Raw genomic sequence first — 71,705 nt, forward strand, 5'->3', positions numbered from 1 at the left:
CATAGAATTTAAGGACGGCTATACTGGGTCAGACCAAAGATCCATTTAGCCCAGTATCCTGTCTTCCGAAAGTGGCCAATGCCAGGTGCTTCAGAGGGAATGAACAGAACAGGTAATTATCAAGTGATCCATCCTGTCGCCCATTCCCAGCTTCAGGCAGAGACTAGGGACACCATCCTTGTCCATCTTGGCTAATAGTAATTGAGGAATTGATCTAGTTCTTTTTTGAACCCTGTTTATGGTCTTGGCCTTCACACCATTCTGTGGCAAGGGTTACTTTGAATCTAAAGGAGGGGTCTGACCCACTGCAGATTTGTAGAGGGGAGCATTGCTTACCATGTCTCTTGGGATGCAGAAGCCTCCTCCAACTCTTCCTCACAGCGTCCAAAATCTGCCAGAAGTGAGACGTAAAGGAGATATTGAGCTGCTTGGGCATCCTTTGCTTCCTAGCATCCCAGATCCCCAGATTTCAGGCGCAGCATGTGAACGGAGCCCCAGACAGTGCTTCTGCAGGACTCTGGGCTTGTCTGTGCCTTCGCAGGAAGAGGGGAGGCAAGTGGGGGAAGAGACCCGATTTCTCTGCTTTGCATGGGGCCTGAGTCTGCCACCACAGCTGTGGGGTCAGGGACTGCTTACCTTTCTGTTCCTTCTTTTTGTGTCTGTGCCTCGACTTCCTCTCAGAAGCCTGCCACACAGAGAAAAAGCAGCAGGGTTAGAGAGAACTCCTCAATAAAACTGGGATAACAAGGAGCCAGAGGGGATTGCCATGTGGGGCCAGAGGAAGTTTTTCCTTGTGGGAGAGTATTGCACTCTGAGGAATCATGGGTAGGCATTGTGCTTTCCTATCATACAGCCCATACAGGGAACACAGCACAACCCAAAACAGGGGTCCCTGGAATCATCGAGGGGTTGGAGAAACAGGGATTGCTTGTACTAGGAGCCTGAAGAGTTTATCAGCATTGAAGGAGAGATCCTGCAAAGTTTTCTCTCCTGCAGAGCTTCTAAAACTCTGCAGATTTAAGGACTGCAGGGTATGCAACGAACCACAGATACCAGTCCCCGAATTCAGACCTTGGGGGAGAAATCCGACATCTGGACCACAGTGTTTCCTGTTTCCGTATTTAGGGAATGCATGATATAGGGGTTTTATCTGCATGCACTTGGGATGGCCATGCTACTCCTGAGTGGTGAAGCCAGGAGTGGGTTATAGAAATCCTCCCAAACAAGTGCTCATTTAACCCCGATATCATCCTGAAACGGCAGCTGTTTTACACCAAAAGAAAACAGTTTGGCGTGAGTTCAGCCCACTTGTCTGGCAGCTGCTGAGCACTGATGCGCTCTTGATGGTGACCTCAGGATCATGATCAGGACCATTTGGGTCAGTGGTGCTGGTTCTGGTGGCCAGTCCTAGGCTAGTCCTGCAGGTAGGGGTGGCGTCTGACCCGGAGGCTGGAGAAAGCTGCTATCTCACATTTGAGGCTGCTGCTTCTTCTTCTTAGCGTATGCACAACGTGCCTGAAGTGGCACGTGACCAGGATTCATCAATGAATTTGGTCTGTTGGTTGGATCATTGGCTTCCCCGGCCCGGCCTGGGTACTGCTGGGGTCAGGGAGTGCAATGTGAACATTGATCCATGCCCCCCGAGGCTGCCGAGATGCCATTTGTCAAAGGAATAGCAGTGCTGTTGCTGGGTCTGGTTCTCTGCCCACCACAGCAGCAGTCATTGGGATATGGTGCCTTGTAGATCTCACTCTTGGCACCACACCTGCCAGCCCCCACGGGGCTGAAGAAGGTCTGCCAACTTCAGGCTTCAACCACTTCGCTACATACCCACTGCAGGTCTTATTTCACCCTCTTGAGGGATTAACTCACAACAAAGTGTCCCTGGTTGACCGGGGACTGTTATGACAGTGCTAAGAGGACCAAGCACCCTGAGATGAGAGAGCATCACTCTGCTCAGCTCTGGGTCCTTTCTGTAGGACAAGTATTCTCAACCCAGGCCCAGGCTGAGTGCGCTCCTTTCTGTGAACAAGGACTTCTCCCATGGCTCAAAATCTTCCTTTTAAGAAGCTTCTTCCCCAGACCCAGCTGTCATCAGGGACCATCCCTTTGGGGTGTGGAAGGTACTTTTCCTGCATTCCAAAGCACTTTAACCTCCTCTTCCGGGGGCAGTGGGGTAGGGTGGGGCACCCTGTCATGTGTTGAAATTGGAGGGTCCAAAGTGATGAAAGGCCTGGAAAGACTCCTCTGTACAGAAAGAGATTGAAAAGACTGGGACTATTTCAAGAGGGAACATGCCAGAGGTGTAAAATCATTCATAGATTCATAACCCACCCTGGGGCAGTAGCCCTAGTAATCCCTCCCCTGCCCCAACCTATATACCAGGCAAGCAACTATTCTTCTTTAAGAAAAGGAGGACTTGTGGCACCTTAGAGACTTACAAATTTATTTGAGCATAAGCTTTCGTGAGCTACAGCTCACTGCATCGAAATGCATCCGATGAAGTGAGCTGTAGCTCACGGAAAGCTTATGTTCAAATAAATTTGTTAGTCTCTAAGGTGCCACAAGTACTAAGGGTCCTGCACTTAGGACGGAAGAATCCCATGCACCGCTACAGACTAGGGACCGAATGGCTAGGCAGGAGTTCTGCGGAAAGGGACCTGGGGTGACAGTGGACGAGAAGCTGGATATGAGTCAACAGCGTGCCCTTGTTGCCAAGAAGGCCAATGGCATTTTGGGATGTATAAGTAGGGGCATAGCCAGCAGATCGAGGGACGTGATCGTTCCCCTCTATTCGACATTGGTGAGGCCTCATCTGGAGTACTGTGTCCAGTTTTGGGCCCCACACTACAAGAAGGATGTGGAAAAATTAGAGAGAGTCCAGCAAAGGGCAACAAAAATGATTAGGGGTCTGGAACTTTTTCACCAAGAGGGTGGTGAAACACTGGAATCTGTTACCTAGGGAGGTGGTAGAATCTCCTTCCTTAGAAGTTTTTAAGGTCAGGCTTGACAAAGCCCTGGCTGGGATGATTTAAATTGGGATTGGTCCTGCTTTGAGCAGGGGGTTGGACTAGATGACCTCCTGAGGTCCCTTCCAACCCTGATATTCTATGATTCTATGATACTTCTTTTCTTTTTGCAAATACAGACTAACACGGCTGCGACTCTAAAACCTATTCTCCTTTAGAATCATGCAATTCATTCTCACCCAGCAGAAGTTGCCATCTCTAAGCCACCCATGCATCCTACAGTGGGCCATTCCCTTTCTCTAGCATCATGAGGCTCATTTAATCTGGGGGGGGGGGGAGCCGGGGATGGTAGATTGTGTTGACTGGAGTGGACCATCCTCCCCTCCCAAGAGGGGGAGAAAATGCTTTCTGGGAGCAGCCCCGTGCACACCTGGGAGGTGAGATGGAGAGTTCAGGGAGGAAGGCTGGCCTTTCTGGGACGGTGAGTAGGGTGAAAGGGATCCGGCAGCACTTTTGCAATGACCCCTCCTCCACCCCCACCTCCAGTCCCCCAGCATGGGTTCCCAGTAGGATATGAACCCTGGACCTTCAGTCCTGCAGCATAAAGCACCCCTTAGAGTCCAAGAGGGAGCTCCATTAGTTGGTAGCTGTCACAGGCAGTTATCCTCCATGTTGATTAGCTTGTGCGGAAGGTGCATGACACACACTCTGCCAGCAGGACACACTCTCACTGTCTCAGCACTGCACAGGGATCACCGAACAATCCAGCTAACCCCAAACCAGAACATCCAAGGCCTGGGTATTGCATGGGAGGAGGTTGCCTCAGTGGAGAATGGGACAGGGAGCCTGTCAGTGCCGCACCCCTGGGTGAAAGAGGGCCTGAGGGCAGGGCCTGCCCTCAACTATCTGCTCTCTCTGTTCCTCAGCTGCCCCGTGCCCCTGGAGAGGCTCACCTTGGCTGACAGCCTCAGGCTGGTTGAGAGGAGGATACAGTACGTGGCCAGACAGCTGGATGAAGTTCTGATACCGTAAGGCAACTGAACGGGGGGCACCAGACTGGGGTCTGTGTGGGAGGGGATAGTGAATGTAGAGAGGAGGGAGCAGAGAAAACCAGACACTCCAGGATCCTAAAATAACAGGGAAAAGCCTTCTGTACGGCAATATCTCCCAGCAGACGACTGTTTAGAACCTTTCCCTGCTATGTTTGAAAGAAAAAGCAATCAAATGACACCCTGTGATGGGGTGTCCACCCTACATAGGACTGGAAGGGGTTAAGGTGGGCAGCTAGCCCTATTAACTCCACAGGCTGCATCTGGAGGAAGAGTCAGGGAGCAGGGAATTGATGGCAAGCAGGCTCAGCTGGGCAGGAATAGGCCAGGCCTATATAGCCAGGAAGCTGGCAACAGACAGGGGCTGCCCCTGGGAAAGGGCAGTCCTTCCCTGGGAAGAGGGGGGAGTGTTTGGAGCTTGTACACCCAGCTATCACATAGATGGGTGGGGCAGTGAAAAGGAAGACTTTCTGGGTCACGGTGGGAGTGAGAGGCAATTGAAGGACTGTACCCTGGAAGAGGGGGAAATGCTGAATGGCCAAGTCACGTGGCTGAGTCAAGAAGAAGACACTGCAGTCGGGGAAGAGAGAGGGGTTATAGACCCGAGAGGGAGATGATGTGATCACGTGTGGCAATGGGGAGGGGCGTTGAGCTCGAGCGCTAATCCCCGGAGTGACCAGGAGGAGGTACTAGACAAGAAGTGAGCGGTGCACCCAGTGACACACCCCAAACTTGAGTCATCAAGTTCAAACCCAGGACTTTCAGGACAATAGCACAGACCTTCACCACTGGAGCTACAGAAGAAACTCCATTAACTGGTATCAGTAGTAGGTGGTTATCCTCTAGTGCATCAGCCACTCGACGAGGACGGTTTTCCAGGGGGTTAGAACATAAGAACTTAGGGACGGCCATACTGGGTCAGATCAAAGATCCATCTAGCCCAGTATCCTGTCTTCCGACAGTGGCCAATGCCAAGTGCTTCAGAGGGAATGAACAGAACAGGTAATTATCAAGTTATCCATCCCTTCTCACCCATTCCCAGCTTCAGGCAGAGACTAGGGACACCATCCCTGCCCATCCTGGCTAATAACCATTCGGGAATTGATCTAGTTCTTTTTTGAACCCTGTTTATGGTCTTGGCCTTCACAACATCCTCTGGCAAGGGTAACATACACATGCTCACATCTTCCTCACCCAAACCAATTTTTGTTAGTTAATCTTTCTATTAAAAGAGCACTGGGTCCCCAATCATGCTCAAGCCCCATTGTGCTAGGTGCTGCACCTGTGCGTGCGATGAAGGGGTAATTGTTATCGATAAAATGAGTGCCAGCTCCCCCTCGCAGTCCTTCATTCTCCAGTTGATGTCCTTGTGTCAGAGCGTGGTGTGCCATGCATGCCTAGACACTGCCCCATTGCAGTACAGTTGGAAGGCTGTTCCCAAGGCTTGCCTTTGCTCAGCAGGGCCATGTCCCATCTGTCCCTGTCTGCTCTCTCCCACAGGCCATGTGTGATGACATTTTCCGTGAGCCAGTTCTCCTATTCCTCTGTGGACTCCATCACCTCTTTCCTCCGGATCTCCACCTCCTTTTCCCTGAGAGAAGCCTCCGTGGCTCGGTCTGAGCCCCTCTACCACACAAGGGAGATCATGGCTGTCACGAGCTGGGAAGGATCCACTCATCCCATCCAAGACCAGCCTCTCCCCAGGCCTGCTGTCCACAGCAGACGAGACCGGCGAGAGCGAATCACGGGTCTGGACCAGACGTCAGCCCATGCCTTAGACTTCAACATTAGACAGAATCATCTGCAGAGTCAACTGGGGGCACCTACCACATACACAGAGTGGCTGGCCAGGGCGATCCCTAATGCCACTGCTCTGCGCCCACCAGACAGAGGCCCCAGGGTGAAGTTCAATGTGAGCAGGGTCCCTTTCCGAAGCCTTGAAGTCCGGGAGGAGCTTTACTGTCACTTCCACACAAAGAGACTCCAGCATGAGCAGGGCTTACCCCTCACCCCCCAGAAACCTCACACAGCTCTTCTGCCTCCAACTCCACAAATCCGCATCCCGGGGGAGCCATTGCTGGGTGAGCATGAGACCAAGCAGCAATGGGAATTAAGCCCAGATCAGCCCAGATGTGGATTTCCAGCAAAGGTCCCAAAGCCCATGAGATCTGATGCCAGCCCTCAGTGTGCAGAGGAGATCCGGGAGCCATGTGTGTGCCCCTCGGGATCCCTGCCCCAAAATGCCCCTAGCATCAGAAAATCCCCTGATGCCATCCTGGCCAGGCTTGTGCCCACAGCGGTGGTCAAGCTGCAGGATCATGTGGCTCAGAAATGCTTGGAGATGCAAATGAAGGCATTTCCTAAGATCGTGAGAGAGTCACCCAGAAATGCTCCCCTCCTGAGAGAGACTGCCCTGCCTGGGCCACTCTGCCCCCCTGGGGAGCCAGGGAAGCACAGGCCAGCGGCATTCCCAACACTGGGACAACAACCTGCCCACCCCATGGAACTCCACCTGAGCCCTAAGCATCTCGTCATGCAGTGGGGGCCGTTCACCCTGGACCCAGAGCCCCCGGAAAACCTGCCTCATGCCATCCCAGCCATGGGAGCTGGTGTAGAGTTCAGCGAGATGCAGACTGATTTCCTGCTTGATGAGGTCAGGGAGAACTTGGGCTGGCATTTGCAGCGGAAGAAGCTGCAGCAGGAGTGGGGTTTGCCGGATGCCGTGTGTCAATCCCTGAGGGCTTTCCTACCCCCGGTTCCCAAGCTGTCCTCCCTGAAGGCAATGCCCGAGGTTGAGGTGGTTCCCATCCTTGGGGAGCTGCCCTTCCTTGGAGGGAACGTTAAGAAGCAGCTGGCGTTCCACATTATAAAGATGCAAGTGCAGCAAAGATGGGGACTGCCCATGAGGATCCAGGATTCCCGAAGGAGTTTCATGTCTCCTTCCCCAGAGGAGAGAGGCCAGCTCTCTCACCCTACGTGTGGGGGCACAGCGACTCCCTACCTGTCACCGTTTCAGCTGTGCTCCAAGAAGGCTCCATCTATTCAGTTGCCTCTAAGGGCCCCCAGTAAGAGATGGCTGGAGGATGGACATGCTCTACCCAGTGACAGAAGGCAGCAAATGGCCAGGTCTTACTCCTGGAAGCATCCTGTGGCAGTAGCATCAAAAGGGAGCCCAGACCATCACAGCGCATCGCAGACAGGGAAGCAAAGCACAAGCTCCTCTTGTTCCACACGTCCTCCAACGCCAGTGGAAGATACCACCATGGAGACGGGCAGCAGTGATGGCACGGCAGGAAACCAGACTAACCCAGATCGCTGCACTCTGCCAGCAGGGGTGGATCTGACATCGCCGCCTCCAGGAACCGCATTAAGAGAGACGCTCGCTGCGATACTCTATGTTGATAGGAGTGAGTTGAGAAAGCCCCTTCCCAGTTTGAGTGACACCAAAGGGACTGAAGAGAAGCTGGAGCTGCACATGGAGAGGAAGGTTATCTCCAGAGAAGACTCCTGCCTGAGGCCAGAGGCACAGGCTGGTGAGAGCAGGACAGATCTTCCCAGGACCCAATGCCATCAGGTTGCCCCAGAGGCACCAGGCTCTGGGCAGCTACCAAGATCCATTCTTGACTCTCTCATTGCTGGGCAGGCTGCACACGACCTGAAGATCAAGCATCTGATGGAAATGTTGAGCAGCTCCCGCCCCTTGGCGGGCCATGTCTCAGTCTGCCAGCTGTGCCGCAAGGCACTTCGAGGAAAGATGAAGGGTAAGAAAACTCAGGAGGAGACCCAAGAATCTGCTGAGCTGCATGGTCTTCGAGACATCCCGGCTCCACATGGGTTCGATGGAACTGTGAATTCAAAGCTCTTCAGGGACCAGCAGCCTATCAGAGTCTGCAAGAAGTGTGGAAAGGTTCTACAGAAGAGACCAGCTGGCTCTGCAGGTGCAGACTTGCCCAGAACGTCCCATGGAATTCCCCAGCGATGGACTCCAGGGGACTCTACGGCATCATCCAACCACAACAAGATGCCAGTGGTGTGGCTCCTTCTAGCAGACAGGAGCAAGAGGCAGGATGGAATGGGGAAAAGGGCTCCCACCAAGCAACGGAAGATGGTGTCCATTGCGACAAGTACAACAGGGCTTTCGCAAGCAGGGGAGAAAGCAACTGGGAGTCCTGACGCTTCTCCTCCAAAGCCACCAAAGGCCTCCAGAGCTAGGACATCATCCCCTTCAAGGAACAAAGTTCCAGTTCTCAAAGGGATCTTAGTGTGCCTGAAGGAAACCTTCTCCAAGCTTCAAAAGAAAGTGAAGTCCCAAATGTCCAAGGACTCTCGTTCAAGAACACCTGATCCTAAATTTACAAAGCCACCCTTTTGAAAGGCAAGGGCCTCTAAGGGTGTCTGGTAGTAGTATAAGGGACCTACCGTCAAGGAAACCCTAAGCCCGCCTCTTTACCCCTTAAACTCCGCCCCTTGAGCCCTTAAACCCCGACCCCTGTCACCAGAAGTCCCACCCATGGGGGGTATTACTTCCGGAGTCAAGGCGGACACATGACTGGAAGCAAAGTGTCTCATGTGACCCCCTTGAAGAACTCCTCCCAATGCCCTCTAGCAATGAGGCTCAGTTTTGCCCCTATAGGCCTCTCCGAGAGGAGATTTGAGCAATCGGGGGTGTTCCAGGGTGGTGTGTCCCATCCGGAAGTAGTTTGTGTGACCACTCAAAGAAACTTCCCACTGCCCTCGACCAATCAGGAGAGGTTTCAGCCTCATAGAACTGCCCTGAGAGCAGATTTGACCAATTGGGGGTGTTCCAGGGCAGGCTGACCAATCCGGAAGTGGTTCGTGTGACCCCACTAAGAACTCATCCCACCGCTCTCTACAAATCAGGAGGGGTTTCAGGCGCATAGGACCACCCCGAGAGGAGATTTGACCAATTGGGTGTGTTCCAGAGCAGGGTGACCCATCCGGAAGTGGTTCGTGTGACCCCACTAAGACCACCTCCCACCATCCTCTACCAATCGCAATGGGTTTTGGCTGCATAGGACCGCCCTGAGAGCAGATTTGACCTTTCGGGGGTGTTCCGTGGTGGGGTGACCCGCCCAGAAGAGGGTTGTGTTACCCCTCTAAGAACTACTCGCAGTGCCCTCTGCCAGTCAGAGTGCAGCACCATCACCCCATAAGTCCCAGCACCGGAGCAGAAGAGGCCATCTTTTACCAAGAACGCGTGCTTTAGAAATCGTGGAAACATGGACTCCTTCACCACCCCCATGAGAACTTGGGACTTTGTTTTAGCCCCAAAGGCCTTTGGACTTGTGTGGAGACACCCCGATGAGCGTGGTGGCCTCTTGTTGTCCACCCCCCTGGAGGAGGAAGGCGAACGAAGCTTGGGAGAGTCACCAGAGAACAAGGTGAACGGAAAAGACATGGCTCAGGTAAATGAATGATTAAGAAGTGGCGGTTGATGATGGGGTGAAATGGGGTTAGGAACCTGAGGGGCAGGGGAGTTTTGTAAATTTAAAAACAAGCAGTGGGAACTTACACTGTTTCTTTTCTGAAAATCTCTCGACAGCTCGACGATGTCTTTCCAGAGGCCCCGGAGGCCCCAGACAGCGTCGCATCAAGCATCGAAGATGAACAAGGCCCACCTTGTTTTTGCTCAGCGCTGATCCAAATTGTTGAAGAGGACTCCGAGGATGACGGCTAGGAGGTGTTTAGGAGGAGGTTTGGCATGGAACCGACTGAGCCAGTGCCACGTCGTGAGGGTAAAAAAGTCATGCGGACTATTGTACGGGTTGCTGTTTCTGCTGTCCTCAATCGCTGCCTTCGGGAAAAGCTGTTTGAAGATGTGAGGGCTGTGTCATGGATGCGCCAGCCCAACGTCACCATGGCTGTGTGATTTGGACTTCAGTGGATATAAACTGCCACCTCCGCGGCCGGTGTGCTGAGCTGTGTTTGGAAAGCCTATTAAACACTGTTCTTGCCATAGGTTAAGCTGTGCAATGTCTGTGCCTCACCCATTTAGCGCACGGGGTGACCATTTAGCGCACGGGGTGACCATTTAGTGCACGGGGTGACCTTGATAAATGCTGTGCAATGTCTGTGCCTCACCCATTTAGCGCACGGGGTGACCATTTAGCGCACGGGGTGACCTTGATAAATGCTGTGCAATTTAGTGCAGACCCTGACCGTGTTTGAAAGAAAATGAGCAAACCGGAAGATGCTGCTTCCAGCGTTACATTGACTGTCTGGTCTGCACAAAAAGTTACAGAACCCTGCTTCAGAAAAAGACCAGTTGTAAGAAATCAAAAAGGATTAAGTTAGAAAATGGTGAGGGGTCAAACAGCAACATAAAACTTGGTAGCTGTAAATTGAAAAAAAAAAGAAAAAAAGGGCTTTGTGACTATCTGTGTTTCTGTTAGAAGGTCTCTGGCCCTTGGTTTCTTTTCACGGAGCTGTATGTCTTTTAAAGAAAAGAAAAGAAAAGAAAAGCAGCCCAGTTGTGCAGACAACTTATTCCCCCACCCCAGATCACAAAAGGGAATGCTAGGGAGGGGGGATCCAATCACCCTGCTAGTTATTTTGAAACAAAGAGTTAGGATGGTATAAAAGCCTCAGGTAGCTTGGAGACTGTCTCTTTCAACAGAAACTCTCTTGAATTGCTGCTGGACTGCAAGAGGAGGTATGCTCCCTGTTTTTAACTCTGAAAAAATATATTCTATAAGGCCATTCTTTGGCCATGCTGTCTTTGTAAATAATGGTGCCTATCTTTATTGCAGTGTGATCTGTTTAGCGTGGAACCGGTAACTTTAAGCTGCATTTCACCACCAGGCCAAGGTAAAAACCATTTTAACTATAGTTGTGCTTAATACTTTTATATTAAAAAAACAGAAAAAACAAACAGACAAAAAACAAACTTCAGGTATTACACAGGTTGTATAGAGAGTAATCCTAACTTAACATTTTTGCTTGTTCTTTAACCTGAAGGCCCAAACACACATCGGGGCGGGGCGGGGAAACAGAACAACCGTGTGCCTTTTAAATGCATGTGGGTTTACTGAAAAGTATTTGATTGCAAACTGTTGGTGTTTTTCAACTGCTGGAGTGTGTGTGTATGTGTGTCTGAGTTTTTGGTTGCAAACCTGGTTTGATGTGTTTATGAAGCTGCTGTTTGTGTGTGTGTGTGTGTGTGTGAGAGAGAGAGAGATGGGGTAGTTTTTTCAAAAGTATTTGGTTGCAAACGGATGGTAATGGTGTTTTTAAAACTAACAAGGGTTTTTGTGCAAAATGGGTTTTAGAATGGATTTTAAAAGCAGTTTGGTTTTTATTTTGCAAAATGAGATGTATTTTAAAAAAATGTTTGTGGGTTAGTTGTTTCAATTGGTAGAAATCAACTCTAAACCTGTGTTTGTTGTACAGCCTGAAAGGGATTATTTTGCTTTAAAGCTGTGACTTTTTAAATAGAAAAACATCCGAATGAATATTTTATTTTTTTAAGTTTACAAGACAGTTCCATGTGTTTTATTATAATGTTGTTTGCTTCACAGTGCGGTCAAAACATGAGAGGGTAAACAAGCAGAAAAGACAAAGGAAAAGAGCCAGCTGAAAAGGAAAATTGACCAGCGTCAGTGACTGAAGGATGGATGAAGCCCAGTAAATATATTTTGCTTATTGGTTTGGTTGTTTTATGAGGTTTTGTATTTGAAGTATATACATAGGTGTGGGTGAGAAAGATGGTAACGTTCGGTTTTGTAAAATGTCTTTCCCCGCCCCCCACAGGCATGGGCAGCTTTCCTGGCAATGCTGTAGTCGAAGCGACAGGGACACCTCCAGCAGAACGGCCAAAGAACCAGGAATCTGCTTTGAGACCTTTAAGAAGGCTAACGCAAAACAGCACAAGGGTGCAGATGAAGCATCAGGGCAGTCGAAACCTCCTAGACGTCAAACCCAAGGACAAAACAAAAACCAACCACGCAAACACCCCTCCAGTTCCTCAGAGGCCACCACCACACCAAGCCCTGAGAAAACTGTGAGCGAAAACGTCCACATTCACAAACCCGGAGCACGCGTTCTAAGGGTTGTGAATAAAAAACTCAGGACTGACAAACCATTCTCCCAACACCATAAACTCATCACACCTCCCCCATATTCTAGTATTTGGGAAAAGTATGATGCTGCATTCAGAAAATGATGAAGATTTGGGGGAAATATGAGGCTTTGTTCAGAATACTGGTGGCTGCTCTATCCTCGGGGGCCTAAAAGAAAGGAGGGCTGGAAACGACATCAAAATGCAAAAGCTCTGGCGATGGTGACTTTTTGAAAAATACTTCAATTTTTCCAAAAGGTGGCTCTGAGCAGTTGTGAGTAGCTGTGGAAAGGGGCCTGGGTAAAAAGGGCACCCTCAAGGGTACACATCAGCTCAGGTGTTCAGAAAAGGGGGGCCCGCTCTTGGTGGACAAACAAATGGCTGCCAAAGAGTTCCAGGCCACGGTCACTGTAAAATGTTTTAAAAAGGCTAAAGAGGTAATGAGGAAAAAGAACCAGAAAGAGATGCCCCCTACTGGAGGCTCTCAAACTGGCTTGTCTGAAAATGGGGAGGCAGAACCCGACTCTCAGGCAGAGTCTGATTTAGAAAATTCCCCAGAGGGCTCTCTAGAAGGGTCCCCGTCTATCCTGATGACCCTCCCGGAGGCTCCTCGGAGTCTGACTCTCAAATAGCCTCTGATGTAGAAGATACTGCTGATGGTCCCGTAGAGGAAGCCCCCAAGTAACCCTGAAAATGCAGAGGTGTAGATGGAGAGAGTGAGAAGTTGGCAACGTGAATTACCCAGATTTGGGGGGTCAGTATATTGTGAGGAATATTTTGTTTCACTCAAGTTTTGTCAATCTTGAGTGAATAAATTCAGCTCAGCAGGTTGTTGAAGCCATACACAGTGGAATACAGTTAGTTCTGGATGAGGTTAATGGTAGGGTAGGCCCTGATGATTCTGTTCAGTTACATTTAGAGAGGCGAAATTTAACTAACCCTTTGTTTGCGGTCAGAAGAACTAGGGATGAGCTGTCTGCTAAGGATTTTTTAAATCAGGCCTCAAAGCTGCTACAGAGCAAGAGAGAGTTGCATCTTGATGGGACGTTGTGACAATTGGAACAAACAGGGGTGGCGGCGCTCATAGAGTTTTAAATTCTATCCTCAGTAGTCAAATCATGCATATAAAGAGACAGTGCTTAGTAGACCTGACTTACACCGGTTTTGCGGGTGGGCTCTTGGCCGTTTTGTCCGACCGTAAACCTACGGATGCGGAATCGTTAGCGGGGGCGAGAAAGTTGCATGGGAAACTGGGGTGGTCTGATCGAAAAACGGTTCTGCTCAGTGCCGTAGCAACGTTGGAAGAGCGTTGAGGAGTCACCATACAGGTGGTGCTGTCTGCGGCGAAAGGCGGACGGGGCTTCTTTAAAATGGGCGGGGTGGGGGCTATGTACCCCAAGACTTTTTTCATCCTCTTGCACGATGAACATTACTATGGGGTTCTGGACGTGAAAAAGTTGTTTGGTGAGAAAAATTATTGTGAGTTTTGCCACACAGGGTACAGTCAGGACCACTCTTGCAGGTATCGTTGCCGGCTCCGTTTGAGCGTAACGTGCTTGGACAGCATGGGCGTGCAGCTGAGGTGTCCTAGCTCTAGACTGTATTGTCGTTTAGACAGACATGTCGACTGTGCATCGAAAAAGCGAGTCAAATGCCTGTCTAAAACTCCGCTAAATGCCAAATCACTAAACTGTTTTTAAAATCTCTGTGGGGTCAGTTTGGCCAAAGAACAAACCTACCCAACACCAGCATCGTGAGAGATCCTGACAAACTCTTTCAGAACCTGTTTTCCCCCAATTACGAGGTTTCATCCTGCGAGTTTATCGACGATGAAACCGCGTGTGTGTCTTGGAAGCACGCAAAAGACCTGCACTCTGTCTCTGGCAATACCAGTCTTCATAGCCTGTTTCACCACCGCTTATGCCCACTTAGAACTATACAACCTCCTAGACAGGTTGCAAGAGCGGTGTCTGTACCACGACACTGACTTGGTGACATTTGTGAAAAGGGAGCGTGACTAGAATCCCTCTCTGGGGGGTTATTTAGGGGACCTCACAAGCAAGATCCCGCCTGATCCACACATCACCGAGTTTGTGTCGGCAGGCCCAAAAACATATGGGTATAAGCTGTCGGGAGGAAAGGCCTTAGGAAAGTCAAAGGTATTACCCTGAACGTAGCAAACTGTGAAAAGATCAACTTTGACAGTATGAAAGATCGAGTTCTGGACTATTGCACGGGCCTGCGAGAAAACACCTCAAAAAAGACAGAGGTGCAGCAGCCCTCTGTCGTAAGGAGCAAAAATCAGTGTCAAACAGGGACAAAAACCCTTCAGAAAACAAACACAGAAAGTCGTTTACAACAAGAAGGTCAAGGAGAGGGTTTAAAACCCTGCCCCATGGTTTTTAAAAATGGATAATTTCGAAACACCCCTTTTCTGCAATTCTCGCGGGGCCTAGCAACTGCCAGAAAAGTTACTTTATAAAAAATGTGTTGGATAATGCCCAACAAACACTGTCTGTTGTGCCTGAGAATATCGTGTGGTGTTACAGTTGTTGGCAACCTCTGTATACAGAATTGCTCTGTAAATATCCCTTTATCAATTTTGTGGAGGGGCTGCCTGATGCTTGTGACGATGACCGTTTGTTTCCTACCAGTAAAGTAAAGATGATTGTCTGATGAACCATCTGATGAACTCTGCTTGTGAACGCGATGAAATCGAGAAAGGCTTTACCAAGTACGTGCATCACAGAAACCAGAGCATTATGTTAGCAGTTCAAAGCATATTTTGTCAGGGGAAAAAGAGTCGCAAGATTAACCTAAACACAAAGTACATGGTTCTGTTCAAAAACCCCAGGGATAAATTACAAATCTCTACACTCGCTCGGCAAATGCGACACTCGGGGACACCCGTACTTCCTTCAAAAAGGGACGCTGATACAATGATACAGTGATACAATGCACAGTTTAAAGCCTTCAGCAGCACTGCCCATTAAACAGAAAGCGTCTTTACTGCGCGTCAGTTTAATTTTCACATCCACTCTGTTCAACAAAAGTTTTTCTTGAAAAAACAGGTCGCTGTGCAGATGACCCAGCAGCTCTACTGTCCTGCTCTGGGCCATCAGCTCTGCACACCTCACAAACCCTAGATTCCCTCGGTCCAACTCGAGTTTCTTCCTGTTGTCCGGCAGTGTCTTTGTAAAACAGGCCGGTTGAAAACTGCGTGGCGAGGGTGTTGTCACTGTAATTGAGCACAAATTCTATAAAGGCCCTGTAAGGGTAACAGTTGTTGCTTTGGCTTACAAGGTGGTCTCCCAGCGTGACATCGCACTGACTAAAAATAGAGGCCACGGGGTAATTCACCAGGCCCAACTTGGCATCCACGGCGAGTTCAGTTTCGTCTCCTTTTACAATCTTGCAACACAGCTCCAGCAGCGGGTTGTTTAAATCCATACAATCTACACCATTCCCTGCTATAAAAAAGTCAATGGGGGTAGACTCCATAATCACCGACAGAGGCGGCACCTCGATGTAGATGCTTTTCTCAATGCTGGTCTGCGTAGGGGCTATTTGGAACAAGTCTAGTTCGGATGTGGTCCACTCTTCAGACCCGCAGTGAACAAAAGCCATGTTAATTCAAATATATCTCTTTCACCAGGCAGAGAGCGTCTCCTCTTTCACCCAGGCTTCCTCTTGGACTTTCACTTGTGGCTGGCCCTGCGGGTCAAAGACCTTCTTTTAAAGGGTTTTGGGGGACCTGAGCATTGCGGGTATGACACATTTCTCATGCTCTTGCTCCTTTTAATGTACATCAGCCCCAATCCTTCCTGTGAAACTGTATTCCCCACTTTCTCCAGAACAGTGTGGGAGACATGACCTACCACGTCTGTAGCTATGTTTTGAGCGACGGTTTTTACGTGGACTTTAATAATCTCTAGCCCCCTCCTCAAAAGTGGTACAGCTTTTCAAAAGAGGCTACGAAATCTTCCACCCACACCAACCCCGTATATCACGGGGGCCCCATGACATCCAGGAAGGGCGTATCCAGCCTGGGCTTTGTAATAGTTCCTGTTGATTGCGGGGTCACCGTAATTTTTTAGGATCGCCAAAATAGTAGTTTGCTTTTTAGAAACCTCGCTCTCTCCGCGGACGCAGGTGCAGCTTCACGATCACCTTGCCGAAGCAAAATGAGACGCGTCTGTTCTGATCTGTCTTTAGTTCAGTGGTGATGGTGTCAATGTGGTCTTTACTGACAGGGACGTAGTGAGGTTTATCATAAGTGATGGTGACAAACTCGTTGTTCCTTCCTCGGACGGGGACGCAGCATAACAGGGCAACAGAAAAGTCCCCCACAAACTGGTGTTGTATGATATCTGTGTACAGATACAAGGAGTTGAAACCCCCTGTGAGGTCTGCCGTGATGGGAAATTTTGGGTCGCTGCGCTTGGGGCCCAAACCCAGAATGTTAGCTAGCTCCCCGCTGGTAGAAAACATGGACGTAAAATTGGCAGATTTAAGTCTCAATTTCATACCCACAGGGTCATAGTTCATGACCACCTCAGGTGGTGCAGAATGACGAGCCACAGTGCTGTTCATATGATCCAGTCATTCGGGTATGGTCGAGTAATAACCTCGTCGTAGGATGAAATTCCACCTCATATCTCCAAAGGTGATTTTGAAAGGGGTGTCTTCATGGATAGTGTTCCAGCTGTGTGGGTACTGTCTTTCCACTAACCCCACCTCCCAGGCACCTGGGAGATCCAAGGGCTTAATTAGTCCTATTGTAACCTTGGAGCTGGTGTTTTGAGGAACGCTGCAGAGGTGGCATTGCTGGGCAAAGTAATGTAAAACCCGCCGTCCCTCATTTCTCTCTCTCTCTCCCCCTCTCTCTCTCTCTGTTTGGGTCTAAGTGTCACAGAGTTGAAAAGCTTTCACCTAGCTGTTAAACTCATCGGGCCACCCCAACCATTTCACCAGTAGCTGCTTTTTTCTCCCTTTTCCTTTCGCCGCTCGCACTTTTTCAACCCTGTAAATCCTGTCTCGTTTGGGGTTTACTTTTTGTAATTCTTTAGGGTAAAAAGATCTAGTAACTGTCTCACCCTCGTAAAATATCTCCACATCCTAGTTTTTCAAGTTTTCTTCAATCGCTCTACAGCCCCTGCTTTGACTTCAGTATTAGTAACAATATGGTGAACTCCATGCCGCTTTAACAGTCTCCTTCAAGGTTTGTTTAAAAATTCTTTCCCCCGACTGGAATCTAATTTTTGAGGCACGCGACCTTTGTTGAAAATAGCTTTAAAGGCCTTGGATACCTCACCACTCATCTTGTCTTTTAGGCCGAAGGCCCAGGCATATTTGGATAGAATGTCTACGACTGTTAAGATGGACTTAAAACCGCTGTTGCGTTTGGAGAACCGGTGCATATCCATCAAATCTGCCTGCCATTACACATCCACACCTGAAACAATGGTCTTATTTCTTTTAAAACATATTCGAGCCGGTTTGTGTCAAGTGTAAGCGTCCTGGTCTGAAAGCCAAGCTCTTACCCGTCTTCATTTAAAGTTTTACTCTGCTTTTTGGCCACTTGAAAAAGAGGGTTCACCCTGCCGAAGCTCCCAACTTCCCCGGGGGGGTCAAATATATTTTCTTACACAGAGCTGCCTGTGTAGACATGACTCTTACTGGTACCGTCTTTTACTCACACAAATATGAAGGGGGGACACATTCATATTGACACATTTAACAAAGTGTTATAAATCGCCTGGTTTAACATGACCTTTTACAGCCCCCTGTAAAAATGGACACCATGACCCCTACCATAAGGGAGTGATTCTTCCATTTTGTCCTTTTCTGGATTTTCCTCTTGAGATCTGTGTCTCAGACATGAGCAAAACCAGTGGATGCATGAAATATTTACTCCCACGGGGCAACCGCTGTAGAAGTTCTCAAAGGCCTCTAGAAAGGCATCGTCGAGCTGTTGAGAGATTTTCAGAAAAGAAACAGTGTAAGAACCCCACTGCTTGTTTTTAGATTTACACAGCCCCCCGGTTCCTAACCCCATTACACCCCATCATCAGCCATCACTTCTTAATCATTCATTTACTGAGCGACGTCTTTTCCATTCACCTTGTCCTCCGGTGACTCCCCCGAGCTACGTTTGCCTTCCACCTCTCGGGGGGCTGACAATGAGAGACCATCATGATCCTCGGGGTGCCTCAGAAGGGTTTGGGTTTCAGGTTCTGGCGTATCCATCAACGGGTGAGTCAAAGGGCCGTCGTCGGACCTGTCCCTGATGTAGTGCTTTCTCCACATAGGTCCAAAGTCCCTCGAGGCTAAAACAAACTCCAAAGTTCTCACGGGGGTGCTGAAGGAGTCCATCTTTCCACAATTTCTAAAGCACGCATTCTTGGTAAAAGGTGCCCTCTTCTGCCCCTGTGCTGGGACTTATGGGGTGATGGTGCTGTGCTCTGATTGGCAGAGGGCGCTGGGATGAGTTCTTTGAAGGGTCACGTGGCCCTCTTCGGTGCGGGTCACCCGCCCCAGTACACCCCTGATTGGTCACATCTGCTCTCGGGGTGGTCCTATGCGGCTGAAACCTATCGCGACTGGTAGAGGGCGGTGGGAGGAGGTCTTAGAGGGGTCACACGAACCACTTCCAGATGGGTCACCCTGCCCTGGAACACTACTGATTGGTCAAATCTCCTCTTGCAGCGGGCGTATCGGGGTGAAACCCATCCTGAGTGGTAGAGGGCAGTGGGAGGAGTTGTTAGAGGGGTCACATGACACATTTTGCATCCGGTCATATGTCCGCCTTCATCCCGGTAGTAATATTCCCCATTGGTGGGACTTCCAGTGACAGGTGGTCGGGGCTTAAGGCGTTAAGGGGCGGGGTTTCAGGGGCCAAGGGGCGGGGTTAGGGTTTGTTTGACAGTAGGGCCCTTCTACTACTTCCAGTTTCCATATTACTGAATCCCACCCTGCCAGCATTCCCACTCACAGAAGGGGCCCACAAATTCCACCATCTCCCTCGCATCCAGCGGGCCTGGTAAGCATGGACCAAAGTGGCTGAGAACAATTGCATGTTGTCCTGGGACACAGAGACCGGTGTATAAGAGACTCTCCTTGGGGTATGATGTTTAACCCCAGATTCCAAGGTGAAAGCCAGGCCTGGGGCTTGGATGAGACTGAGGGTGTGAATAGCTCACTGGATTTGTTACTTTACCTCATTTAGTTCGAGAATAAATCATTCCTTTGCAGATTCATGGCCAAAGTCTCGTCCTTTCAGATGTTTTGGCCACAAGTGTGAAGAAAAGCCAAAAATCCATGGAGGAGGATAAGAGCCAACCCTCCAAGTTTTCAGAAACTGACCTGGTGCTAGACATGGAAGGGTGGTAGCAGTGGGGGGAAAGCCCCAGAGATGTTTATGCTAGAGGGTGGAAAGCAGGGGCCTCCATGGGGCACTTAGATTGCACAGGGCTCAGAAGACAAACTTACTGGGAGATAAAGGGCAGGTCTTTCCTGGGGTGATGGAAAGACAGAGTTTGGAATTTCCAAGGTGGCAGACCCAAAACCCGAGGGAGGGGCTGGGGTAGGAAGGAAGTGAGACTCTTGAACCAAAGAGAGAAAGAAGGAGAGATCTGCCACAGAGCTGAGAGGAGTGCCATCCACCTGGAGTGATGACCAACCCCCATTTCCCCTCTCTACATCACACCTTGCAAGAGCTGAGATGTCATGGGCCTGGGGTGTCGGAGCGGGGGAGATAGATACCAATAATTAAAGGGGGCTTGAGCATAATGAATGGCCACGGCCAAGCTGTGGAAAACAGAGATCTCAAGAACTGAGGCTTGGATAATTGAGGTGCCCTGCAACTTAAACCCCAGTCCACTGTGCCTGCATTGCACTTATTAGCTGAGCTTCCTGGGCTCAATGACCTGCAGCACAGGGACGTAGGAAGGCGCAGGTTTGGAGAGCAGAACGTGGGCCATCTACCTGGTGTCTGGGAGCAGACAAGTGGCTGGAGATAAGGTTCTGCTAACCCTCTGAGAGAGGCAGGTACTATTACAGCAGGACTCTCCGGTCTTAAAGGGATACAAACCTCAAGTACAAGCAACCCATTGGCTAGCCATCCTCAGCATCAGTGGGCGTGGGGAGAGGCTGGATGGGGTGGCACTAGGGCCCAGGGAAGGTGTTGTAGCTGATACCTCTACAAGGAGCTTCTGCAGCCTGCGAATTATTGAGATATCTAGCCCAAGGAACCTGATGAGATCAACTGATGACAAAACCAAGTCATCAGTTGATGACAAAACCTGGTTGGTTTGCCCCAAGCCATAAGGGCCCGGGGAGGTTATGGGTCTATTAAAGGAAGGGATGGGTGAGGTTCTTTGGCCTGCAAGGTGAAGGAGGTCAGACTAGATGATCACAATGGTCCCTCCTGGCCTTAAAGTCTAGGAGGAACTTCTTTGCTTTCCAAAAGATGGGAATGGCTCCGAGGGGATACCGGGTAGTAAGCCCCTAACCTTCTTGAGCCCCTCCCAGTTGTGATTTCTTCTTCCGATGAGCTCATATCTCTTCCCAGCTCTGCCTCCTTCTTGCGGCCAGATTCACCAAAGGGCTTAAGTGCCTAACTGTTCGTTTAGGCACTTAACTGCCAGAATCAGGCCCCACTGGGATTTCCAACCCCCCGCTCAGCTGCTGCTCACTATTGCAGCGTCCTAAACATTTTTTGTAGTAAAAGTTCACAGGGCATCTGTGTTTCTGAGCATGCACCCTGCAGCCCCCACACCAGGGATGGTAGGAGTTTGCCACCTAACTTGGCTGTGGGGCCCAATCAGGCTCCTCTAAGGGAGCTTACATAGGTTGAAGGAAGGATGGGGAGGTGGAAGACCCAATGTCCAATCTCCCTGCACCAATGGTTTTTTTTAGTTATTTCCCCCACGATAGAATAGCTTCAGCGGGAGTGTCATAAATATAAAGGGAAGGGTAAACCCCTTTAAAATCCCTCCTGGCCAGAGGAAAAATCCTCTCACCTGGAAAGGGTTAAGAAGCTAAAGGTAACCTCGTGACCAAAATGACCAATGAGGAGACAAGATATTTTCAAAAGCTGGGAGGAGGGAGAAAAACAAAGGGTCTGTGTCTGTCTGTATGATGCTTTGGTCGGGGATAGAACAGGAATGGAGTCTTAGAACTTAGTAAGTAATCTAGCTAGGTATGTGTTAGATTATGATTTCTTTAAATGGCTGAGAAAATAGCTGTGCTGAATAGAATGAATATTCCTGTGTGTGTGTCTTTTTTGTAACTTAAGGTTTTGCCGAGAGGGATTCTCTATGTTTTGAATCTAACTACCCTGTAAGGTATTTACCATCCTGATTTTACAGAGGTGATACTTTTTTACTTCTATTAAAAGTCTTCTTGTAGGGAAACTGAATGCTTTTTTCATTGTTCTAAGATCCAAGAGTTTGGGTCTGTGGTCACCTACGCAAATTGGTGAGGATTTTTACCAAACCTTCCCCAGGAAGTGGGGTGCAAGGGTTGGGAGGATTTTGGGGGGGAAAGACGTTTACAAACTACGTTTTTTTCAGGAACCCAGATAAAATTTGGTGGTGGCAATGGAAGTCCAAGGGCAAAGGGTAAAATTAGTTTGTACCTTGGGGAAGTTTTAACCTAAGCTGGTAAAAGTAAGCTTAGGATGTTTTCATGCAGGTCCCCACATCTGTACCCTAGAGTTCAGAGTGGGGAAGGAACCTTGACAGGGAGTGATTGAGGGAGCCCCTGTCAGGCTGTCCCAAAGCCCACTGTGTTCACCTGACAGGTGGCAGATCCCCATTCAAATTCTTCTCCCCTCAGCTAGAGGGTGGAACTTGAACCTGGAGTCTTCTCCATTGCCAGCTTTTGTTAATCCCTTTCTCAGGTGTCTGTCTCTCCCCACTTGTTCTACAGGGAGCCCAGGCACCAACGCAGGGTTTGTGAATCATCCAAAAGATCGGCATGGTGACGTTCAGTGTCACCGCACCTCAGTCCGTTGTGAATTTAGCTTTTGGTGTTCTGTGTAAAACTGGGTGACATTCTTTGGATGAGGAGGATTATTACATGAAAAATGCACTTCTGAGTGACCTGAAATGAATAGCGCATTTGACACACACAGTTTTGGCCAGTCCCAAAAGGGCCAGGAGAGAAGGAGAAAGGTGGTGCTCCTGGTGTTGTTGCAACTGCTCTGTCTTTAGTCCAGTGGTTCGGGTGCATTTCCCCTCGCTGTAAAAGACAGCAGTTCAAATCTCTGCTCTGGAATAGACCCAGCACAGCCTGTCCTTGAGTCACTGAAAAGTTTCACATCAGTTTGACCCAAAACAAAAAAATGTATTTCTCATAAGTGCCACTGAACGGAAATATCCATTATTTGCCCAGCTCTAGCTCCGGATAGAGCCCACTGTGGTAGTGCCTAGGCGTCCAGTCAGGGAGTCTGGGCCACTGTGTGATCGAGGGGCATCCCCCCTTCGCCTGCAGTAAACCCCATGTCCCAGGGGAGCCTGAGCTGCAGACAGGAGGCGCTGGGGCAATCTGCATTGGTTTCCACAGTGAAGCAAACCCACCACAACCGAGCCCAGACAGAGGCCCCTGGGGCAAACAGACTGATATCAAGCTGTATGGGATGGGAACCGTTCCAACCCGGTCCCTGGCAGATGTGCTGAAGGTTTTGTCAGGGCAGCCCCGGGCTTCCCGTGCAGTCGGAAGAGGGACTGGAGGGTGGGTGGATGAAGAGCTTGGAAGAGGGGAACCTCGGCCAGATCGAAGGACTGTTTGGAGCTCCAAGCGTCAGGGGCTCCCTGTGTGAGTTTTGAACCCGATTTCCGGTTCAGTCCACGGGGCCTGCTCTGGAGATCGGCTCCAGGCCGGCGGGAGGGGGCTGCTGGCCCCCACTGACACTCAGACGGGTTTCTGGCTGGCCTCTCCCAGTCCCCAAAGAAAGGGGAATGGAGGAAGAGAAATCAGGGTCCTGAGACTGACAGTCCCCAGGGCCAACGGGGAGACGCCAACGCTCCAGCTCAGCCCGACTGACAGGGCAGGCCAGCCCACGAGGGAGCCGAAGCCCGGGGTCCCGTCCTGCGTGTGAGGGGAGCTGCGGAGGGGAGCGGGGCCGAGCTAAGGGCAGAGCAGCAGCCGGAGCGGGGCCAGAGCTGGGGGAGCCGGGGCAGCCGGGGGCTGGGGCCATGCAGACCAGCCGTGCCGTCGGGGGGCCCGGCCAGCTCGCGCCTGAGGGCCCGTGGCCAGCACCAGAGCCGGGTGCGACCCGCAGTGTTACCGCGCCCAGCCCGGGCCTGGGAGGGAGGCTGGGGGTGTGAGGAAGAGCCGGTGAACTTTCCCTACGTCCCGGAGACGCCGGTGGTGGTGCCCCCGAGCCCACAGGGCGGGTCCCTTGTTCCCCTTCACCCTCTTCCATTTTTCCTTATTCTCCTCACCGTTGCTGTTTAATACATTGTCTTTGGTGTGAACTCAATGCACTGACCAGGGGCCAGGGAAGGGCCGGTGCGGAGGGAGCACCCCAGAGTGGGGCCGCCCCCGAGCCGACAAGAATCTCCACTTTCTTCTGAAAAATAGGAAATGTCTCGCCCCTCATGCTTGAAAATGTGACACCCCCCCCCCAAGGTTCAAAAAGTAGAAGGCAAATAAAGAGAATCCCCCAGATCATTTTAAAATCTCCTGATTTGGGAGGCCTGACTTGTGATGTTGGAATGAATTGGGTCGGCTTTACTTGGCGATGTCTGGGGGGTTTGGAAACACTTTTACAGCCAAACAAATAATTCCTGGGGGATAATTTAGGCTGTGAATCCGTCCCGTTTTCCTCTTCAGAAATTCTCCGTAAGAAGCTTACAAGGTACGCAAATTTATCCCCATTTCAAACATCATCACGGGGTGAGTTCAACGAATAATTCTTATTCAGGAATCAGTTTGCTCGTTAAAACTCACAGTGTGTGGATTGGACACTCGGGTCATATGACTTGACTTCTGTTCCCTGATTGGATGAGCAGAACTCCAGGACTGAGTCATTCAGGGGGCTGATCCCAAGCTGTCCGTGTCCTGTATCTTTCCTAGGTGGCTCCTGCAAGCAGCAGTAGGCGTGAGCCCGGTGCCAATCTGCTTCCTGCCAGACCTGGAGCTAACACGCCGGCCACCTGGGGAGGCCCCGCGCGTGGCTGGTCCACCCTCTTTGGTTCCAGCTGGCCCGGGGGGCACCAGGTCTGAGAGATCAGATCTGCCATGGTTCCCCCTGTGTCCTGGGGTCTGGCTTGCTCAGAGGAGGGCAGGGGGCAGGTTGCAGAGACAAGGCGAGAGCGGTTTCTCATTAGCCCTTCTTTGCCTGGAGGAGGGAGGTGCTTTGCTGGCCAGACACTTCCCCAAACAGGTTTCAGAGTAGCAGCCGTGTTCGTCTGTATCCGCAAAAGGAACAGGAGTACTTGTGGCACCTTAGAGACTAACAAATTTCCCCAAACAGGTACTGCACCCAGCCAGGCTGACGCAGCGGCTGCTCTCCGCTGCCCTTGCAGGTCAGGAGAACGGTCTCCCCACGCCCCGCTCCTGCTCGTCTTCTTCTGCCCCATCTGGGCACAGCCCCCCACACACCACAGCCCCCCTTCACCTGGAGCCACAGCCCAGGGGCCCTGCTTTGGTCAGAGACCAGACCGCAGTGAAACCAGCAGGATGGTAAGGATCTGCTCCTGGAGGAAACTGCTTCTGGCCTCTGGGAGCAGGGGTGAGGGTGAAACCCCCTGCTATGGCTCAGGAATAATCCAGGGGCACCCAGGGGTGCAGAGCACACATGGGGGAGAGTTTTAAAATTGTAACTTGCGGGGGGGTGGATGAAAAATACCTCTTTGACCAACTCCCAGCTTGTTGATGAAGCAAACAGGCCCCACACCTGAAACCGCTTCGTTTTTGGGACCCAACGGTCAGGTTGGGGGCTTGGGAAAGCAGCATTATTTTGGGCATAAGCTTTTGTGGGTAGAAACCCCCACGAAAAGCCTACCCACGAAAGCTTATGCCCAATTCAATCTGTTAGTCTTTTCGGTGCCACCGGACTCCTCGTTGTTTTTGTGGGTACAGACTAACACGGCGACCCCCGATACTCAGAATTATTTTGTTCTGACTGATTAGCTGGAACACGCGCATGTTTTGAAAAGGGAACATTTTTGTTTAACTAAACACTGAGTTTTTCATTGAGTTTTTGGTTTAGGTTTTTCATAGGAAAAAAAAAAGTCATGGGAAATGTGAAAGCACTGAAAACGTTTTCAGAATGCCCCAGCAGAACTGACTTGGCCTGGCCCTGCAGCTGTAATCCAGAGGCTGGGTTTGGTCAGTGGATTTAGTGCTGAGCGAGGGGGCGGGGTTGGGGGGGACTCTGTGCTCCCCATAGGGAGCACCAGTGCAAAGAGAGCCCATGCGCTGCTGGCCACTCCCCAACCCCTGGCCCTGGAGGAACCCCCCCACCCCCACCCAAGGACTCTGTCTCCAGGGCAGGTGTTTGAGATGGGAGATGGGTACTGGCTGCTTGCTGGGGGCCCCAGGCGGAGAACAGACAATGCAATGACAAAGGGCCTTATTTGTACAGCCTCTTCTAGACAAACTGGGTCCCCAGAGTGCAAACACAAAGCGACACTACCCGTGCACTCGCAAAGGGGGTGTGGGAGTGTGTCAGGAGTGCAGCAGATGGGGAGTGGATGCAGCAGGGCTGCTCCAGTTGATGGGAGATGCTCTTGCAGCAACAGATCTGAGACTGGGGGCGTGGTGGGGGGCCAGGGTCCAGGAGAGGATCTGGGGAGGGGAGCTGAAAGAGAAGTGAGGAAGCAGCCTTGGGGTTCTAATCCAGGTCTGCTGCGTGTGCCAAAGGGGGTGTCCACGCTGCAGCTGGGAGCGAGCCGCCCAGCCCGGCTACACGGCCACAAGGCAGTGGGCAAGCAATAGCTGGGAGCTCAGAGCCGGGGATCTCAAGCCTGTAGAGTTGGGTGGGCTTGAGCCGCAAGGTCCGCACTGTGATTGCTAGCAAGAGTCTGACTACCTGGGCTGGGAGGCTCTGCCCACCTGCAGTGAAGACAGACCCTGGCTTTCTTCCCTTGTAATGCTGGGATAGGGACGACTTTGTAGCTTGGCGACTGGGGGCGGAGGGTCTCCTCCGAGCTGGTGTTGAGGCAGTAGCAGGTTCTCAGAGGGAGGGAAAAGGATCCCCCTCAGTTCTAAGCAGTGGGGATGTCTAGGAGAAGGGCAGGGGAGAGGGAGATGACCATGCCTTGCAAATCCAAGAATTGCGATTCCAGATCCGGCTGGCCTGGGCCACGCTGGCTTTTCATGGTGCCCATTTGCCGAGGGATTTCCCTGTGGATGGCCCATTTCCCCAGCAGGAGCAGCAATCTCGCTGGCGTTAACGACTCTGCGTGGCCGAGCCTCTCAGGCTATGCCCAGGCTCTGGCTCAGCTTTGAGCCCAAGCCCCTTTCCGTTCACACACACATCAGTCTGACTCGGGCCAGCGAGCACCCAGAATGCGGCTCCTCGGTCCTGGCTGGGGCATGGGTCAGAGTTGAGCCCTGCTGTGACTCGGGTCCACGCCCTGTCCTTGAGCAGTGTGGACACAGGCCCGAGTCAGAAGGTGGGTGTAGCGCAGAGGGACGCGCTAACACAGCTGTGAGACCCGGCTCCAGCGACTGGAAACCCAGGCTCACAATGCAGCCTGGACACTCAAGTGCAGTCACGGAAACGGATCGGGCAGCCCCGGGTTTACAAAGAGTGTGGATGCACCCCCAGGGAGCTGGGTGGCCATACAGAGGGTTGCGGCTGCAGTTAGAGAGCCGTTTACAAAGGCAGCTTCTAGCAGGCCAGGCATTGCCTGCTACTGGGCAGTGGAGGGACGGGGGCTGGAGGGGTTGGGGGGTGGGTGTGAATATAAGAAATACCTGTGCCATTTTGTCCCTGCTGGGACCACTCCATATAAAGTGATCCGGTAAGAAGAGGCTCATGTCCTTTTGAATATTTAATTTTAATAGAGATTTATCTGGAAGAATGTTCCAGGACTTCATTATGTTTTCTTGAAGCCTGCAGCGCTTGTCACAGTCAGCACTTCAGATGCCACAGGTTGGGTCATTATGTACCCGTGAGCTGGGCACCTCTGCAGTGCACCTTCTTTCCAACCGCGGGAGTAGAAAATAAAAAGCAAGTTCGAGTTGTAGCTCTTCTGGGATGATCTCCCTGCAACATGGAGCCAGTCTGTAGGAAACCAAAGAAGTATCATTTCTTTACTCTATTTGTGCAATTTGGCAAGGACTGGGGGTCTTTTAATATTGTCCCAAAGGATCTAAAATATGAGAAGAGAATATTAGCAACTTTGCAAGCTATGCTCTATCGAAAAAGGTCAATGTTTGCTTCACTCCCTGTAGACAAGCTCAACGTTTCAGAGGTGGTTAATAGTTTGAGGCTTCCTGTGGCATTATATTGTAATAGGACCACATAAAAATAGAGGATCGTGCCTAACAATAAAAATGTAAGTGAGTTTTCAGTGCTGAATACCCCTGTTTAGCCTGGTTATTGGCAGCATTCAGAGCATGCAGTTGCAGAATGTTGATAATTCCCTTGACAGGGTGATTAACCTTTCGTTTTCACATTTTTTCATTCAAATGATGAAAAGCATGTCCAAGTGGGAGAGGAGTTTTAAAACGCAGAAGCGAATATTCTGTGTTTACTTCCAGTTTGTGGGGATGTTAACAGTGTCTGGTACTAAGTTTTAAAGGACAGTCTACTGAAGCCATTCAGAGGTTCCATCCTTTGAAGTGTAACAGTTCTGTGTTAGGGGCTGGTAGTCTGCAGTGAATTCTATTTCCCTCCTTCCTTGCTTTTGCTGCCAAACTAATGTTATAACTTCTAGTGTGTAACATCCCTTCTACAGGTCAACATCGTGCAATCAATGTATTTTTTAGAGAACTCTTTAAGTGATGTATGACAAGCCACTAAAGAGAGAGAGAGAGAGAGAGAGAGAGAGAGAGAAATTAGTACATTTATATTGTCGGAATCTAAGATTCGCAGAAGACAGAAAGGATAAGTTATGCAAAGATCAGTGTCTCCCAATAAAAAACCCCCCTGAGACTGGAGTGGAGGAAAAGGGGGAGAAATTAGAACTGTTCAGAGTTTTGGCCTTCACACCTTTGTGCCCGAGAGCAATGTGTGTTTCAGGCCTTATTTGCGGTTCCATCACACTCGCTCTCCAGGTGCCATATTGTAGGGCAACCACTCTTGGTATTAAGGCCCTTTAGCTTTTAAAAAGTAACTAGTGGTGTGTCAAAATGAGTTCAGGACCCTAACTCAAGCAATCATTTCCCCTCATTGCCGGTCTCTCAATGGGCCGTTTGGCTGGCTGCTGGGGGAGGTATCCTTCTTTGCTCAGTATTCTTTTTTTAATGCCTGCAGATGAAGACCTGATAAAATATGGCTGGCCTGAAGATATTTGGTAGGTACTGAAAAGAGCCATGTAAGTCCTTTATGCTTGTGAAATGAAATGCCTTCATAGTGAACTTCAGTGGGAGGCTCTTCTGGTTACTATAGGTGCTATTCAGAATATTAACTAGTTGAAACACAGTCACGGAGGGCTGTTATAGAGTAGCACCTAGAGGTCCCAACCGAGGCTGGGGACACACTGTGTTAGGTACTTTCTCACACACATAGTAAGAGCTGGTCCCTGCCCCCCGAAGCGTTTGTCATAGAATCATAGAATATCAGGGTTGGAAGGGACCTCAGGAGGTCATCTAGTCCAACCCCCTGCTCAAAGCAGGACCAATCCCCAATTTTTGCCCCATATCCCTAAATGGCCCCCTCAAGGATTGAACTCACAACCCTGGGTTTAGCAGGCCAAAGCTCAAACCACTGAGCTATCCACATGGCTTGTGTGCACATGGAATAGGTGTGCCCACACATGGAGCTATTCAGGAATAGGTCCATTCTGGTCAATTTCACAGTCATAGGATTTAAAAAATTGTAAATTTCATGATTTCAGCTATTTAAATCTGAAATTTCACAGCATTGTAATTGTAGAGGTCCTGACTCAAAAAGGAATTGTGTGTGTGTGTGTGGGGGGGGGGGTCACAAGGTTATTGTCGGGGAGGTTGCAGTTCTGCTATTCTTACGTCTGCGCTGCTGGCAGCGGCGCTGCCTTCCGAGCTGGGCAGCCAGAGAGCGGCAGCTCCTGGCCGGGATCTGAGCTCTGAAGGCAGAACCTCTGCCAACAGCAGCGCAGAAGTAAGGATGGCCTGGTGTGGTCTTGCTACCCTTACTTCTGCGCTGCTGCTGCAGAGCTGGGCCCTCCGTCAGCAGCCGCCACTCTCCGGCCGCCCAGCTCTGAAGGCAGCAGCAGGGAAGGGTGGCATGGTATGGTATTGCCACCCTTACTTCGGCGCTGCTGCTGGAGGGGCGTTGCCTTCAAAGCTGGGGGCCTGGCCAAGAGCTGCTGCTCTCCGGCTGCCCAGCTCTGAAGTCAGCGCAGAAGGAAGGGTGGCAATACCATGACCTGCCTAAAATAACCTTGCGAGCCCCCTAAACTCCCTTTTGGGTTAGGACCCCCAATTTGAGAAACGCTGGTTTCCCCCATGAAATCTATATAATGTAGGATACAAGCACATAAAATACCAGATTTCGTGGGCGGAGACCAGATTTCATGGTTCGTGATGTGTTTTTCATGGCCAAGACTTTGGTAGGGCCTTAGTGATAGGGGAGACGGGCACAGAGGTGAAATAACATGTCCCAGGTCACATGGCAGATCAGCAACAGTGATGGGAATAGAACTGAGGTCTCCTGACCCCCAGATCAGTATCCTCTCTGCAGGAGCATGCTGGGTCTTCAACCCAATCCCTTTGTCTGATTTCTTCTTGTACTTGTATATACACAATGTCACCATCATGTCTACTGTATACACACGCTGCCTGGCAGAGTGAAATATTCCCTGTCTTCTTGTCTCAGCTCTTGCCTTTGTTCTGGCTCCATGAGTTGAGCTTGAGCGACTCTCAGAATCCTGAGAGGCAAAAGCTGTGCCTGACCTAAGCAGACCTAACTGGTCGCACGCACAGGGCTGGCTGTGGGCACTGCTCTCTACCACACATGTTGACGTAGGTTTGGTCCCCCTACATGGAAAAGGAAATAATCAGAGAGGGCAGTTAGGACAACTCACTGTTAGCTGCAGATATGCTATCGATTGCTCTTTGTGTTAATCCTCGCCAGATTTTCTATGTTGGCAGTGGCCAAATTTGCTTGGGGCCTTGTAAAGCTGTTAGATGATCAATGGAATGGGCCAGTTGTTTCAGTAGACAGGCTTCCACATACAAACCCCATCATCTTAATTGATACTGGCTTCCTTGTTAGCCATTTCAGCTGAGAGGCTAACGACTGAGTGGGCCATATAGACTGTCCTCCCTTCTCATTCCTAGAGATGGTCTTTTTGCGGGTGGACTGAGGCATATTGGTGGAGCTAGTGTGTAAGAAGTGTGCCCTGCCTCTGCTTGTCTTGCACCAGCTCTGCAAATTGAGGATGTAAGACTCTGGGAGTATGTATACCCTGCCGTAAAACACCTGCGGTTGGCCTGTGTCAGCTGTCTTGGGCTTGCGGGGCTTGGACTGCAGGGTTATAAAATTGCAGTGTAGATATCGCCGGGCTCCAGAGCCTAGGCTCCCGCCCGAGCCCGGACATCGACACTGAAATTTGATAACACGGGCACCCAAGTTCCATGAGCCCAAGTCAGCTGACATGGGCCAGCTGTGAGTGTTTTATTGCAATATAGACATACCCTATGATGGAAGATCCTTGGGTCTTGTTAGAGTAACCGTCGCTTTTCATAACATGCTTTGCTATAGTGATATACTAATTTGTTTCTCTCACATCATTAGTTAGTTAGAAAGCCATTCTATCCATCCGATGAAGTGAGCTGTAGCTCACGAAAGCTTATGCTCTAATAAATTTGTTAGTCTCCAAGGTGCCACAAGTACTCCTTTTCTTTTTTTAGAAAGGGTAGAGATCTATGTCATTTCCATAGGAATCACTAGAGGGAGCAAATAGCAATATCTTATTCATAAGATCTTTCTGTTAATGTCTAAGTATATTATGTTTCAGAGAAAATATTTAGCTTTTCAATTTCCTCCTCTTACAGGTGGGTGAATATTTGCTCAAAGATTGAAACACCTGATAAGGTGTAACAATTCCGTTGCATGCTGTCAAATATGCATGTTCAGAATTTATTTTAATGCTTTTACCCATGGGCCTCCTAGTCTGTTATGGCAAGCTGTATTGTAGCATTTATTTCAGAGCAAGCGACCCTCTGCTAAATGGCCCTTTTTATTCTGTAGGTTTCATGTGGATAAGCTCTCCTCTGCACACGTGTACCTCCGATTACACAAGGTAATCACAGCATCCCGGTGCAGTTAAACAAATATGTACTGATATAACAGTGACCTGCAAAGGATTGCTTAAAAATTGGGTTTGTATCCTCTCATTTCCAGAAAATATTTTTTCAGGAGTTGGCTTTCTCTGCTTATTTTGAACCCTAGAACTTTCAGAAATGTTAAGTCTCGTTCTCCCTGCTTAAGGAGGGTTTGTTGCCTCCAATGTTTATTGAGATTATACACCTAAATGTGGGGGAATTTGTGTTCTGATGATGCGCATAATATGCTAGGCATTATTCACACACATAGGAAGTCACGATACCTGCCCTGAAGATCTTACAATCTGAGGCTCCCATTCCACTATGAGCTCTGAATGCACAGACCCAGCTGCTCACACATGGCGCCTCTGATGTTAATGGCGGTCTGCAAGGGCGCAGGTGTGTAGCAGAACTTGGGCATCTGTTAGTATGCAACCTAGGAAGGGCAGGGGAAACGGTGCAACCAAAATCTAGGACAAAGCTGGAAGTCTCCTCATCTGAGTACAGTGCCTGATCAATGTTCCCTCTAATTTTTTCCATCCACGTGCACTAATATCGAGGTGATGTGCACCACCAGTAGAAACAAAAAACCTCACTATAATATATTTTTTTTTAAAAAGTTACCATAGGGATAATTACTCCAGTCAGGACAGGTTAAGCATTTTAGAACTCACTACTCAAAGAATTAAATTTAAGCATAAAAGAGAAATAAAACCACAAATAACAGCACTTTGAAAGAATAAAATTACCAAGAATATATGTGCATTGCAGGAAGTACCAAGAAGTAACAACAATAACACAAGTATGTGTTGGGAGGTGGGTGTGTGTGTGCGTGCGTGTGCATCAGTACCCCCTTCTCTCTCCCGCCCTTGCCGTGCTCTGCACAGCAAGCAGGAGGGTCCCAGGAGCAGCTCACCAGGGGCTCCAAGGCAGAGGGCAGGAGCAACGTGACTGCAGAGCAGCAGGGGGAGGGCGCCTGAACACACACCCCCGGATGTGCACGGAACCTGATTCACTCCTGGGTGACCGTGCAGCTTTGAGGGAACACAGCTCCTGGCTCTGCCATGGATTTGTGAGACCTAGAATGATTAGTCCTATCTCTACCTCATTCCCCTTTCAGTAAAATGAGGCTAATACCTCTGAGGGGTATAGAGGCAAAACTGTTTGTAAAGTGGTTTGAAATCCTTGGCTGGTAGGTGCTATAGAAGTGCTAATGTGCAAAGATGGAGGAAAGTAAAAGAAAAGGAAACTGAAATTTAAGAGCAGTCCTGGTCAAACTAAAAGGTAATTATCACTGCACATTAGTTTCAATTGGAGAAGAATGGGAGTAGGAAATAATGGGAGGGAAGGGAAAGATGAATGGGATTCTGAGTCAAACTAACACAACCAAGATGGTCCTTAGGCAAGATCTGAAGAGAGGAAGTAGCTTGAAGGAAGGGAGAATGCCCTATAAATCTGGGACGAAGTGAAAAGAGCGACCCTCCCCAACTCTGGAAAGTTATGTGGAGCTGGAGAGCAGAGAACAAGAGTGGAGAAAGGGAGAGCAACCAAATGGGAGAATCGGTGGCTGTCATATTCGTGGTCAAATGAGTTTGGAAAACAACGAGAACAATTTTGAATTGGATCTGCAGTGGCTAGGATTTGGAGAAGCCTGTAAAGGTGACTGAGGACAGGGGATATGGCCCCAATTTCTGAAATGAGAGGAAAAACCTGGGGCATTGCGTTTGAAACCCCTGTAGTTCCGATAAGAGGCACTTAGGGGGATCATGAATGACCATCTATTCTAGCTGTGTGTGCAGAGTGTTTAAAAATAAACGAAGGAAGCAGGAGCGGATTTACCATGGCGCCAGCCCTGCGCTGGGCCCACGCTCCTAAGGGGCCCCGGCAGCCGCTCTGCTCCGTCCCCCGCGCTCCCCGGCTCGCTCAGCTTGGTGCTGTGGACAGGCGCCGACTCCGGGGTGCTCCGGGGCTGGAGAGGGAGGGAGGGAGGGGGAGAAGCGGAGAGGGAACGGCACGCTCGGGGGCGGAGGCGGAGCGGAGGCGAGCTGGGGCGGGGAGCGGTTCCTCTGCCCCCCCCAGGGTTACTTCCTGAGCCCCTGCCCCGCTCACCTCTGTTCCGCCTCCTCCCCGAGGTGCACCGCCGCTCTGCTCCTCCCCCCTCCCTCCCAGCTTTGCGGGGGGGGGGAATGCGGCGTGCCCGGGGGAGGAGGCCGGGCAGGGGATCTGGGGAAGGGGTTGGAATGGGGGTGGGGCCGGGGCGGGGGGCCCTGTGGTGCTGCGGCTCCCCGGGCTCTGTCCTGCTGCAGCCGGGCTGGCTCCACAGCCGCCAAGTTCCCCCTCCCCTGCCTCTGCCCCCAGCGCACTGCGACCCCCCCCCCGCCGCCAGTCAGCTGTATGCCCACGCGAGGGGGGGAGGACGGAGAAGGGGGCGGGGCCTTGGGGAAGGGGGTGGAATTGGGGCATATCCCCTGCCCTGCCTCTCCCCTGACTCCCACACCACCCTCATGCCCCCCCAGCCCCCTGCCCTGATGCCTGCACCCCCTCACACACACCCAGACCCCAGTCCTGACTCCTGCAAACCCCCCCCCACATTCCCACCCCCACCCTGAGCACCAAATGGGAGCTCCTCCACCTTTCCCCCCACATACCCACCTGCACCCCTTGCCCCAAATGGGAGCTGCCCCAGGTAAGCGCTCCACACCCCAACCTCCTACCCCAACCCTGAGCCCCCTCCCTCATTCTAGCTCCTTGCCAGACCCTGACCCCAGCCTCTTCCTGCACGGTTTAAAAGTGTGTAGTGTGTACATTGTAAAACTGAAACCTACATGTATCTCTGAGTTGTGAAGAATATGTATTCAGGTTATAACAACCAACAAGAAGGCACTTTTATCTCAAAACCCATGATTAAATCGAGTCTTCCTAACTCGTGATTTAAATCAAATCCACCCTGCCCCCCGTGCTCTTGCCCCTTGCCTCTTCATTCCCCAGGGGTGTAAAGATAAAATCATAAGGCCATCTCGAATTCCTCTAAAGAACAACTGAGCATCCATCTTGTAAGCCCTTCTCGTCCCCTCCTACCTGCAGTTTGGCGTTTTTTCTGTTTTGGCGGAAAATGACAGGAGCTGTCAATCTCCTAATCTGCCTAGTGACCAAAAGTCTAGGTAAGGCAGTGTTCAAATCAGATCGGGGCGGCCCATCTGAGTGGTAGTGTCTGGTGAAGACAAACTCGGTAATTAAGGGTAGGCCATTCACCCCACAAGGGTTACTTGTCATACTGACCTCCACACACCTAATCCAACTGTCTAGAATTCACTCACCACACGCACAGCAACGCAGAATAGGGAGTGGAAGGGTTTTAGCAACTTACCTAAAAAAACACTCGCCTGACCCTGTCCCGGGTTCCCTGGTTCCATCGGAGGGATCCAGCAGTCCTGCTGTCCTGTGCTACCCTTGGGAAAAAATATCTGTAAATCAAGCTGCCAAAAATGGTCCTGTCACCATCACTCGATTGTGTTCACAGGTCCTTTATTGGTACAGCTTGCCTCATTTTGTGATTTGCCTAATCGTTACCCGTTTACCTAGTTTATCCCGGGAGTTTTTGCCACCCCCTTTAATAAATTCTGTTGTACCTTTCTTGGTTTAAGTTTTATGTAAAATTTACAAGCCCCTGGTAATAAATACGGGTAAAAAACAAACCTAAAACCAAAAAATCTGGGCCACTTTTCATTTCAGCTCCTATTTCGGTCAACAGGGGGGCCCACAAATATGTTTGGCGTTGGGCCCACAAAAAGTTAATCCAGCCCTGGAAGAAAGGGACATGGCAGCGTGGGGAGGGGGGAATGATGAGGAGGGAAGGAAGGAGGGAGGAGCAGGGAGGGCAGGAGAGTGAGACTGTCTGCAGGAGATGGTTCAGAGGATGTTGCCACAAAAAGCCAATCAGTAGAGAGGAAAGAGTCTCCAGAGTGCATAGGTAGAAAGCAGAATTTGGTGCCATCCTTTTGGGACCAGGAGGCTGTGAAGATGCCTCCCCCACCATCGTCCTGGTGCTTCTGCCCCGAGCTCCTGCTCTGAGGATGGGAGACCTGTGATTGCAGGGGCTGGCTTCAGCCCACAAATAACTGGGAGGGGACAGTGGGGCCCTGGTTCCCTGGTCCCCCAAACCCTCCAACCCATTTCATGTGGCTACCTAAATATCCAGCCCCAGGTGTGGGGTTTAATAAAACCAACATATGGAAATAAGAGACGACCCTACGGTTGAGATCTGAGATTGGGGAGGAGCCATCAAATGGGGTTAAAACCTGGTAATTCATGGGACGAAGGTTGTTCAGAGTCATGGGAACGGATCCTTTCAGCTGAGTTTGTTTGCAGCTCCCCGCGTCCCCCTTCGCTCTTGTATTCATTCTGTCTCTGCAAAAATCAAATCCAATTAAAAGAGGGTTAGTCATTTCCAGAGGAGTGTATTAAAAGCAGGAGTTCGGGGAGTGACGCTTTGCTTTACCTATTACTCTTTTAACTTAGCGATAAATATTATTTCTCCACCATGGGCAAAGCAGACAAGTGTGGGTGTTGTCCTGGTGCCAGCTGACGGAGGTTCTGCTCTAGCTTAAGGGGTGGTGTTTTGTGCTGCAGGGCTCCAAATCAAGCACCCAGTCCTGGATTTTCCTCAACCCGTGGACAGTCCAGAGAAATCATATGGTTTGTTTCTTCCTTTAAAGACACCAAAGCCCTTCACAGCTTATTAACTCAACTGGGGGTTACTAGACGCTTCCCTTGAAACGCAGCCTTAGTTTAGGGTAAAACTGAAACAAATCTATTAACAAAACCTACATAGGAGTCATTGAAGTCAAGTATAAGGAATGCCGATAGAAAGAGTTACAGGTAAAACAAAACAAAGTACACTTTTCAAGGTCTAAAACTTAATCTAGCAAGACACAGGCTCTGTTGAAGATGGTTTTTCTCATCCACAGTCTCGCGGCAAAATGGGGACTGTCTCTCTCCTTGCTCAGGCTCTCTTCCAAGGGCCCAAAGGTGCTGGTGTTTTTGGTTTCTTAAGTGAAAGAATGTGGGGTTGTCTGCCCCTTTCTTTTATAGTCCATTGAGTCTTGGAAGTTGATTCTTGACAGCAGAGGTTGTCAACCAGGGGTATGGGGTACACAGAGGTCTTCCAGGGAGTACATCAACTCCTGTAGATATTTGCCTAGTTTTCCAGCAGGCTACATAAAAATCATGAGCAAAAGAAGTACAAACTAACATTTCATGCAGACAAAAGGAGAAAGTCAGCAATTTTTCAGTACGAGTGTGCTGAGTGTATTTTATGTCTGATTTTGTAAACAAGTAGTTTCTAAGTAAGGTGAAACCCGCATACATCCTGGGTGTGGTGTTCTGTCCTATCGAGTGGCACCGAGACCATTTAGAGACAGTGAAATGAATCTGCTCTACAGCCTTAGCTAACAGCCAGTCGGCTCTGAGCTCATGCGGTAGCACCTCATGCACAAAGCTCCAGAGGTCCCAGGTTTGATCCTGCTCTGCCAACAACCAGGGTCTGTCAACATGACGCATGCTCTTCTTTTTCCGCCCCCCACCACTTGTGTTTGCTGAAAAGTAAATTGCTCTGTTGGCTACCGTCTCCTTCCCCTGCTGTCTTGAAGACCCTGTTTGCTGCTGATGTAAACCCCCATTCCTTTGTTTAGGATAGACCTCTTTAACAACGTTTGCCTAGGAGGGGCTGTCAGGTTTTCCCAAGTAATGTCGTAGAGGGGGAACTCCTAACTCTATATGTGACGTTGCAACATGAACTTATTGACCAGAGAGTTGTTCCTTTTCAAATGGTACCTCACAAGGCATATTTCGTACAAAGATTCTTACCATAGCATGTAGGGTGTGAATAGAGGGCTGCTTTGGGTCACACATGCTCAGTAGGGCATCTCCAAGGGCGGAGGGCCAATTCCACTCCCAAATTGAAAAAAAGGGGAGTGTCAACCTGTTCCACCAGTTCATCCAGCGCCAGAGGGAGACAGCCGTATCGGAGGGGCAGTGAAGATCCCTGCCCTGAGGGCTGATGTTCACAGGCCTGCTTTGACTACCTGCAGCAAGCAGAGAACTGCCAGGAGAAGGATCCCAGCCCATTCAAAGAACAGGGTGCTTGCTGCTTGCTCAGCTCAGGAGGGTGTGAGGACATAAATGCCAAATAAGCAGCGCATGCTTCAAATGCATAGGCTTAGTGGCCCATGTGCCTTTCAGTACTGAAGAAATCTGTTATTATTATTTTTCTTTGACCGCTAGGTGCTGTATTGCTGTAATGATAAGAGCATGTTTAGATTTATGAGGCGTCTTAGTTAACCCACAAATTGTCTTCTTAAAAAGGGAAGGATTTTTTTGTTTAGTCTGAGCAGCTTTACTACACTGTGGTGTCTTTCCTCCAAATCGGAGCAACTCAGGTGACTGGCATCCCCAACTGTCCCAATTGGCATATTTGTGTTGTTCTCCACAGGTGGGAGTTCTGCGGTCAGAACAGACTGAACCTGCTCACTAGCCCTGCACTAAAGTGGAATTATTATGGGTAGGGGTGTAATCAAAGTTTGGTGGGTTACACTCAGGCCAGGCCCTTTTCTCCGGCTCTTTAACCGCGCACTGGCTCCTCTCTCCCAGGAGCCCCTCTCTGCCTGAACACAGGTTGCTCTTACAGGCCCAGCTCACGAGGTGACATCTCCCCTGTCTTTCCACCCAGACTCCATGGAAGGCTGGAGAACTGAGCAGGATTATGACATCACAGGTATCAAGGAGACTGAAGAGCTGTAACAGAAGAACGGCCACGCTGGGTCAGACCAAAGGTCCATCGAGCCCAGTTTCCGGTCTTCCGACAGTGGCCAATGCCAGGTGTTTCAGAGGGAATGGACAGAACAGGGAATCAGCAAGTGATCCATCCCCGGTCGCCCATTCCCAGCTTCTGGCAAACAGAACCTAGGGACACTTAGAGGGTGGTGTGGCATCCCTGCCCATCTTGGCTAAGAGCCATTGATGGACCTATCTTTCATGAAATTATCTCATTCTTTTTTGAACCCTGTTATAGTCTTGGCCTTCCCAAGAGCCTCTGGGAAAGAGTTCCTTGGGTTGACTGTGCATTGTGTGAAGAAATACTTCCTTTTGTTTGTTTTCAACCTGCTGCCTCTTAATTTCATGTGGTGACCCTGAGTTCTTGTGTTATGAGAGGGAGTAAATAACACTTCCTTCTTTACTTTTTCCACACGAATCATGATTTGGTAGACCTCTATCATATCCCCTGTACTTGTCTTTTCGAAGATGAAAAGTCCCAGTCTTATTCATCTCTCCCCATATGCAAGCTGTTCCATACCCCTACTCATTTGTGTTGCCCTTTTCTGAACCTTTTCCAATGCCAATATATCTTTTTTGAGGCGGGGAGACCACATCTGCATGCAGTAGTCAAGATCTGGCTGTACCGTGGATTCTTAGAGGGGCAAGATGACATTTTCTGTCTTGTTATCTATCCTTTTCCTAATGATTCCCAACTTTCTGTTTCCTTTTTTGACTACTGCTACACATTGAGTGGATGTTTTCAGAGAACTACTCACAATGCCTCCAAAATCTCTTGTTGAGTGGTAACAGCTAATTAGCCCCCATCATTTTCACTGTATAGTTGGGATTATGCTTTCCAATGTGCATTACTTTGCATTTATCAACCTTGAATTTCATCTGCCATTTTCTTGCCCTGTCACCCAGTTTTGTGAGATCCCTTCGCAGTCTGCTTTGGACTCAACTAGCTTGAGTAGTTTTGTATCATCTGCAAATTTTGCCACCTCACTCTTTACCCCTTTTTCCGGATCGTTTATGAATCTGTTGAACAGTACTGTTCCCAGTAGAGATCCCTGGGGGCACCACTATTTACCTCTCTCCACTGTGAAAATGGATTCTTTATTCCTACCCTTTGTTTCCTATGTTTCAGCCAGTTACTGATCCATGAGAGGACCCTCCCTCTTATCCCATGACAGCTTTCTTTGCTTAAGAGCCTTTGGTGAGGGACCTTGTCAAAGGCTTTCTGAAAATCCCAGTATGTCAGTACACTGCAAGGCCTTCAATGGCTTCTAAACTTTCTCATGGGGACATCGGAGACATGGTCCAGTTAACTTGTGGTTCAGGCCTAACAAGAACTCAGATGCAACCTGCTGTGAGAAACTCATTTTAATAATGATGCCCCTGTGCCAGGACAGGTCACAGGTCAAAATGTGTAACTTCAAGAACAATGGTGATTGGAAGAGCCCAAACTAAGCACCACAGGAATGTACTGACTATGACCCCTTACTTCAAATGCACTGTGGCCTCGTGGATAGAGCACTAGATGGAACTCAGAAGGCTTAAGTGCTAGTCCTGGCTCTGCTACTGTCTTGCTGGGTGATCTTGGGCAAGTCACTGCTCTTCTCTGTGGCTCAGTTTCCCATCTCTAAAAGGGGGCTAATGTTCCATGCCTCCTTTGTAAAGTGCTTTGAGATCTACTGATTGAACATGTTAGATAAGAGCTAGGGCTCTTTATTTTCTTATGATAGAGGGTGCTTTTCCTAAAGCTTCCAGGCCTGGAGTCAAGTGAATTATTTGAGAATCTCTGCTTTTTATTTTATTTGTGAACCATTTTCAAGCCCTCATGGCTGCAAAGAGAAGCTGGAGGACTTGAATTGAATGCACCCTAGTGGCTTAGACACCAGCAGGCAAATGAAGAGTTCCGCAGAGGAATTTTTTTGGAAGAGCTCATTATTTTGAAGCCAATCTCATGATTTTGGTGGGGCCCAACTCATGGTTTTGGAATGCTTGGGCTGGCGATACCGTGAAAGTTTGTCTGCACTCGTAGCGCTAGATAATCACTTCAGGGCTGCTTCTCACTTCAGGCTGGGAGATTCTGCCTCAGTCACAGGGGTTTTATGAGTTCCCACAAGGAGGGGGAAAACGTCCCTTGCCTAGGGGCTTGAGAGTCATAAAGCTCGGAAAAGAGCCGGGGTTTTCCTGGGAAATCGGATGCCCTCTCTCCTGCCTTATTCTGAGCTCAGCAGCTCAGCCCCCTGGGGCGGTTGCCCCATCCTATCTCCTGATGTAAGTACGGCATTGACAGCTCACAGGCGAGAGGGAGATTGCAGGAGGGCAGCCCCATTCTGACCTAGAGACGACATCAGCGCCTGCCTGATGCCAGAGCAGCAAGCTGCAGTCAGGTGTAGCCTGGGTACTTGTTGCTGGTTTGAGAGTATCTGTGGTTCTTAGTGTCTGAGCCCTGGGAAATGAGTTCACTCCTCCTATATCTCAACTGGGCCTCCTGCCTAACGATCCTGAGATGCACGGTGCTGTTTCTTGCCTTTCATGCTGTGATGAGCCTCGCCACATCGGAGGTAAGTGAGAATCCTTGAGAGAGGGAAAGGCTGGACTGATGCCAGCTGAATGCAGGAACCAAACATAAGTATTTTTAAATCAGCAGGCTCGGATCATCTACACCAAAGAGTCCTCAAAGAGCTGGTTCACAAGGTTATTTGCCCACTGACATTACTTTTTAACAAATTTAGGATTACTGAGGGAGTTCCAGAAGGCTAGAAGTGTGCTCATGTTTTGTCAATATTCAAAAAGGTATGGGAGGTTGACCCGGCTTATTATAGGCCAGTTAGCCTGAAATAATGGGCAAAGCGATACAGGATTCAATCGCTAAACAATTGAAGGACGGGAATATATTTAAAGCAGGTGAACAATGTTTTATGGAAAATGGGTCATGTCAAACATAGATGTGACAAACTTAGACTTTTGTAAGGTGTTGTTTTTCATAGATTCCAGGGCAAGATGGGTCCATTCTGATCTTCTAGTCTGACCCTCCTGCATAGCACAGGCCAAAGATCTTCCCCACAGTAATTCCTAGAGCATACCTTTTATCAAAATATCCAATCTTGATTTTAAAAATTGCCAGTGATGGAGAATCAATCCACCAGGACCTTGGGAAATTGTTCCAATGGGTAATTATTCTCACCGTTAAAAATATACGCCTTATTTCCAGTCTGAATTTGTCTAGTTTCAAGTTCCAGCCGTTGGACCATGTTAGACCTTTCTCTGCTAGATTGAAGAGTCCATTTGTAATTATTTGTTCCCCATGTCGGTATTTATAGCCTTTTAATCAAACCACCCTTAACCTCTTTAAGCGACATTGACTGAGCTCCTAGAGTCTATCAGTACAAGGCATGTTTTCTAATCCTTTAATCAGTCTTTTGGCTCTTCTCTGAACCCTCTGCAATTTAGCAACATCCTTTCTAAATGTTAGACACCGGAACTGGACACAGGCTTCTAACCTCTCTCCTCCAACTTGAGATTCCCCTGTTTATGCATTCAAGTACCGCAGGACATTTGGATTAAAAAATTAGAACTATACAATATCAATGGAGCACAGGTTAAATGGATTAAGTACAGGCTAATGGCCAGCTGACAGATCTCAAAAAGTAATTGTCAACGGGCTCCTCAAATGTGGATGTTTCTAATGGGGCTCTGCAGGGATCAGTACTCGGTCTGATGCTCGTCACTATTTTTTTCAATGACTTGGAAGTAACTATAAAACTGCTGCTGATAAAAATTTGCTGATGACCCAAAGATTGGCGGAATGGTGAATAACGATGAGGACAGGGCAGTCACACAGAGAGTTTTGGAGAGTTTGTTTGGCAAATGGGGCCCTTCAAACAAAATGAATGTTCACACAGCCCAAAACAGAGTTATACATCTCGAAAAGGGAGGGCATATTCAGCTTTGGAATGGACTAGCTTTAGTTTTGTATCATCTGCCAGTCTGGCCACTTCCCTGTTTCCCCCCTTTTCTAGATCACATATGAATATGTTGAACAACTCTGGTCCCAGTACAGATCCTTGGGGAACCTTGCTATTTATCTCTCTTTATAAACTCAACATTTCTTCCTACCTTTTGTTTCCTATCTTTAAACCAGTTACTGCTCCATGAGAAGACATTCCCTCTTCTCCCATAACAACTTATTTTGCTTAAAAACTTTCTGAAAGTTGAGGTCCACTAGATCCACTGGATCGCCCTTGTCCACATGCTTGTTCACCCCTGTGACGCCCCATATTCTTCATAGAAATATTGTTAGATGAATGTGGCATAACTAAGATATGTTTTATGCAATATGGGTCGTGTGAGATATCATTGGAAAGGTTATGATTTACTGAATGTGATTATCCTTTTTGTGTGGATGTATCATTTCTGTATCTGAAGTCAGGAATATGAGCTATGTATCAATTACAAAAGTGCTTGCACCAGGGGAATGCCCACCAAACAGTAGGGAGTCAGCCTGGATGGGTCATTAGGAAGGACAATAGGACTTGGAAGATACGAATCTTCCTCCTTCCTGAGACGTTTCCTGGGATGCTTCTTTGACACTGCAGGGTCATGTGATCATGTCACCCAGTACTGAGCATCATTATGGACTGGTGGTATTTGTCCACTAGGAGGGAGTGGGGGGGTCAAACTGGGAGACAAAGGATTCCTGTCCTATCCAAATCCTATTTAAGGCTTTTGGACTGGAGTTAATCTGGGTTCTTGTCTACCACCTCCCTGCTCAAAAAGGAAGACTGCTGAAAACAGCTGGAGAAAGAAAGAAACTAAACTGTGGGGGAGGAGGGCAGGGGCTGAGCCCAGGTGAGAAAGATCTAGCCTGTGAAAGGAATAGCTGGATATTTAAGTTGCAAGCAGTGCAGTTTACCTTCAAGAAACTTTGCAACTGCAGAAAACAACATTTAGGGTGAGAATGTACTTTCTATTAAGCAGTTAATTTCGCGTATTGAGTTGAGGTGGTGTGTTTTGTTTTATTTGCTCAGTAATCTGCTTTGATCTGTTTGCTATCCCTTCTAATCTCTTAACATTTACCTTTTGTAGTTAATAAACTTATTTTTGGTTTCTTCTAAAAACCAGTTTGTGCAATTCATAACTGGCGGGGTTGGGGGCAGCTATGCATATCTTCCTGCACATTGAGGGAGGGAGAGAATGTCATGCGCTTACGTTGTATAGATCTCTGTACAGTGCAAGAGAATATCATTTTGGGTTTACACTCCCGAGGGTGCGTGCACCTGAGTGCTGGGCAATCACCGAGCTGAGTCTTCCCAAAGAGAGCTGATTGCATACTCTGCGTGATCCTACAGCTGGGTGTGTCCCTGCCAGTGTGTGTGTGCAGCAGGACAGGGTGAGGGAGACCAGGCTGGTGGAACAGTTGGGCTCAGTGGGACCCCAGTAGATCAGGTGGCATCCCGCAGTGGGGGGGTCCAACCCATCACACCCCCCTCAAAGAATTCCAGGAGATTAGTGAGGCAGGATTTCCCTTTTCAAAAGCCGTGTTGACTCTTCCCCAACAAATCGTGTTCATCGATGTATCTGATAATTCTGTTCTTTACTAGAGTTTCGACCAATTTGCCTTATACTGAAACTAAGCTCACTGGCCTGCAATTGCCAGGATCGTCTCTGGAACCTTTTTTAAAAATCGGCGTTACATTAGCTACCCTTCAGACATCTCATACAGAGGATGATTTAAGCAATAGCTTAAATACCACAGTTAGTAGTTATGCAATTTCATATCCGAGTTCCTGCAGTACTCGAGGGTGAATAGGGAGTGCCTTCTCGAAACCATTCTTTGAGTCAAACTCAAGTGATAGGACTCCATACAGGATGAAATATTCTGGCCTGTGTGATTCAAAAGGTCAGACTAGATGATCGAATGGTCCCTTCTAGCCTTAAATGCTATGAATCTGTGAATGATTTTACACCTCTGGCATGTTCCCTCTTGAAATAGTCCCAGTCTTTTCAATCTCTCTCTGTATAGAAGAGTCTTTCCAGGCCTTTCATCATTTTGGACCCTCCCATTTCAATTCATGACAGGGTGCCCCACCCTTCCCCACTGCCCCCAGAAGAGGAGGTTAAAGTGCTTTGGAATGCAGGGAAAGTATCTTCCATACGCCAAAGAGATGGTCCCTGATGACAGCTGGGTCTGGGTCAGAAGCACCTTAAAAGGAAGATTTTGAGCCATGGGAGAAGTCCTTGCTCACAGAAAGGAGCACACTCAGTCTGGGCCTGGGTTGAGAATACTTGTGCTACAGAAAGGACCCAGAGCTGAGCAGAGTGATGCTCTCTGAAGTCAGGGTGCTTGGTCCTCTTAGCACTGTCTTAACAGTCCCCGGTCAACCAGGGACACCTTGTTGTGAGTTAATGCCTCAAGAGGGTGAAATAAGACCTGCAGTGGGTATGTAGCGAAGTGTTTGAAGCCTGAAGTTGGCAGACCTTCATCAGCCCTGTGGGGGCTGGCAGGTGTGGTGCCAAGAGTGGGATCTACAAGGCACCATAACCCAATGACTGCTGCTGTGGTGTGCAGAGAACCAGACCCAGCAACGGCACTGCTATTCCTTTGACAAATGGCATCTCGGCAGCCTCGGGGGGCATGGATCAATGTTCACATTGCACTCCCTGACCCCAGCAGTACCCAGGCCGGGCCGGGGAAGCCAATGATCCAACCAACAGACCAAATTCATTGATGAATCCTGGTCACGTGCCACTTGAGGCACGTTGTGCATACGCTAAGAAGAAGAAGCAGCAGCCTCAAATGTGAGATAGCAGCTTTCTCCAGCCTCCGGGTCAGATGACACCCCTACCTGCAGGACTAGCCTAGGACTGGCCACCAGAACCAGCACCACTGACCCACATGGTCCTGATAATGATCCTAAGGTCACCATGAAGAGCCCATCAGAGCTCAGCAGCTCCCAGGCAAGTGGGCTGAACTCATGCCAAACTGTTTTCTTTTGGTGTCAAACAGCTGCTGTTAAGGATGGTATAGGGGTTATATCAGCACTTGTTTAGGAGAATTTGCATAACCCATTCCTGGCTTCACCACTCAGGAGGAGCATGGCGATCGCAAATGCATGCAGATAAAACCCCTATATCATGCATTCCCTAAATATGGAAATAGGAAACACTGTTGTCCAGATGTCAGATTTCTCCCCCAAGATCTGAATTCGGGGGCTGGTATCTGTGGTTCGTTGCATACCCTGCAGTCCTTAAACCTGCAGAGTTTTAGAATCTCTGCAGGAGGGAGAACTTTGCAGGCTCTCTCCTTCAACGCTGATCAACTCTGCAGGCTCCTGGTACCAGCAATCCCTGTTTCTCCAACTCCTGGATTATTCCAAAAAGAAAAGGAGTACTTGTGGCACTTTAGAGACTAACAAATTTATTTGAGCATAAGCTTTCATGAGCTACAGCTCACGGCTGCTACTCTGAAACCTGGATTATTCCATTGACCCCTGTCATGGGTTGTGCTGTGTGCCCTATATGGGCTGAATCATAGGAAAGCACAATGCCTACCCATGATGCCTCAGAGTGCAATACTCTCCCACAAGGAAAAACTTCCCTCTGGCCCCACATGGCAATCCCCTCTGGCTCCTTGTTATCCCAGTTTTATTGAGGAGTTCTCTCTAACCCTGCTGCTTTTTCTGTGTGTGGCAGGCTTCTGAGAGGAAGACAAGGCACAGACACAAAAAGAAGAAAAAGAAAGGTAAGCAGTCCCTGACCCCACAGCTGTGGTGGCAGACTCGGGCCCCATGCAAAGCAGAGAAGTCTATTCCCGCACTTGCCTCCCCTCTTCCTGCGAAGGCACAGACATGCCCAGAGTCGTGCAGAGGCACTGGCTGGGGCTCAGTTCACATGCTGCCCCTGAAATCTGGGGCTCTGGGGTGCTAGGAAGCAAAGGGTGCCCAAGCAGCTCAATGTCTCCCTTATGTCTCACTTCTGGCAGCTTTTGGACGTCGTGAGAAAGAGTTGGAGGAGGCTTGTGCATCCGTAGAGACATGGTAAGCAATGCCCCCCTCCATAAATCTGCAGTGGGTCAGTCCCCTCCTTTAGCGTCATGCAATTCATCCCCACTCAGGGGTAGTAGCCCTAGTAATCCCTCCCCTGCCCCGACCTATATACCAGGCAAGCACCTATTCTCCTTTAGAATCATGAAATTCATTCTCACCCAGCAGAAGCTGCCATCTCTTATCCACCCCTATGCATCATACAGTGGGTCATTCCCTTCTTCAAGCATCATGCGTCTCATTTAATCTGGAGTGGGGGAGGGGCGGTAGATTGTGTCGACTGGACTGGACCATCCTCCCCTGCAAGAGCGGGAGAAAACGTTTTCTGGGAGTAGCCCCGTGCTCACCTGGGAGGTGAGGTGGAGAGTTCAGGGAGGAAGGCTGGCCTTTCTGGGAGGGTGAGTAGGGTGAAAGGGATCCGGCAGCACTTCTGTAATGGCCCCTCCACCACCCCCACCTCCAGTCTCCCAGCATGGGTTCCCAGTTGGACTTCAACCTTGGACCTTCAGCTCTGCAGCATAAAGCACCTCTTCGAGCGAAGGAGGTAGGTGCATTAGTTGGTAGCTGGAGTAGGCCATTCTCCTGTTTGTTGATTTGCTTGTGCGGAAGGGACATGACCCACACGCTGCCAGCAGGACACACTCCCACCTTCTCAGCACTGCACAGGGATCACCGAACAATCCAGCTAACCCAAAACCAGAACATCCAAGGCTGGGTATTGCAGGGGAGGAGGTTGCCTCAGTGCAGAATGGGACAGGGAGCCTTTCAGTGCCGCACCCCTGGGTGAAAGAGGGCCTGAGGGCAGGGCCTGCCCTCAACTATCTGCTCTCTCTGTTCCGCAGCTGCCGCGTGCCCCTGGAGAGGCTCACCTTGGCTGACAGCCTCAGGCTGGTTGAGAGGAGGACACAGTACGTGGCCAGATACCTGGATGAAGTTCTGATACCGTAAGGCAACTGAATGGGGGGCACCAGACTGGGGTCTGCGTGGGAGGGGATAGTGAATGTAGAGAGGAGGGAGCAGAGAAAACCACACACTCCAGGATCCTAAAATAACAGGGAAAAAGCCTCTAAGAGGCTTTAGCTTCCAAGGTGAGACACCAGTGAAAGTGAGGTGAGGGAGCAGGGAATTGATTGCAAGCAGGATCAGTTGGCCAGGCCTATAAATCCAGGAAACTGGCAACAGACGGAGGCTGCCGCTGGGAAAGGGCAGTCCCTCCCTGGGAAGAAGGGGGAGTGTTTGGAGGTTGTACACCCAGCACGGGAACGAGGAGTATCAGGAAGCAGTCCAGGGAAAAAGCGGAGACGGCTGGGAGAGGAAAGCCCAGAACTCCTGGCTGTAGTGTCCCTGGACTGGAACCAGGAGTAGAGGGCAGGCCCAGGTTCCCCTACCAGCTACTGAGGAAGTGGCATAGACTGGCAGGACAATGAATGGGAAGCCTGACTGGGTCACTGTGAGAGTGATAGAGATTGAAGGACTGTACCCCAAAGAGGAGAAACACTGAGCGAAAGGTCCAGTCCCCCTATGAGGAGCAGTCTTGAGTGGGAGGCTCTGTGATGAGCTGTCCACCCCACCAGGACTGGAAGGGGCTAAGCTGGCCAGGCAGACGTGTGAACTCTACAGGGTGCACCCGGAGGAAGAGTCAGGGAGCAGGGAATTGATTGCAAGCAGACTCAGCTGTGCAGGAATAGGCGGGGCCTATAAAGCCAGGAAGCTGGCAAGAGATAGGGGCTACTGCTGGGAAAGGCCAGTCCCTCCCTGGGAAGAGGGGGAAGTACCAGCTTGGAGCTGGTATACCCAGTTTGGAGCTGGTACACCCAGAGCAAGGAGGGGAACCAGGAGTAGTAGGAAGCAGTCCAGGGAAGTAGCAGTGAAGGCTGGGAGAGGAAAGCCCAAAACTCCTGCGTTGAGGGTCCCTGGCCTGGAACCAGGTGTAAACTGCGGGCCCGGGTTTCCCGAACGGCCACCGAGGGCATGGCATAGGTGGGTGGGGCACTGAAAAGCAAGACTATCTGGGTTACTCTCGGAGTGAGAGGTAATTGAAGGACTGTACCCTGGAAGAGTAGGAAATGCTGAGTGGCCTAGCCATGGGGCTGAGACAAAAAGAGGACACTGCAGTTCCCGGAACGAGAGAGGAGTTACAGAATAGAATCTTTCTACTAAGAGAGCTCTCGGTCCCCAATCATGCTCAAGGCCCCATTGTGCTAGGTGCTGCACCTGTGCGTGTGACAAAGGGGTTATCGTTATAGATAAAATGAGTGCCAGCTCCCCCTCGCAGTCCTTCGTTCTCCAGTTGATGTCCTTGTGTCAGAGTGTGGTTTGCCATGCATGCCTAGACACTACCCCATTGCAGTACAGTTGGAAGGCTGTGCCCAAGGTTTGCCTTTGCTCAGCAGGGCCATGTCCCATCTGTCCCTGTCTGCTCTCTCCCACAGGCCGAGTGTGATGACATTTGCCATGAGCCGGTTCTCTGATTCCTCCATGGAATCCATCACCTCTTTCCCCTGGAATTCCAGCTCCTTTTCCCTGAGAGAAGCCTCTGCGGCTCGGTCAGAGCCCCTCTGCCACACAAGGGAGATCATGGCTGTCAAGGGCTGGGAAGGATCCACTCATCCCATCCAAGACCAGCCTCTCCCCAGGCCTCCTGTCCACAGCAGACGAAACCGGCGAGAGCAGATCACGAGTCTGGACCAGACATCAGCCAATGGCTTAGATTTCAACATTAGACAGAAGAATCTGCAGAGCCAACTGGGGGCACCTACCCCATACACAGTGTCACTGGCCAAGATGATCCCTAATGCCACTGCTCTGCGCCCACCAGACAGAGACCCCAGGGTGAAGTTCAACATGAGCAGGGTCCCTTTCCTAAGCCATGAAGTCCTGGAGGAGCTGGACTCTCACTTGCACACAAAGAGACTCCAGCATGAGCAGGGCTTACCCCTCTCCCCGCAGAAACCTCACACAGCTCTTCTGTTGCCTCTAAGGGCCCCCAGTAAGATGTGGCTGGAGGATGGACATGCCCTACCCACAGACAGAAGGCAGCAGACTTGTTCCACACGTCTTCCAACACCAGTGGAAGATACCACCATGGAGACAGGCAGGAGTGATGGCACAGCTGGAAACCAAACTAACCTGGATCACTGCACTCTGCCAGCAGGGGTGGATCTGACATCGGCACCTCCAGGAACTGTAATAACAGAGAAGATGCTCGCTGTGACACTCCACATTGATAGGAGCGAGCTGAGAAAGCCCCTTCCCAGTTTGAGTGGCATCAAAGGGACTGAAGAGAAGCTGGAGCTGCACATGGAGAGGAAGGTTATCTCCAGAGAAGGCTCCTGCCTGAGGCCAGGGGCACAGGCTGGTGAGAGCAGGGCAGATCTTCCCAGGACCCAATGCCATCAGGTTGCCCCAGAGGCACCAGGCTCTGGGCAGCTACCAAGATCCATTCTTGACTCTCTCATTGCTGGGCAGGCTGCACACGACCTGCAGATCAATCACCTGATGGAAATGTTGAGCAGCTCCTGCCCCTTGGCGGGCCATGTCTCAGTCTGCCATCTGTGCCGCAAGGCACATCAAGGAAAGATGAAGGGTAAGAAAACTCAGGAGGAGACACAAGAATCTGCTGAGCTTCATGGTCTTCGAGACATCCCGGCTCCACATGGGTTCGATGGAACTGTGAATTCAAAGCTCTTCAGGGACCAGCAGCCTATCAGAGTCTGCAAGAAGTGCGGTAAGCTTCTACAGAAGAGACCAGCTGGCTCTGCAGGTGCTGACTTGCCCAGAACGTCCCATGGAATTCCCCAGCGATGGACTCCAGGAGACTCTACGGCATCATCCAACCACAACAAGATGCCAGTGGTGTGGCTCCTTCCAGCAGACAGGAGCAAGAGGCAGGATGGAATGGGGAAAAGGGCTCCCCCCAAGCAACCGAAGATGGTGTCCATTGCGACAAGTACAACAGGGCTTTCGCAAGCAGGGGAGAAAGCAACTGGGAGTCCTGACGCTTCTCCTCCAAAGCCACCAAAGGCCTCCAGAGCTAGGACATCATCCCCTTCAAGGAACAAAGTTCCAGTTCTCAAAGGGATCTTAGTGTGCCTGAAGCAAACCTTCTCCAAGATTCAAAACAAAGTGAAGTCCCAAATGTCCAAGGACTTTTGTTCAAGAACACCTGATCCTAAATTTACAAAGCCACCCTTTCGAAAGGCAAGGGCCTCTAAGGGTGTCTGGTAGTAGTATAAGAGACCTACTGTCAATCAAACCCTAACTCTGCCTCTTTACCCCTTATACCCCACCCCTTGACCCCTTCAGCCCCGACCACCTATCACCGGAAGTTCCGCCCATGGGGGTATTACTTCCAGAGTCAAGGCGGACACATGACAGGAAGCAGAGTGTGTCATGTGACCCCCTCGAAGAACTCCTCCCACTGCCCTCTACTAATCAGGCTCAGTTTTTCCCCCGTAGGCCTCCCCGAGAAGAGATTTGACTGATCCGGGGGAGTTCCGGGGCAGGGTGACCCTCCGGAAGTGGTTCATGTGACCCCACTAAGAACTCCTCCCACCTCCCTTCTGCCAATGAGGAGGGGTTTCAGCCTCATAGGACTGCCCTGAGAGCAGACTTGACCAATCGGGGGTGTTCCACGTTTGGGTGACCCATCCGGAAGTGTTTCATGGGACCCCTCAAAGAATTCCTCACACCGCCCTCTACGAATCAGGAGGGGTATCAGCCTCATAGGACTGCCCTGAGAGCAGATTTGACCAATCGGGGGTGTTCCACGTTTGGGTGACCCATCCGGAAGTGTTTCATGGGACCCCTCAAAGAATTCCTCACACCGCCCTCTACGAATCAGGAGGGGTTTCAGCCACATAGGGCTGCCCAGAGGGGAGATTTGACCAATTGGGTGTGTTCCAGGACGGGGTGACCCATCCGGAAGTGGTTTGTGTGACCCCTCTAAGACCTCCTCCCACCTCCCTCTACCAATCGCAATGGGTTTTGGCTGCATAGGACTGCCTGAGAGCAGATTTGACCCATCAGGGGTGTTCCGTGGCAGGGTGAACCGCCCAGAAGAGGGTCCTGTTACCCCTCTAAGAACTACTCCCAGTGCCCTCTGCCAATCAGAGTGCAGCACCATCACCCCATAAGTCCCAGGACCGGGGCAGAAGAGGCCATCTTTTACCAAGAACGTGTGCTTTAGAAATCGTGGAAACATGGACTCCTTCACCACCCCGATGAGAAGTCGGATTTTGTTTTAGCCCTGAGGGCCTTTGGACTTGTGTGGAGACACCCCGATGAGCGTGGTGGCCTCTTGACGTCCACCCCACTGGAGGAGGAAGGCAAACGCAGCTTGGGGGAGTCACCGGTGAAGAAGGTCAATGGAAAAGACACCGCTCAGGTAAATGAATGATTAAGAAGTGATGGTTGATGATGGGGTGAAATGGGATTAGGAACCAGAGGGGCGGGAGAGTTTTGTAAATTTAAAAATAGCAGTGGGAACTTACACTGTTTCTTTTCTGAAAATCTCTCGACAGCTCGACGATGCCTTTCCAGAGGCCCCGGGGCCCCAGACAGCGTCGCATCAAGCATCGAAGATGAACAAGGCCCACCTTGTTTTTGCTCAGCGCCGATCCAAATTGTTGAAGAGGACTCCGAGGATGACGGCTAGGAGGCGTTTAGGAGGAGGTTTGGCATGGAACCGACTGAGCCAGTGCCACGTCGTGAGTGTAAAAAAGTCATGCGGACTATTGTACGGGTTGCTGTTTCTGCTGTCCTCAATCGCTGCCTTCGGGAAAAGCTGTTTGAAGATGTGAGGGCTGTGTCATGGATGCGCCAGCCCAACGTCACCATGGCTGTGTGATTTGGACTTCAGTGGATATAAACTGCCAGCTCCGGGGCCGGTGTGCTGAGCTGTGTTTGGAAAGCCTATTAAACACTGTTCTTGCCATAGGTTAAGCTGTGCAATGTCTGTGCCTCACCCAAGAATATTTAGCGCACGGGGTGACCTTGATAAATGCTGTGCAATTTAGTGCAGACCCTGACCGTGTTTGAAAGAAAATGAGCAAACCGGAAGATGCTGCTTCCAGCGTTACATTGACCGTCTGGTCTGCACAAAAAGTTACAGAACCCTGCTTCAGAAAAAGACCAGTTGTAAGAAATGAAAAAGGATTAAGTTAGAAAATGGTGAGGGGTCAAACAGCGACATAAAACTTGGTAGCTGTAAATTGAAAAAAGAAAAAGAAAAAAAGGGCTTTGTGACTATCTGTGTTTCTGTTAGAAGGTCTCTGGCCCTTGGTTTCTTTTCACGGAGCTGTATGTCTTTTAAAGAAAAGAAAAGAAAAGAAAAGAAAAGAAAAGAAAAGAAAAGAAAAGAAAAGAAAAGAAAAGCAACCCAGTTGTGCAGACAACTTATTCCCCCACCCCAGATCACAAAAGGGAATGCTAGGGAGGGGGGATCCAATCACCCTGCTAACTATTTTGAAACAAAGCTTCAGGTTGCTTGGAGACTGTCTCTTTCAACAGAAACTCTCTTGAATTGCTGCTGGACTGGAAGAGAAGGTATGCTCCCTGTTTTTAACTGTGAAAATATATATTCTATAAGTTCATTCTTTGGCCATGCTGTCTTCGTAAATAATGGTGCCTATCTTTATTGCAGTGTGATCTGTTTAGCGTGGAACCGGTAACTTTAAGCTGCATTTCACCACCAGGCCAAGGTAAAAACCATTTTAACTATAGTTGTGTTTAATACTGTTCTATTTAAAAAACAGAAAAAACAAACAAACAAAAAACAAACTTCAGGTATTACACAGGTTGTATAGAGAGTAATCCTAACTTAACATTTTTGCTTGTTCTTTAACCTGAAGGCCCAAACACACATCGGGATGGGGCGGGGAAACAGAACAACTGTGTGCCTTTTAAATGCATGTGGGTTTCCTGAAAAGTATTTGATTGCAAACTGTTGGTGTTTTTCAACTGCTGGAGTGTGTGTGTGTGTGTGGCTGAGTTTTTGGTTGCAAACCTGGTTTGATGTGTTTATGAAGCTGCTGTTTCTGTGTGTGTGTGAGAGAGAGAGAGAGATGGGGTGGTTTTTTCAAAAGTATTTGGTTGCAAACGGATGGTAATGGTGTTTTTAAAAGTAACAAGGGTTTTTGTGCAAAATGGGTTTTAGAATGGATTTTAAAAGCAGTTTGGTTTTTATTTTGCAAAATGAGATGTATTTTAAAAAAATGTTTGTGGGTTAGTTGTTTCAATTGGTAGAAATCAACTCTAAACCTGTGTTTGTTGTACAGCCTGAAAGGGATTATTTTGCTTTAAAGCTGTGACTTTTTAAACAGAAAAACATCCGAATGAATATTTTATTTGTTTAAGTTTACAAGACAGTTCCATGTGTTTTATTATAATGTTGTTTGCTACACAGTACGGTGAAAACATGAGAGGGTAAACAAGCAGAAAAGACAAAGGAAAAGAGCCAGCTGAAAAGGAAAATTGACCAGCATCAGTGACTGAAGGATGGATGAAGCCCAGTAAATATATTTTGCTTATTGGTTTGGTTGTTTTATGAGGTTTTGTATTTGAAGTAAATACATAGGTGTGGGTGAGAAAGATGGTAACGTTCGGTTTTGTAAAATGCTTTTCCCCCGCCCCCCACAGGCATGGGCAGCTTTCCTGGCAATGGTGTAGTCGAAGCGACAGGGACACCTCCACCAGAACGGCCAAAGAACCAGGAATCTGCTTTGAGACCTTTAAGAAGGCTAACGCAAAACAGCACAAGGGTGCAGATGAAGCATCAGGGCAGTCGAAACCTCCTAGACGTCAAACCCAAGGACAAAACAAAAACCAACCACGCAAACACCCCTCCAGTTCCTCAGAGGCCACCACCACACCAAGCCCTGAGAAAACTGTGAGCGAAAACGTCCACATTCACAAACCCGGTGCACGCGCTCTAAGGGTTGTGAATAAAAAACTCGGGACTGACAAACCATTCTCCCAACACCATAAGCTCATCACACCTCCCCCATATTCTAGTATTTGGGAAAAGTATGATGCTGTATTCAGAAAACTGATGAAGATTTGGGGGAAATATGACGCTTTGTTCAGAATACCGGAGGCTCCTCGGCGTCTGACTCTCAAATGGCCTCTGATGTAGAAGATGCCTCTGATGGTCCCGTCGAGGAACCCCCAAGTAACTCTGAAAATGCAGAGCTGTACATGGAGAGAGTGAGAAGGTGGCAATGTGAATTACCTAGATTTGGGGGGTCGGTGTACTGTGAGGAATTTTGTTTTGTCAATCTTGAGCGAATAAATTCAGCTCAGCAGGTTTGTGAAGCCATACACAGGGGAATAGAGTTAGTTCTGGGTGAGGTTAATGGTAGGGTAGGCCCTGATGATTCTGTTCAGTTACGTTTAGAGAGCTGAAATTTAACTAACCCTTTGTATGAGGTCAGAAGAACTAGGGATGAGCTGTCTGCTGAGGATTTCTTAAATCAGGCCTCAAAGCTGCTACAGAGCAAGAGAGAGTTGCATCTTGATGGGACGTTGTGACAGTTGGAACAAACAGGGGTGGTGGCGCTCGTAGAGTTTTAAATTCTATCCTCAGTAGTCAAATCATGCATATAAAGAGACAATGCTTAGTAGTCCTGACTTACACCGGTTTTGCAGGTGGGCTCTTGGCCGTTTTGTCCGACTGTAAACCTACGGATGCGGAATTGTTAGCGGGGGCGAGAAAGTTGCATGAGAAACTGGGCTGGTCAGATCGAAAAACGGTTCTGCTCAGTGCCGTAGCAACGTTGGAAGAGCGTTGAGGAGTCACCATACAGGTGGTGCTGTCTGCAGCGAAAGGCGGACGGGGCTTCTTTAAAATGGGGGGGGTGGGGGCCATGTACCCCAAGACTTTTTTCATCCTCTTGCACGATGAACATTACTATGGGGTTCTGGACGTGAAAAAGTTGTTTGGTGAGAAAAATTATTGTGAGTTTTGCCACACAGGGTACAGTCAGGACCACTCTTGCAGGTATCGTTGCCGGCTCCATTTGAGCGTAACGTGCTTGGACAGCATGGGCGTGCTGCTGAGGTCTCCTAGCTCTAGACTGTATTGTCGTTTAGACAGACACGTCGACTGTGCATCGAAAAAGAGAGTCAAATGCCTGTCTAAAACTCCGCTAAATGCCAAATCACTAAACTGTTTTTAAAATCTCTGTGGGGTCAGTTTGGCCAAAGAACAAATCTACCCAACACCAGCATCGTGAGAGATCCTGATGAAGTCTTTCAGTATCTGTTTTCCCCCAATTACGAGGATTCATCCTGCGAGTTTATCGAGGATGAAACCGCATATGTGTCTTGGAAGCACGCAAAAGACCAGCACTCTGTCTCTGGCAATACCAGTCTTCATAGCCTGTTTCACCACCGCTTATGCCCGCTTAGAACTAGACAACCTCCTAGACAGGTTGCAAGAGCGGTGTCTGTACCACGACACTGACTTGGTGACATTTGTGAAAAGGGAGGGTGACCGGAATCCCCCTCTGGGGGATTATTTAGGGGACCTCACAAGCGAGATCCCGCCTGATCCACACATCACCGACTTTGTGTCGGAAGGCCCAAAAACATAGGGGTACAAGCTGTCGGGAGGAAAGGCCTTAGGAAAGTCAATGGTATTATCCTGAACGTAGCAAACTGTGAAAAGATTAACTTTGACTGTATGGAAGACCGAGTTCTGGACTATTGCACGGGCCTGCGAGAAAACACCTCAAAAAAGACAGAGGTGCAGCAGCCCTCTGTCGTAAGGAGCAAAAATCAGTGGCAAATAGGGACAAAAACCCTTCAGAAAACAAACACAGAAAGTCCTTTACAACAAGAAGGTCAAGGAGAGGGTTTAAAACCCTGCCCCATGGTTTTTAAAAATGGATAATTTCGAAACACCCCTTTTCTGCAATTCTCGCGGGGCCTAGCAACTGCCAGAAAAGTTACTTTTTAAAAAATGTGTTGGATAATGCCCAACAAACGCTGTCTGTTATGCCTGAGAATATCGTGTGGTGTTACAGTTGTTGGCAACCTCTCTATACAGAATTGCTCTGTAAATATCCCTTTATCAATTTTGTGGAGGGGCTGCCTGATGCTTTTGACGATGACCGTTTGTTTCCTACCAGTAAAGTAAAGACGATTATCTGATGAACGATCTGATGAACTCTGCTTGTGAAAGCAGTGAAATCGAGGAAGGCTTTACCAAGTACGTGCATCACATAAACCAGAGCATTATGTTTATAGTTCAAAGCCTATTTTGTCAGGGGAAAAAGAGTCGCAAGATTAACCTAAACACAAAGTACATGGTTCTGTTCAAAAACCCCAGGGATAAATTACAAATCTCTACACTCGCTCGGCAAATGCGACACTCGGGGACACCCGTACTTTCTTCAAAAAGGGACGATGATACAATGATACAGTGATACAATGCACAGTTTAAAGCCTTCAGCCGCACTGCCCATTAAACAGAAAGCGTCTTTACTGCGCGTTAGTTTAATTTTCACTTCCACTCCATTCAACAAAAGTTTTTCTTCAAAAAACAGGTCGCTGTGCAGATGAACCAGCAGCTCTACCGTCCTGCTCTGGGCCATCAGCTTTGCACACCTCACAAACCCTAGATTCCCTCCATCCATCTCGAGTTTCTTCCTGTTGTCTGGCAGTGTCTTTGTAAAACAGGCCGGTGGAAAACTGCGTGGCGAGGGTGTCGTCACTGTAATTGAGTACGAATTCCATAAAGGCCCTGTAAGGGTAACAGTTGTTGCTTTGCCTTACGAGGCGGTCTCCCAGCGTGACATCGCACTGACTAAAAATAGAGGCCACGGGGTAATTCACCAGGCCCACCTCGGCGTCCACGGTGAGTTCAGTTTCGTCTCCTTTTACAATCTTGCAACACACCTCCAGCAGCGGGTTGTTTAAATCCAAACAATCTACACCATTCCCTGCTACAAAAAAGTCAATGGGGGCAGACTCCATAATGACCGACAGAGGCGGCACCTCGTTGTAGATGCTTTTCTCAATGCTGGTCTGCGTAGGGGCTATTTGGAACAAGTCTAGTTCAGATGTGGTCCACTCTTCAGACCCGCAGTGAACAAAAGCCATGTTGATTCAAATATATCTCTTTCACCAGGTGGAGAGCGTTTCCTCTTTCGCCCAGGCTTCCTCTTGGACTTTCACTTGTGGCTGGCCCTGCGGGTCAAAGCCCTTCTTTTAAAGGGTTTTGGGGGACCTGAGCATTGCGAGTATGACACATTTCTCGTGCTCTTCCTCCTTTTATTGTACATCAGCCCCAATTCTTCCTGTGAAACTGTATTCCCCACTTTCTCCAGAACAGCGTGGGAGACATGACCTACCACGTCTGTAGCTATGTTTTGAGTGGCAGTTTTTATGTGGACTTTTATAATCTCTAGCCCCCTCCTCAAAAGTGGTACAGCTTTTCAAAAGAGGGTGTGAAAATCTTCCACCCACACCAGCCCCGTGTATCACGGGGGCCCCATGACATCCAGGAAGGGCGTATCCAGCCTGGGCTTTGTAATAGTTCCTGTAGATGGTGGGGTCACCGTAATTTTTTAGGATCGCCAAAATAGTAGTTTGCTTTTTAGAAACCTCGCTCTCTCCACAGACGCAGGTGCAGCTTGACGATCACCTTGCCGAAGCAAAATGAGACGCGTCTGTTCTGATCTGTCTTTAGTTCAGTGGTGATGGTGTCAATGTGGTCTTTACTGACAGGGACGTAGTGAGGTTACGCAGAGTAACAGGGCAACAGAAAAGTCCCCCACAAACTGGTGTTGTATGATATCTGTGTACAGATACAAGGAGTTGAAACCCCCTGTGATGTCTGCCGAGACGGGAAATTTTTGAGCGCCGCGCTTGGGGTCCAAACCCAGAATGTTAGCTAGCTCCCTGCTGGTAGAAAACATGTACGTAAAATTGGCAGCCACAGTGCTGTTCATATGATCCAGTAATTCGGGTATGGTCGAGTAATAACCTTGTCGCAGGATGAAATTCCACCTCATATCTCCAAAGGTGATTTTGAAAGGGGTGTCTTCGTGGATAGTGTTCCAGCTGTGCGGGTACTGTCTTTCCATTAACCCCACCTCCCAGGCACCCAGGAGATCCAAGGGCTTAATTAGTCCTATTGTAGCCTTGGAGCTGGTGTTTTGAGGAAAAGCTGCAGAGCTGGCATTGCTGGGCAAAGTAATGTAAAACCCACCGTCCCGCATTTCTCTCTCTCTCTCCCTCTCGCTCTCTCTGTTTGGGTGTAAGTGTCACAGAGTTGAAAAGCTTTCACCTAGCTGTTAAACTCATCGGACCACCCCAACCATTTCACCAGTAGCTGCTTTTTTCTCCCTTTTCCTTTCGCCGCTTGAACTTTTTCAACCCTGTAAATCCTGTCTTGTTTGGGGTTTACTTTTTGTAATTCTTTAGGGTAAAAAGATCCAGTAACTGTCTCACCCTCATAAAATATCTCCACATCCTAGTTTTTCAAGTTTTCTTCAATCGCTCTACAACCCCTGCTTTGACTTCATTATCAGTAACAATATGGTGAACTCCATGCCGCTTTAACAATCTCCTTAAAGGTTTGTTTAAAAATTCTTTCCCCCGATCGGAATGTAATTTTTGAGGCACGTGATCTTTGCTGAAAATAGCTGTAAAGGCCTTGGAGAACTCACCACTCATCTTGTCTTTTAGGCCGAAGGCCCAGGTATATTTGGATAGAATGTCTACGACTGTTAAGATGGACTTAAAACCGCTGTTGCGTTTGGAGAACCGGTGCATATCCATCAAATCTGCATGCCATTACGCATCCACATCTGAAACAATGGTCTTGTTTCTTTTAAAACATATTCGAGCTGGTTTGTATCAAGTGTAAGCGTCCTGGTGTGAAAATCAAGCTCTTACCCGTCTTCATTTAAAGTTTTACTCTGCTCTTTGGCCACTTGAAAAAGAGGGTTCACCCTGCCGAAGCTCCCAACTTCCCCAGGGGTCAAATATATTTTCTTTCACAGAGCTGCCTGTGTAGACACGACTCTTACTGGTACCGTCTCTTACTCACACAAATATGAAGGGGGACACATTGATACTGACACTTTTAACTAAGTGTTATTAATCGCCTGGTTTAACACGACCTTTTACAGCCCCCTGTAAAAATGGACGCCATGACCCCTACCATAAGGGAGTGATTCTTCCATTTTGTCCTTTTCTGGATTTTCCTCTTGAGATCTGTGTCTCAGACATGAGCAAAATCAACGGATGCATGATATATTTATTCCCACGGGGCAACTGATGTAGAAGTTCTCAAAGGCCTCTGGGAAGGCATCGTCGAGCTGTTGAGAGATTTTCAGAAAAGAAACAGTGTAAGCACCCCACTGCTTGTTTTTAGATTTACACGGCCCCCCGGTTCCTAACCCCATTATACCCCATCATCAGCCGCCACTTCTTAATCATTCATTTACCTGAGCGACGTCTTTTCCGTTCACCTTGTCTTCCGGTGACTCCCCCGAGCTGCGTTTGCTTTCCACCTCTCGGGGGGCTGACAATGAGAGCCCATCATGCTCCTCGGCGTGCCTCAGAAGAGTTTGGGTTTCAGGTTCCGGAGTATCCATCAACGGGTGAGTCAAAGGGCCCTCATCAGACCTGTCGCTGATGTAGCGCTTTCTCCACACAAGTCTAAAGGCCCTCGAGGCTAAAACAAACTCCAAAGTTCTCACGAGGGTGGTGAAGGTGTCCATCTTTCCAGGATTACTAAAGCACGCATTCTTGGTAAAAGGTGCCCTCTTCTGCCCCTGTGCTGGGACTTATGGGATGAGGGTGCTGCGCTCTAATTGGCAGAGGGCGCTGGGATGAGTTCTTTGAGGGGTCACATGGCCCTCTTCGGTGCGGGTCACCCACCCCAGTACACCCCTGATTGGTCCCATCTGCTCTCGGGGAGGTCCTATGCGGCTGAAACCTATCGCGACTGGTAGAGGGCGGTGGGAGGAGGTCTTAGAGAGGTCACACGAACCACTTCCAGATGGGTCACCCTGTCCTGGAACACCACTGATTGGTCAAATCTCCTCTCGCAGCGGGTGTATTGGGGCAAAACCCATCCTGATTGGTTGAGGGCAGTGGGAGGAGTTCTTAGAGGGGTCACATGACACATTTTGCATCCGGTCATGTGTCCGCTTTCACCCCGGTAGTAATATCCCCCATTGGTGGGACTTCCAGTGACAGGTGGTCGGGGCTTAAGAGGTCAAGGGGCGGGGTTTCAGGGGACAAGGGGCGGGGTTAGGGTTTGTTTGACAGTAGGGCCCATCTACTACTTCCAGTTTCCATATTACTGAATCCCACCCTGCCAGCATTCCCACTCACAGAAGGGGCCCACAAATTCCACCATCTCCCTCGCATCCAGCGGGCCTGATAAGCATGGACCAAAGTGGCTGAGAACAATTGCATGTTGTCCTGGGACACAGAGACTGATGTATAAGAGACTCTCCTTGGGGTATGACGTTTAACCCCAGATTCCAAGGTGAAAGGCAGGCCTGGGGCTTGGATGAGACTGAGGTTGTGAATAGCTCACTGGATTTGTTACTTTACCTCATTTAGTTCGAGAATAAATCATTCCTTTGCAGATTCATGGCATAAGTCTTGTCCTTTCAGATGTTTTGGCCACAAGTGTGAAGAAAAGCCAACAATCCATGGAGGAGGATAAGAGCAAACCCTCCAAGTTTTCAGAAACTGACCTGGTGCTAGACATGGAAGGGTGGTGGCAGTGGGGGGAAAAGCCCCAGAGATGTTTATACTAGTGGAAAGCAGGGGACTCCATGGGGCACTTAGATTGCACAGGGCTCAGAAGAGAAACTTGCTGGGAGATAAAGGGCAGGTCTTTCCTGGGGTGATGGAAAGACAGAGTTTGGAATTTCCAAGGTGGCAGACCCAAAACCCGAGGGAGGGGCTGGGGTAGGCAGGAAGTGAGGTCCTTGAACCAAAGAGAGAAAGAAGGAGAGATCGGCCACAGACCTGAGGGGAGTGCCATCCACCTGGAGTGATGACCAACCCCCATTTCCCCTCTCTACATCACACCTTCCAAGAGCTGAGATGTCATGAGCCTGGGGTGTCGGAGCGGGGGAGATAGATACCAATAATTAAAGGGGGCTTGAGCATAATGAATGGCCACGGCCAAGCTGTGGAAAACAGAGATTTGAAGAGCTGAGGCTTGGATAATTGAGGTGCCCTGCAACTTAAACCCCAGTCCACTGTGCCTGCATTGCACATGTTAGCTGAGCTTTCTGGGCTCAATGACCTGCAGCACAGGGACGTAGCAAGGCTAAGGTTTGGAGAGCAGAACGTGGGCCATCTACCTGGTGTCTGGGAGCAGACAAGTGGCTGGAGATAAGGTTCTGCTAACCCTCTGAGAGAGGCAGGTACTATTACAGCAGGACTCTCCGATCTTAAAGGGATACAAACCTCAAGTACAAGCAACCCAGTGGCTAGCCATCCTCAGCATCACTGGGCGTGGGGAGAGGCTGGATGGGGTGGCACTAGGGCCCAGGGAAGGTGTTGTAGCTGATACCTCTACAAGGAGCTTCTCAAGCCTGGGAATTATTGTGGTATCTAGCCCAAGGAACCTGATGAGATCAACTGATGACAAAACCAAGTCCTGGTTGGTTTGCCCCAAGCCATAAGGGCCTGGGCAGGTTATGGGTCTATTAAAGGAGGGGATGGGTGAGGTTCTTTGGCTTGCAAGGTGAAGGAGGTCAGACTAGATGATCACAATGGTCCCTCCTGGCCTTAAAGTCTAGGAGGAACTTCTTTGCTTTCCAAAAGATGGGAATGGCTCCGAGGGGATACCGGGTAGTAAGCCCCTAACCTTCTTGAGCCCCTCCCAGTTGTGATTTCTTCTTCCGATGAGCTCATATCTCTTCCCAGCTCTGCCTCCTTCTTGGGGCCAGATTCACCAAAGGGCTTCAGTGCCTAACTGTTCCTTTAGGCACCTAACTGCCAGAATCAGGCCCCACTGGGATTCCCAACCCCCCACTCAGCTGCTGCTCACCACTGCAGGGTCCTAAACATTTTTTGTAATAAAAGTTCACAGGGCATCTGTGTTTCTGAGCACCCACACCAGGGACGGTAGGAGTTTGCCACCTAATTTGGCTGTGGAGCCCGATCAGGCTCCTCTAAGTGAGCTTACAGAGGTTGAAGGAAGGATGGAGAGGTGAAAGACCCAATCTCCAATCTCCCTGAACCAAGGCTTTTTTTTACTTATTTCCCCCACGATGGAATAGCTTCAACGGGAGTGATTGAGGGAGCCCCTGTCAGGCTGTCCCAAAGCCCACTGTGTTCACCTGACAGGTGGCAGATCCTCATTCAAATTCTTCTCCCCTCAGCTAGAGGGTGGGATTTCCATCTGGAGTCCTCTCCATCGCCAGCTTTTGTGATTCCCTTTCTCAGGTGCCTGTCTCTCTCCAGTTGTTCTACAGGGAGCCCAGGCACTAACGCAGGGTTTGTGAATCATCCAAAAGATCGGCATGGTGACGTTCAGCGTCACCGCACCTCAGTCCATTGTGAATTTAGCTCTTGGTGTTCTGTGTAAAACTGGGTGTCATTCTTTGGATGAGGAGGATTATTACATGAAAAATGCACTTCTGAGTGACCTGAAATGAATAGCGCATTTGACACACACAGTTTTGGCCAGCCCCAAAAGGGCCAGGAGAGAAGGAGAAAGGTGGTTCCCCTGGTGTTGTTGCAACTGCTCTGTCTTTAGTCCAGTGGTTCGGGTGCATTTCCCCTTGCTGTAAAAGACAGCAGTTCAAATCTCTGCTCTGGAATAGATCCAGCACAGCCTGTCCTTGAGTCACTGAAAAGTTTCACATTCAGTTTGACCCCAAACAAAAGAATGTATTTCTCATAAGTGCCACTGAACGGAAATATCCATTATGTGCCCAGCTCAAGCTCTGGATAGAGCCCACTGTGGTAGTGCCTAGGCGTCCAGTCAGGGAGTCTGGGCCACTGTGTGATCGAGGGGCATCCCCCCTTTGCCTGCAGTAAACCCATGTCCCAGGGGAGCCTGAGCTGCAGACAGGAGGCGCTGGGGCAATCTGCATTGGTTTCCACAGTGAAGCAAACCCACCACAACCGAGCCCAGACAGAGGCCCCCGGGGCAAACAGACTGATATCAAGCTGTATGGGATGGGAACCGTTCCAACCCGGTCCCTGGCAGATGTGCTGAAGGTTTTGTCAGGGCAGCCCCGGGCTTCCCGTGCAGTCGGAAGAGGGACGGGAGGGTGGGTGGATGAAGAGCTTGGAAGGGGGAACCTCCGCCAGATCTAAGGACTGTTTGGAGCTCCAAGCGTCAGGGGCTCCCTGTGTGCGTTTTGAACCCGATTTCCGGTTCAGTCCACGGGGCCTGCTCTGGAGATCGGCTCCAGGCTGGCGGGAGGGGGCTGCTGGCCCCCACTGACCCTCAGAGGGGTTTCTGGCTGGCCTCTCCCAGTCCCCAAAGAAAGGGGAATGGAGGGAGAGAAATCAGGGTCCTGAGACTGACAGTCCCCAGGGCCAACGGGGAGACGCCAACGCTCCAGCTCAGCCCGACTGACAGGGCAGGCCAGCCCACGAGGGAGCCGGAGCCCGGGGTCCCGTCCTGCGTGTGAGGGGAGCTGCGGAGGGGAGCGGGGCCGAGCTAAGGGCAGAGCAGCAGCCGGAGCGGGGCCAGAGCTGGGGGAGCCGGGGCAGCCAGGGGCTGGGGCCGTGCAGACCAGCCGCACCGTCGGGGGGCCCGGCCAGCTCGCGCCTGAGGGCCCGTGGCCAGCGCCAGACCGGGTGCCACCCGCGGTGTCACCGCGCCCAGCCCGGGCCTGGGAGGGAGGCTGGGGGTGTGAGGAAGAGCCGGTGAACTTTCCCTACGTCCCGGAGACGCCGGTGGTGGTGCCCCCGAGCCCACAGGGCGGGTCCCTTGTTCCCCTTCACCCTCTTCCATTTTTCCTTATTCTCCTCACCGTTGCTGTTTAATACATTGTCTTTGGTGTGAACTCAATGCACTGACCAGGGCTCAGGGAAGGGCTGGTGCGGAGGGAGGGAAGGGCCGCTGGGCTGGGCGAACACAGAGCAAGAGACAGGTGGGGAGCAGCCTGGCTCAGGGGCTAAGTGGATGTGAAGTAAGAAGCAAAGCCAGGGAACAGGGCAAGGCAGAGAGTTACCCACACAGGTTCACACAGAAATCGCTCTGAAAGATTTCCTTGGGGGTGTTGGGGACACTGGGGCATGGCCACTAGGTAACTCGAGGGGATGGAAGACCACGAGTGTTGATGAAGCCCCCTCGCACTAGGCCCAAGTATCCTTGCCCCCCCCCCGCCTGGAGGCACTTGCAGCAGCTCTGCGTACTAGGCCCAAGTGTCCTTGGCCCCCCGACCTGGAGGCACTCGCAGCAGTTATGCTGAGGATCTGCAACAATATGTTGCAGAGTCAGACTGCCTGAAACTAAACAAGGCCAAACAGGGCAGATATGGAAGAACAATGCTGAATAAAGCAGCTTTATGTATGGTTTAACAAATGATACAGAGAAGAAGGGAACTAGCTGGGAACTGGATTGGCTGGCTATATGGATACTTAGGGCAGCTTGCTATTGGATAAGTATGCTGGGAAAAAGGATGTATAAAAGCCTGTGTAACTTCCTGCTCTGGGTGCAGGATTTGAGATTCTATTCTCCCTGTACCTTTTTGCAGCTGCAAATAAACTTTTCTGCTTCTCCCCCCCGTTGTGATTCTTGGGTGTAGCACACCGGGTAGCGAACCAACCTCAGCTGTTGTTTAGCCTCTCGGCACTGGGTGCCGGCAACAGGGGCAGCCAACAAGACCAGGAACCACTGGGTTCCTCCTCTCCCTTCACACTGTAAACTTTCCCCTTTTTGACTCTGCTTGATGCACCCATGAGGCAGCCCGGCTCTCACAAGAACAGCAGCTCTAGGGAGCAGACTGTGCAGAGATCGCTCAACTAAGGATGAAGAGTTACTGTCCCCTGGCTGTGTCTGCATCGGCCCCTCATCCTGCCTGATCAGTGGGCTCTCGGTGACAAGGCTCAGACTGGGAGTAGGTGGGGTAGCCCTTTCTGCCTTCAGCACCTCTGGATTCTAGGCATTATTATTATTTGTATATTGGTAGCACTTAGGAGCCCTAGTCACGGATCAGGGCCCCAGTGTGTTAGGTGCTGTATGTGCAGAGCAAAAACTCACTTCTTCTGTGAAGCCTTTGATCACTCCTCTGCCCTACGCCAGTTCCCTCCCCCTCCAGTGTGGACCACTTGTTGTCATGAGCAGGGCATGGGTCGTCTAACTTAGTGATCAGAGCAGGAGTCAGGCCACATTAGCAAGCAGGAAGTCAGAGCCCCAGGTGGGCCAGAGGGCAAAACCAGGAGTCAGGCAGGGGTAGGTGGATCCCACTTGCATGGATAACTTCCTGCTCCTCTGCTGGGTTTATATGGAAGCTGTGCTCCAATCAGGATCCCCAGAGTCCTGTCAATCAGATGACAGAACTGACAGTCTCTCTCAGAGTTCAGCTCCTATTCCAGCAGCTGTTAGATGGTCCCTGCACGGCAGGTTAGACCACACTAGTGCCTATGGCCTGTACAGACAAGGGTTCAAGACCTACAGTCTCTGCCATCAGCGCCTTGCTGAGGGGCACCCTCAGAGTGACGTGGGACCAGGTTTTTCAGGGTGATTCCTATGGAACGTTTGCACAAAGGTAGGAGTATCTATGTTTTCCACAGGCTTCCAGGTGCGCTCCTCAGGACCATACCTTTCCCAGTCAACAAGACACCCGAGCCTGCCACGGTCACCTTTAGAGTCCAGGATTTTGTTGCCCATGTATTCCTCGTGGCCCTGTACCACTGGAGGAGGTGGCTGGGTCCTGTGAGGAAAAGGGTTTTCTGGGTAGGGTTTCAAAAGTGACACGTGAAGCACCAGGTGACCTGCAGAGAGCGGGGTGGTTGGAGCTCAGAAATGACTGGATTAACCTGCCGCAGGATCTGAAAAGGGCCAAGGAACCGAAAGTCCAGCTGGTGAGCAGGTCTGCCCGTGCAGAGATGCTCCGTGGGGAGCCATAGCTTTTGTCGCACTGCATCGGTGGGGCCTTGCTGTTGATGCTTGTCTGCATACTGCTTATAATTCACTCTTGCCTTTTCCAGGTGCTTCTTCATTTCTTCCTGGGCCTCACCAATCTGCTGCAACAGGTCTCAGGTGGCCGGGTTGGGAGGCTTGTAGCTTGGCATCTTGGCGTGGGCACACATCTCACAGGAGGTGTTAGGATATAGATATTCAGGCCTGTCTGTAAAGGCCTGTACTCTAAGAATTTAGGTGTATTCTTATCACTTGGCTAGTTCTAGAAGTATAAAAGAAAGAATCAAAATCACTGTCTGCTGGTGTAAGGTCCTTCTCTTACTGTGACAGTCTGAGGCCCTGTGCTTAGGCTAAGGCCTTTGGCTAAGCAGCAGAGGCAGCCATAAGCTAGGAAGCGAACGGTCACATCCTCACATTCCAAACTAGTCACATTGAAATAAGGTGCTATTGGGCTGTTAGGAATACAATCCTGTCCTGAATACAATCCTGTCCTGATAATGCCTATCACCTCCAGAGAAAGGGAAGTGCCTAGAAAATGTAAAAGGAAACAGCATCCTGTCTGGCAAGAACTCACTTATCAATACTGGGATGTGAAATCCTCACTTCTGTATTGTTTTGTCATTATAGTTCCTACTTTGCTATTGTTTGTCTGTATAGTCTCTGTCTGGTTCTGTGATTGTTCCTGTCTGCTGTATAATTAATTTTGCTGGGTGTAAACTAATTAAGGTGGTGGGATATAATTGGTTACATAATCATGTTACAATATGTTAGGATTGGTTAGTTAAATTTCAGGAAAATGATTGGTTAAGGTATAGCTAAGCAGAACTGAAGTTTTACTATATAATCTGTTGTCAATGAGGAAGTGGGGGGGCCTTGGTGGGAGGGGGTGGGTGTGTGTGAGGGAGAGATGGGAACAGGGTATGGGGGTAAGGAAATTGGAACCATGTTTTGCTAAAGGGGGAAATGGGAACAGGGAATGGGAGTAAGGAAACTGGAATCCTGTTTGGCTAAAGGGAGAAATGGGAACAGGGACACAGGTGTAAGGCTCTGTGGTGTCAGAGCTGGGAAGGAGGATACTAAGGAAGGAAACTGGAATCATGCTTGCTGGAAGTTCACCCCAATAAACATCGAATTGTTTGCACCTTTGGACTTCGGGTATTGTTGCTCTCTGTTCATGCGAGAAGAACCAGGGAAGTAAGTGGGTGAAGGAATAAGCCCCCTAACAGGAGGCAAGGAAGGACTGTAGATAGGGCATATCCAGGGCAGGGTGCTAGTGATTTTTAGGGGTGTAGGCTCTGGGGTGAGGCCGGGGGATGAGGTGTTTGGGGTGCAGGAAGGGTCTCCGGGCTGGAGCCATGGGGTGCGGCATGCAGGAGGGGTTACGGGTTCCACCTGAGGGGATGTGAGCATTAATTAATGGCTGTGAGGTACTCTGATCATATGTGTGTGGCAGAGCGGCCTGGTTTGTGGATGAAGAGGCAGGAGATGGAGTGGGTTTTCCTGGCTCCGCCACTGACTTGCTCTGTGACCTTGGGCAAGTCACTTTGCTTCTCCCTGTGGTTGGTTGCCTTCCTGCCTGTTGCCCATTCTGTGTGTTTAGTGTCAGGAATAAGGACCCACAGCAGCCTGCTTAAACTCTCCAGCCGAACGAATCCAGCTGGGCCCCAGTTGAGCCACCTGATTGGCCAAACCGCCTGTAGGATGAGGGGATCAGCAGATCTGCTCTAAGGAGACCAGCTGAGGGCTGCTGCTGCTGCCTTGGACCCAGCCCTTCTCCTGCCTTCCCTGACTCCAGGGACCCCCATTCTGGTCTGCAGCTCCAGTCCCTGCCTCGGACTCGGACTTCGGCTTGGCCCTTGGCCTGGCATTCGACCCCTGATTTCGGTTCTGACACTGGGCTACAATTCCTGAGGTTCTGTCTCTGGCTTGATCCTTGGCTCTGGCATCTGCCCTCTAACTCTGGTTCTGACTCTGGGTTTGATTTCCCTGCTCCTGATGCTTGCTGCGACCACTAGGCCACACTGCCCACGCCCCGCTCCCCAACACTTAGACTGCAAGCTCTGCGGGGCAATGACTGAGTCGCTCGCTATGCGGATGCACCGGGGGCTCTTGGTCTCATTTAGGGCAGAAAGGCTGAACAGCAATTCCAACAGGGATAGGCAGTCACCCGCCCTCTCCCACAGGAGGAATCATAGAATCATAGAATCATAGAATATCAGGGTTGGAAGGGACCCCAGAAGGTCATCTAGTCCAACCCCCTGCTCGAAGCAGGACCAATTCCCAGTTAAATCATCCCAGCCAGGGCTTTGTCAAGCCTGACCTTAAAAACCTCTAAGGAAGGAGATTCTACCACCTCCCTAGGTAACGCATTCCAGTGTTTCACCACCCTCTTAGTGAAAAAGTTTTTCCTAATATCCAATCTAAACCTCCCCCATTGCAACTTGAGACCATTACTCCTCGTTCTGTCATCTGCTACCATTGAGAACAGTCTAGAGCCATCCTCTTTGGAACCCCCTTTCAGGTAGTTGAAAGCAGCTATCAAATCCCCCCTCATTCTTCTCTTCCGCAGACTAAACAATCCCAGCTCCCTCAGCCTCTCTTCATAAGTCATGTGCTCTAGACCCCTAATCATTTTTGTTGCCCTTCGCTGGACTCTCTCCAATTTATCCACATCCTTCTTGTAGTGTGGGGCCCAAAACTGGACACAGTACTCCAGATGAGGCCTCACCAGTGTCGAATAGAGGGGAACGATCACGTCCCTCGATCTGCTCGCTATGCCCCTACTTATACATCCCAAAATACCATTGGCCTTCTTGGCAACAAGGGCACACTGTTGACTCATATCCAGCTTCTCGTCCACTGTCACCCCTAGGTCCTTTTCTGCAGAACTGCTGCCTAGCCATTCGGTCCCTAGTCTGTAGCGGTGCATTGGATTCTTCCATCCTAAGTGCAGGACCCTGCACTTATCCTTATTGAACCTCATCAGATTTCTTTTGGCCCAATCCTCCAATTTGTCTAGGTCCTTCTGTATCCTATCCCTCCCCTCCAGCGTATCTACCACTCCTCCCAGTTTAGTATCATCCGCAAATTTGCTGAGCGTGCAATCCACATCATCCTCCAGATCATTTATGAAGATATTGAACAAAACCGGCCCCAGGACCGACCCCTGGGGCACACCACTTGACACCGGCTGCCAACTAGACATGGAGCCATTGATCACTACCCGGAGGAGGGCAGTTCAGTGGGCCGCCAGCCAGTAACCACCAGAGATCACTATGTTTATAAGCATCTCCCAAAGGTCAGCAAGGCATACATGGGGGAGGTCTGATTTTTTTTTTTCAGTTTCCCAAAGCACTTGGGATCCTCGTAGCCTGTAGGTAGCGGCTCTGCCAGGTGAGCTTCCCATGTGAGCTGTCAGGAGCCAGAACGGCTCTGCTCAGGGCCTGGAGAAGTCGCTCTGGGCCGATCGCACAGAGACCCTGTACCCGAAAGCAGCTGGCGTTGGCGTGTGCTGAGCACTAGGTTGTAGGAGGCCGGGGATGTGCTCAGGCGTGGAGCAGTCAGGACCAAAGGCCAGCGTTTGGGAAGTAGGTATTTCAGCCGCCCTAGGAAAGGCAGGGTGGTGAGCAAAGGAGCGGGCTTATTATTCACTCCGAGGGAAAACAGACCGGGGGAACCTGGACGAGTGAAATTAGGCAGAAACACTTCAGCAAAAGCAAATCTGCACCAGTTACACGTGGCCGAGAGAAGCATGAGCATAGGCTGCAATGTGGCCGCTAAACACCACAACAGATCCCCCCGCCCGCGTTCTTTGTCTGCAGCGTGCTACATGCTAGGACTTCTGGGGCCTTCACAAGATGTTAACTCTCATCCTCCGAGCCAAGATCTTCAGCCGGGCCTAGTGATTTCAGATGCCTCCATTTTCTGAGGGCGCAGATTGGCTCTCCTTAAAGGGATCTAATTTTTGGAGTGAGGGTGAGAATCAGGGTCTCAGGTCAGGCTCCCAGTGTCCCTGGTCACCTCTGACTGCTCCTAAACAGCCCCGTGGCCTGAACTAAAAGAAATATGTCATCCTACATCCTCTGGCCTCTTCTTCAAAGGAGAAACGAATAGGAAATCTGGGTGCTCAGAAGGAAGCCGATAATCCCTCAGCCCTGTATGTCCCCCAAGGACCCCCGCTTGGTGGGCGTCCCTGTTTCTGGGCATCCAACATGCTACACCTTGGAGCTAGCTGCAGAGGTGCTGGGCACTCAGAACTCACAACTCCACTTGGCTCCTACGGCAGCCCCTGGTGCTCAGCACCTTGGAAAAGTGGCCTGCAGGAATCTCAGCAGGGCATAGAAAAGAGAAGAGCTCCCCGCAAACCAGGGGCCACTTTGGAAGAGTTGGGCCTAAACTCCCTTCACTGCCAGCCTAACGTGGGTCAGAACCAGCGACCCAGAGACCGCTCAGCCTGGTAACAATGGGTCAGATCCTCAGCTGATGTAAATCAGCCCAGCTCCAGTGACACCAATGAAGTTCTCCTGCTTTATACCAACGGAGGGTCTGGCTCCAGACACCCAACCACGCTGCCCCGCAGCCTCTTTTCATAGCGGGGTCCCGGGCTGCTCCGTCATGCCTAAGACCCGATCGCCAAGGGCCCGGAGAGGTGAGTGTCAGCGCGTACAGTGACCTCCTCCGCGGAGCTGCTGTTCTGTGACATAACAGGAAGCCTCTGGCCACCCTGGCGCGAATTAACCAGCTTCCCCATCATGCAACAGAAAAGGCAGCACTGGAGGGCAGCGCTCGAGATGGACGCTGATCCGCAGGTGTGAGGATTGGAACAGGCCGTGTTTCCAGCTGAGGCCTGTCTCGTCTGCCCGGCCTTGGGCTGGGAGGACGTCTCCTTTGTCTGATTTTTCTCTCCCCCCTTGTTCTCCTTCTCCGCGAGCTGTGTGTGTCGAATGCGCAGTGGAAGGAGACGCGGCCCCCAGCACGGCGCGGGGGAGGAGGCAGGGCAGGGATTTGGGGAAGGGGTTGGAATAGGGGGCTCTTTTGGTGCCACGGCTCCCCGGGCTCTGTCCTGCTACAGCCGGGCAGGCTACGTGGCAGCCAAGTTCCCCCCGCCCGCCGTCTCTTCCCCCAGCGCACTGTGAGCCCCGCCCTTCCTGCCACCGATCTGCTGTATGCCCGCGCGAGGTGGGGTGAGGGAGGAGAAGCGGGGGGCTTTGGGAAGGGGGTGGA

This window comes from Natator depressus, chromosome 3 (genome assembly GCF_965152275.1).
Source record: "Natator depressus isolate rNatDep1 chromosome 3, rNatDep2.hap1, whole genome shotgun sequence".
Classification (NCBI taxonomy): Eukaryota; Metazoa; Chordata; order Testudines; family Cheloniidae; genus Natator; species Natator depressus.